This window comes from Alnus glutinosa, chromosome 14 (genome assembly GCF_958979055.1).
Source record: "Alnus glutinosa chromosome 14, dhAlnGlut1.1, whole genome shotgun sequence".
NCBI lineage: Eukaryota > Viridiplantae > Streptophyta > Magnoliopsida > Fagales > Betulaceae > Alnus > Alnus glutinosa.
In genome coordinates, this window is record NC_084899.1 from 19,943,726 (window position 1) to 20,015,814 (window position 72,089).

Genomic DNA, 72,089 nt, shown 5'->3' on the forward strand with positions numbered 1-72,089 from the left:
CACCAAAAGAACCATAGATGAAGAAGTTGGCTAGGAAATAACCGACTACCTTGCAAGGGCTGATGGATAAGGTGAAGGAGTTCATCAACCAGGAGGAGACCTTGAAGGCTATGATCAGTGCAAGGAGACCTCAAGAACCATCCCTGTAAAAGAAGGAATCGAAGAAAGCCAGCAAGGCGGAACCGAAGTCGGTCAAGAGATTTTTGGACTACAACTTCACTCCCATCAATGCGAGAGCGGCCGAGGTTCTCACTATGATAAAGGAAGACCTTGGGTGCTTTCGTTGAGACAACCTTTTTTAAAAAAACTGGACAAGCAGACAACCTTGTTAAAAAAAAAGGACAACAAGACCACCTAGAAACCCCATCGTTTGGCAACCGGGGAATATGGTTGAATTGCAAACATGGAAAGAATCATGAAGGCCCAAACTTGGTTTTGTCTCAAAACCAAGTCTCGAAGGAGGGCAGGGTTTTCACCCTAGCACAACGTCTTCCCGGTCCCGGTTCTCTCACACTTGGTTTTTCTAAAAAATTGAGTCTCGAAGAGGGCCGATTTTTCACCCTAGCATAGGGTCTTCCCAGTCCAGGTTCTCTCAAACTTGGTTTTTCTCGAAAACCAAGTCTCGAAGGAGAGCTGAGTTTTCACTCTAGCATAGGGTCTTCCCAGCCCAGATTCTCTCAAACTTGGTTTTTCTCAAAACTAAGCCTCGAAAGAAGGTCGGGTTTTCACCCTAGTATAGGGTCTTCCCAACCTAGGTTCTCTCAAACTTGGTTTTTCTCAAAACCAAGTCTCGAAGGAGGGCTGGGTTTTCACCCTAGCACAGGGTCTTCCTGGCCCAGGTTCTCTCAAACTTGGTTTTTCTCAAAAACCAAGTCTCAAAGGAGGGCAAGGTTTTCACCCTAGCACAGGGTCTTCATGGCCCAGGTTCTCTTAAACTTGGTTTTTCTCAAAACCAAGTCTCGAATGAGGGCCGGATTTCACCCTAGCATAGGGTCTTCCCGGCCCAGGTTCTCTTAAACTTGATTTTTCTCAAAACCAAGTCTTGAAAGAGGGCCGAGTTTTCACCCAAGCACAGGGTCTTCCAGGACCCGGTTCTCTCACACTTGGTTTTTCTCAAAACCAAGTCTCAAAGGAGGGTTGGAGGGTAGGATTTGACCCTCAAAAAAGATTTCCTAACCCGTCCTCCATACTTAATGAAATTTCCATTTCATGTTCCTATTCTTAGCCAAGATGAATGTAAGTATGCAGCCCCGGTTATGGAGGGTACCAAAAAAGAAAAAGAAAGGAAGAAGAAGAAGAATGTAAGAGGAAGAGTCGGCAAACCAAACAAGGTATTCTTCATTTTACGTCTGGAACATTACAAGAGAGAAGAACAAAATAGGAGTACACGATCAAGGCTTGGGAGCAGCCTCGTCCCCAAAAGACTCTTCAAGTTCAGGAGAAGGCGGGGGAATCTCAGCGTCTTGCGGATAATCCTCGTGTGGATTGTTCACTGGAACATCGGGAATCATTTCTTTCCCAACTATTGTCATCTCCTCCGTTGAGTCCGATGGCACAGGTAAGAAGTTTGCTTAAACAATGGCCTGGTCGAACTTGTATTGGTCCAAGATCAAGGTCCTAAAGGCCTCGAAGCCCCAATTGAAGCCCCGGGCCCATGGCATGTCCTGGAGCCAAGGAACAAAGGATAGCTACTTTATAGCCCGGAGGGCCTTAGCCTTCCAATGCTTATTCTTCAGTTTGAATCCTTGACAGGCCTTCTCCGACTCTTGTAGCTTGACCTCAGTAGCCTTTAAAAGAGCCTCGGCTTCCGCTTGCGCCTTCTCAATGTCGCCCGTACTGTCTTAGTTTCTGCCTGGGCCTTCTCCGACTCATCTAGCCGGCCTTTTCCAACTCAGTCAGCCGGGTTCACAAATCGTCCATCTCCGCTCGGGCATTCTCAAACTTAACCAGTCGAGTCTTCAGATTGCTCAATTCCTTCAAGACCTGCTCATGCTCCTTGGCCGGTTCTTGGTGCACATCATCAACTTTCTTTGCATTAGCCATAAGCTCCTTGTTGATTGCTCGGTACCTATCCAAAATTTTATCAAGAGCGTCGACCCGAGAGATTTCTCCTGCCAACTCTCGGTTGCGCTTCTCCAATGCCTCAGCCCGGGTGGCTTTCTCTCTCAGTGCCCGATTCTCCTTAAGCAGCTCGCTAGCTCGTGTGTTCACCCCTATCAACTCCTAGTCTTTGACCGCTAGGAGTCCCTTCAATTCCTCCACCCAGTTAGAGAGATCCTTCATTAGTGCCGGAGCCTTGTACTCTCCGAGGCTGCCCCCTCCTTGAGTCCTCTGTAATACCCAGGACAATCGCATGCTTAATTGTTTTCATATAGCACATGTGTTGAGATTGGTAATTTTAAGCCCTTGCCTTTTTACAAGAAATTTTGATATATATATATATATATATATATATAGAGAGAGAGAGAGAGAGAGAGAGAGAGAGATAAGAATTCGAGTGAATAGTTAAAATCAGGAATTCAAAACCAATCAATGTCGATTGATCGATTTTATATTTGATCGAGCGACATTAAATTGAAGTCGATCGATCGAGTTTATATTCGATGAGTGACGACCGATCGATCGATTCAATCAAGCAAATGTCGATCGATTGATTTAAAAATGGATCGAGCGACGTCATTCTAAATCTAAGTTGATTAGCGATTAAAATGTCGATCGAGCGACCTTCTACTACAATGTATTGCAATGTTCCTGTAAGCAACGAATCACGATTTTAATTCAAAATATCTTCGAACCCACTTCGTGTTGTTTAGTTCAAGGGATTAAAAACATGTTAGTTAATCTAGTTAGCAGAGTTTAGTTAGTATATAACTAAGTTTGATTAAGACAAGATATGATAAAATCTTAAGATAAGATTTTATTCATTTAATCATTTCAAGTGGACAGCTCCTACAAATCTGACCCTTGAGGACGTGAGGTGCTGGGACGATCTCAACCATTCAAGTCCTTATATAAACCATGCATGGGTGCAACCGAAGCTGAAGAAAAAAAATCAGAAAACTCAAGGGAAAACACTGCTGTTTTTGCTTCCTATTCTTCCTCTTTTTGAAGTGCTGAAACTTTAAATTTAAAGTTTCATTGCATTTCTTTCATTTTCTGTGATCATAGAGCTAAGTTTGTAGCTTTAAAAAGGTTCTTAAACTTTAGCAAAAACTAGCTTTTAAATCCATAAAACAACCCCTGTTTTTGAATCCAAAAACAGATCAGTTTTTGGACAGCATTTTCTGCATCTCTCTCTTTGGTGTGGACTGTTTTTGGAGTGGTTTCAAGGCGTTTTGATCAGTAGAACAGCAAGCCAAATAGTTAAGGATCTTGATTCATGTTTTTATTTGATAAATAAATCATTAGAATGATTTTGTTTAAGATAAAGTATATATATATATATAGGGAAAACTTCAATTTATCCTCATGAAATTTTCAACGATTTGCAATTCTACCACCAATGTTTTAATTTTGTTAATTGTACCCCATTAAGTTTCAGAAATTTTCAATTTAGGGAATCCGCCCAAATCAACCGTCTAACTTAACGAAATTCGGCCCATGTGCTGCGCATGTGCCATTTTTGACAAAACTGCCTTCTTTAAAATGGCACCGTCTTGGACATGTGGAAACCAAAATTGCTATCTTCAAAACGGTGCCGTTTTGTAAGTCTTCTCCAAGCTTCAAAATGGCACCGTTTTGAAGACAAGCCCTAAAACAAAGACGGCCTCGTCGGGGAAGACGACCTCGACGGAGATGGACTGGCGGCGTGCGGGTTGTCTGTGATGGAGATGGACTACGCGGTGGATGCCAGCACGGAGGCCTCCTGGGGATAGCCGAACTCCAAAGTGACCTTCTCCAAGCTTCAAAACGACACCGTTTTGAAGACGAGCCCTAAAACAAAACCTAGATCTCATTGGGGAAGATGGCATCGATGGATGCCAGCGTGATGGCTTCCTGTCATCGGGGACACAACTTCACCCTAGCTCAACCACCTCAGCCTCCAGCAACAATCCGTGTCGTTGAACGACTCGGCTGAAATCGACGAAACAAAGTACTGTCGATTTTGGCCCACGCCAGGAGGCCTACGCGCTAGCATCTGCCGCATAGTCCATCTCGGTCAAGGACGACCCGCTCACCGCCAACCAATCGACGCCATCTTCCCCAACGAGGCTGTCTTTGTTTTAGGGCATGACGTTTTGTATCAAAATGGTGCTGCTTTGTTTTCAGAAATTTTGGTTTTGATGTTTCACAAAACGGCACCGTTTTGTAGAGGGAATTCTCATCCATTTTCATCCCTAACAAGCACGTGAACGGCACATGGGCCAAATTTCGTTAAGTCAGACGGTTGATTTGGACGGATTCCTTAAATTGAAAATTTCTAAAACTTAATGGGGTGCAATTAACAAAATTGAAATATTGGTGGTAGAATTGCAAATCGGTGACAACTTTATGGGGGTAAATTGAAGTTTTCCCATATATATATATATATATATATATATAACATGTTGTTGAGTGTATAGAGTGTTGTGTGTGTGTGTTAAAGAAAAGAAGAGAGGGTGTTGGGCTGCTGTTTTGGTTCGGCCAGTGCAAGGGAGAAATGGTTTGGATGTTAAAAAGAAGCAAAAGAGAGGATAGGAAGAAGAGAGAAAAGGGTGTATGAGTGTGTGTGTGTGTGTGCTTCGTGCAGTGAGTATGTGTGAAGAGAATACGTGTGTGTGTGTTGGATAGGAAGATGAGTGTATTGGTGTTTTGTGCATGTGGGTGAGTCAATAGTGAAGAGGTTAGTGTGTGTGTGTGTGTGAATGTCACGGGCAGTAGAGAGTTGAAGAAGAAGTTGTGAACTTGTGTGTGGGTAGGGGTGTAAACGAGCTGAGCTACTCGTGAGCTTACTCGAGATCGGCTCGAATAAACTCGACTCGTGCTCGAATCGATTATTAAATGAGCTATTCGTGAACATGAAAATCAAACTCGATTATTAAACAATGCAAACTCGTATAAACTCGGCTCTACTCGACTAAAGCTCGTGAACCCGCTCGTATAAGGATCGACTCGTATATATATATATATATATAGTAATAAACAATATACTATATGTAAGCGTAAATTAAGTAACAAATACATATTGGTCGGTATATATTAATTGGTTATAATTTATTGGTTATATGTATATAAAATAGTAAATGTAAATAATATCAATACTTAATTGCTAGTCATATGATATAATAACAATCCATATACTTTAATCATATTATTTATATAATATAATATGACTATATGATAATATAATAATATAACATTGTGACATATGACATGTAATCACTTTATTATATGTTATAAGTATTATTACTAGATATTTAGTAATCATTACATCATGTGATCAAAGATCTAAGATTATACGGATTGTTAGATCATGTTAATATGTTATTATATGATAGTACTTAGATTGTATGATCATATGATATTAGAATTATTAGTAGATAGTTTATGAATTATGATAATTATGATTTATGACTCAAAATGATAATACTTATCATAGATTCGTAGATAGTCTAATAAATCAAGTGGTATGATATGATTCATAATTAATATATAGAATTATAATTATAAATTAATTTATAAGCATAAATTATAACTACATAATGTTATATAAATATACAAATTCATACTAGTACAATGATTAAGTAGTTAGATTATTAGATACTTAGATACACTCATACACTAATACAGTGACTAGGTATATAGATTACATACGTAAGTTAGTAGGTATGAATTCACATTAATCATATGATATAATGACATTTTTGAAACTTAATCATATTATTCATATTTAATGACAATGTGATTCATATAATCTCAAACTAAGTTATTAGGATTAGAATCGATTACTAATATGTTAATTATAATCACAAGTTAGGTATTAACCGTATTATTATTAGAATTTAGATAATATGATTTAACATTGTGCTATATAAGTATATAACTGTTAGATAAGATCTAATTACTATTATCAATAGACTTAAAAAAAAAAGGTCTAGTGTATTATTCCGATCGATCCTAGTGCATTAATTTAACTGATCGTGATACGATCAAATGATTAATCAAACTTGAAACAATTAAAGGTTTGATCGAATATCTAATTCATCATAGTGCATCGGTTCGATCTACTGTGATACAAATGTCCAATCAATCAAACTTGAAACAATGAATGTTCCATCTAATGTGCAATTGATCATAATTAGTACTAATCAGATCGATCATGACAAGATCATAGGATCGATAGAAGATCTTATCGATCCAAGTATATTACTCCAATCGATCAAACATCCAATCGAATCTATCGCATTAGTCTAATTAATCATGGTAGAGTTCGATCGATTAGACTTGAAATAATGAAGGTTCGATCGATTGTCTGATCGATCCTCGTTCAGAATCCTATTCGAGTTCATAAACTAACGGTATATGTATAATGTGGGCAAGTAGTAAGTTTAATATATTTTATATAACTAAGTAGGAAAAAAAGTACACATATCCCCCTCAAACCACCACTCAATTGTCAATGTACCCCCTAAACTATCAATTGTGTACCAATTGTGTCAATTGCCCTCCTCAAACTACTAAAAAATGTTAATGTCCCCCTTGATACCAACAAAAAGACAAAAAAATAACTCTAATTTTTGTTTGAATAGACAAAAATGTCCTTATAAATTCGAAAAAAAAAAAAAAAAAAAACTAAAACTAAAAATAAAAACTAAAAATTATTTTTAAAAAAATTAAATAAAAAACAAAAAAGAGTTTTTTTTTAAAAAAAAAAGGAAAAAATAACTGAAAAATATAAAAACAATTTTTTTTTTTTTTTTAAAAACAAACGAAAAAGAAAAAGGAAAAACCAGTTTTTTATTAAATTTAAAAAACGAAAAAAAATAATTTTTTTTTTAGAAAAAAAAAACAAACGAAAAAATAACTGAAGCATACAAAAATAATTTTTTTTAACAAAAAAAAAAGGAAAAAAAAAGAAGAAGAAGAAAACCCAGTTTTTAATTGTTTATTATTATTTTTTTGTATAAATTTTTGTTATTTTATATATTTTTTAATATTTTTTTAGTTTTAATTTATTTTAATAATTTTATGAATGATATTTTTGTCATTAGAGGGACATTGACAGTTTTTGGTAATTTAGGGGAGGACATTGACACAATTGGTAGTTTTTTTTTAGGGGAGGACATTGATATTGAGGTAGTAGTTTGAGGTGGTTATGTGTACTTTTCCCAACTAAGTAATTATAATATAAGTATAATATATATAACTTATTAATTAACCATGTGTGATGTGATATATATATATATATATATATATATATATATATATATATATATATATATATATATATATATATATATGTTTATACTAATTAAGTATTAATAACTAATTAATATATTAGTTTAAAATACTATATAAATACTATTATCAACCTATTATAATTAATATATATATACAATATCTTTTATCAAAAAAACTGATTAAAAAAAAAAATCTGTCCCGGCCACGCCACAACCAAAAAATTTTCAAAAATTTCATTTTTTTTTTCTTTCTAGAAACACCCAAGTCTCTCTCGTTAGTACTCTCTGTCTCTTTTACTCTCTCTAAACTCTCCATCACTCTCTCATTTCAGTTTTTTTTTTTTTTTTTTTTTTTTTTTTTTTTTTTTTTAAATTTTTTGAAATCACCTTCTCTTAACTGACATGAGTGACATGCCTTTAACAAAAAAAAAAAAAACCAACATCCCATTAACTGACGCACTGCCCAATGCCCAAAAAAACACTTTCTCTAGAATTCTCATCCCTTCTCTAATGCGTTGATAGCTTAGCTGTCCTCCAAAATCAGTCCTAATTTCAACACACACTGCCCCACGTCTGAAACACAACTTCAAATCACCAACTCTAGCTACTCCCTGGCGTTCCCCAAAGACTAGGCACTATCAACGCTTCTTCTGGAACAACCCACTTCCTATTCTCATATCTAAACTATCCAGTTATCCATTTAATTTTCAGTTACTTGCACGACCATCTTCTCTCTATGCCTCATCAGTTTTGCTAAGAGCTGTTAAAGCCGGGAGACACAACGATCCACAACTCTGAAAAAGAACTTACTCCAAAATCGTTTCTTTCCAAGCTTTCAAAATTGAGAATGACGCTTCTGGCTTCGATTCCATTAGGTTTGCATTCTATTTTCTTGTCATTTGCTTTTCTGAATTTTGTGAATAGGATTTGTTGGTTGATTATAGAGTTCTTGATCTTGTTTGTACTGGGATTTTTTTTTTTTTTTTTTTTTTTTTTTTTTTTTTTCACTCGAGCCGAGTACTCGAGCTCAAGATCGACCAAAATGATCGAGCTCGAGTTCGAGCTCGATCAGTAATTCTTCCTTAGCGAGCCGATCTCGCACACCAAATTTAGGCTCATGTCGAGCTCGAGCTCGAGCTTCACTGTTACATAAACGAGCCGATCCCGAACAGCCAATACCCGCTCAGGATCGACTCGTTTACACCCCTATGTGTGGGTTTGATGGATGTTTAATAAAATATGTGGGTAAAAGAAAAGGAGTGAAGTGTGTGTTCTGTGAGATAAGAGAAGAAGAAAGTGACGTGTGTGTAGTGTGGGCAGTAGTTGTTTGAAAGAAAAATGGGATATATGTGTGTATAAAATTTCTATAATAAGATATTTCTAAAATGGGAGATATTTTCTAAAAAGAGGAAATAAAAATATATGAGTATAAATAGTAAAAATCTTTTGTTATAATAATATTTTTGAAGTGTTAATATCGTTATTCTGCTTGATTTAAAAATAGACTAACAATATTTTATACCTCTAGGCTTAATTAAGTAAAAGAAATACTTTATAAATATAAGGTGAGGATATATTTATAGCTATAGTGATGTTTGAATAAAAGTAAGCAATTTTAGTTAGTATTATTACTAATTAATTAATGTATAAATATTATGCAATTACTGAAGATAATCTTGGAGTTAAACTGTAAAGGTTCGTTTGGCAACAGAGTGGAATAATTATTTCACTCGGGTTTTTTCTAAAACCCGCCCACCCGCCCGAATACCCGAGTTTGACCCGAATTTCATTTGAATTCTAAGCTGACATTTTGAGTAATGGCTGGGACCCACGCGCAGGACAAGCTGTCTCCCAAAAAGTGCGTGGGTCCCACATATAAATAATAAAATAATACAAATTTAAATAAAAAATAAAATTAAAAGAAATTAATTAAAAAAACAAGGGGTGGCCGCGCGGCCTCCCCCGACCCTTGGGGGTGGCCGCGCGGTCACCCCCGACCATTGGGGGTGGCCGCGCGGTCACCCCCGACCCTTGGGGGTGGCCGCGCGGTCACCCCCGACCCTTGGGGGTGGCCGCACGGCCTCCCTCGACCACTGGGGGTGGCCGTGCGCCACCCCTGCATCATTTTTTTTTTAATTTTTAATTTTAATTTTTTTTAAAAAAAAAATTATTTATTTATTTTTTAATTAAATAATCAATATATAATAAATTATTATTATTTAAATTATTATTTTACACAACTTTTCAAAATACCAATCATTATACACAACTTTTTAAACTTCCAATCATTTCTTACCATTAAAATATAATATTTTTCAATCTCAAAATTCAACATCCAAACACAATTTTTTACCTCGATATTTGTAAATAGAATTAGAATTGAATTCTAATTCTCAAAATTCAATACCCAAACGAACCATAAGTATCTTTATACTTATTGAAGGTGATGCTGGTTGACTTTTCCTTAATATGATGTTTATTGTTTTGTTTTGTTTATTTGGTTGCGCATGTGATTTTACATATTTTATATTTTAATTAAACTGCTTAATAACGAGCTAGTAGGCAGAGGGAGTTATAGGCCAGTGGTGGGATCATCAGATCCCGTTTGAACCTATTAAATAACCTGACGCTGGGATCTTTGGCTTCTAGTAACAAACAATTAAACGTTAAGTGAGGGGACAGTAATCCCTGGTGAACTTGCTAACACCGGACCTATGAATTCATCACGAGTGGAGTGCAAGAAAGATGATTAATTAAGACACTGCATTACAACTGTTACATTACTGCTTTATGATTATGTTTATGTACAATTTATGTCTATACTTCGCGAAGTTGACTATATATTGCATATACATGTGATCATGAAGTTATATACTCATTGTGTTGCATTTTATAAATAAACCAACATTCATTATATTTTTGGAACCAGTTGACTCACTTAGATATTTCTTTTGTATTATTTTTCTCCCCATGTTAAATATTAACACAGGTTATGAGGATGAGGAATATTAGGATTTTTTTGAGAGTTAGACAGATCTTGATAGTAGGTTTTTAGACTATGACTCCAGTTTTGTGGACTACTATGCAGTAGTCTAATATGTTAGTATGACGGTTATTGTGTTTATATTTCAGTTATGTTGTAATAATAATAATACTCTTGTTGATTGGTTGTTTTTATTCGTGTTCTGCGTGGTACAAGTACTATTTTATGTGTAATGACCTAATTACACTTGCTTTTATTATATGAAGTATTTTTATTAGAAGTTCTGATGTGTTGGCTATGTTTTAACCTAGATGATAATTAAATATATTCCGTTGCTATTTTATACTCTGTTGACATCAATGATGATGTCATAACGGCACGTGCAAAAATAAAAAATTTTCACTTATGACTTTTTGTAAAAGGCCGGTTGTTACATCCTTAAAAGTCATTATAGAGCTCTACCTGACGAAGGATTGACTAGAAAAAGAAGAAGAAGAAGAAGAAGAAGGAATTGTTTGCTGCGGAAAAAGAAAAAGAACTTAAAGATAGAAAAAATTCACAGTGCTAACCTTGATATTTTTGTGAAGAAGCATATTGACCATCCGCTCGGGCGTCACTCTCTAGGTCCCCATGGAGTGATTCATGGGAAAAAGTCTAGTAAGGACTTCAAGGGGGTTTCCCTGCAACCCCTCATTGAGAGACCGAAGCAAAGGCGCACTTCGCCCAGAAGGCTCAGTCATCGGGGGGACTCTGTACATGGCACTGGAGTTCTGGGAAGCCCTGGATGAAGGGGGAGCTGTTGGAGGAGTTACTAGAGCCTTCTGGAGATTCTAACCTCCAGTGGAGGAGGGCTGGTGAGGCAAGCCACTATCATGACTAGGGCATCTTTGGAGTTGGTCCTCGGGATCACACGCCGTTGGCCAGAGTGTCCCCAGAATCACCCCCGGAGCCACAGGGTTGGCTGGAACCGTTACAAGTCCGCCCCCCCAGGACAACAGGATGGGCCAAAACCCCAAGATTCTCCCTCCTAGGGAAGCTTGGCCGCAGAAAGGACCCCCTTGTCTCGGAAATGATGCTCCAAAGTTCCTGTGACCGAGTATCCAGCCATGGTCTCTTTGGATATTCGTCAAATTTTTCCTTCCCTTTGTCCGACTTGCGCTTCTGGACAAGTGGTAGGGTTTCCGTACGGGTCTCTTCCTCTTCAATCTCGGAGGAGATAGTCACAATGTCCTTCGGCTCTCTGCTGTCTTGTCCCTCTCAGAACCAAACCAGAAATGGGTGCAAGTACACCATCCAGGAGCAGGACAGGTGCACCGATTGGGTCTCCTGTGTGCGTTTCAGCCCCAACACGCTCCAGTCCACTATTGTCTTGGCTCTTGGGAACACTCTGGCCAGGCTTAGCGGAGTCCACCCCCGAGAATCCTTAGGTATAACTTGAGGCTCCTACGTGGGCAAAGTGGTTTCAACAGATCCGGGCGGCGTTCGGTTTACTGTCAGGGAGGCTGTGGACTCAGAAAAAATCTAGTCCAAGGTCAAGGTTGGGATTTGCTTCTCCAACCATACCTTCTTCTTTAGAGCCTCTTTTGTTGGAGTCGCCTCGTGAGCTAGCGGCTGCAATGCCCTAGCAGCTTTGGCCTTCTTTTTGGCTGGCCTTGAAGATCCGGCAGTCGGGGTCTTGCTATTTGATTATAGCCATTTCATCAAGACTTTCCCCTTCAGGATGTGGTATCCAAAAATCTCCTGGAGGGTGGTATCGGTAACAATAGAGTCAAAGTCCCTCTCGACATTCGTCTTGGCTTCAGCGAACTTAAGGGCCGCCTTGACCTACTTTTTCTAATCTCAGGTCAGCCTAGGAAGTTCATCCCACTCCTTCTTCAGTGTGCCCCATTGTCGAGGCACCTTCTGTTCCTCAGAAAGAACTTCACCGGCAGGGGACTCCCACTCTTCCGAGACGTATAAGAACTTCTGGTCCTAGTGCTTGTTGTTTGAATAGTGGCCCTTTGGGTCTATCCAAACAATCCCCGGCTTCACCTAGGCAGCGAAAAGACATTGTTCCGGAGTCCTTGAAGAGAGGGCGGTAGAGGGCGAATAATTTGGGAATGGACATCATGTGCCCGTGATGGATCACCCGCCAGGTCATTTACAACCCAAGAAATAACCTCCATCTGTTAGGTAGCACCTGGAACGGAGACAGTTGGAGGAAAGTGAGCAGCTCCCGGATGATGGGCTAGAGGGGGAAGCGGAAGCAGAAGCAGAAGCCCACCATGAGCATCTGCCTGTTAAGGCAGATATCCCCAGAATTAGGCTTCGAGAAGACATTCTCATCCGGTCTGAGAAAGTAAAGCTTCATGGACGCCAAAATATCGTAGTTGTGGCGGAGGAAGGTTTCGTCCGCCGACGAATACATAGAGCGAAGCCCGAGAGTGTACCCCATATTCGGCGGAATGTCTTCGACTAGCGGAACTTCATTCGTGGTGGAGGCTTCGCCGCCCTCAGTAATCAGCTCAAGCTGATCAACGCTGAGGAGGGCAAGATCGAGATTTGTGTCATCATCCTTGAAGGCTGAGTTGCAGAGCTCAAGAGAGAGAAATTTTTTCAGAAGTGAAGACACAAATGAAGGAAAGGATTTCAAAAGAGAGAAGAAGGGTATTTATACCAAAACCCCAGGACACGTGGCATGATTGCAACGGTTGTCATTAAATGCCCCAAATGAGGATCCGATCGTTGCACCCCAGGAAGTGCAACGATCGAAATATCGAGAGTCGGGCGACCCTCGAGTTTTGGTAACCTTTCGATCACTATGCGACCTTTCAGTCTCCCAGGACACGTGGCGACACTACAATGAAGGACGATGGGTGATCATTAAACACGCTGCATGGAAACTCGAAACGTCGTACATTGAGAAGCGTAATAGTCAGAATGTCACACGAGCTGATCGACGCGTGACGTACAAAGACAGCCCATTATGACTCAACGGTGGACCGTCGGATGCTGGCAGATGTCTCGACTTACGTAATGGGTACGCAGTCTCGAGGACTACAGCTGGCAGGGATTCAAAATTTCAGCACGTGAAAATTATTACGGTACACGGCATAATTACAGGACGAGCCCTCTAAAGTCCTGGGACACTCAGCTTAGAGTCCCAGGAACATAGAAGGAATGAAATTATTCTCATTATCTGAACTTTAAGCTCGAATAAGGGAATTGGGAAAAAACTGTTGGGAATAATCCTACTCCGGCCCAAAGCCACAAGCCTGACAGCCCATGTCTATTCGGGCTAGAACTTGGGCCCAAGGCTTGCTTGATATAATCCCGTAGGAATAGGCGTTCAGAAGCCCCGAGCACCATATTGCCTGGGAGGAACACAAAGGACCGAAAGTCCGTTATGTGCGACCTCAGGTATCTGGGGAGCGTATCCCGCGTCATCCCTAATATTCTGGAATCGCGCCTCGCCCCAAATAATCTGAGATTTATGTTAATCTCAGATTTACCTCCGGGAATCTCGCCTTGAGATTAGTAAGAAAAGAGTCCCGGGATGGAAGGTGGGTGGTTATGAGCTAAAGTCTAATCTCGGCGGCGTTCCTAAGGGAGGAAGGGAGAAAGAGACAAAATCCTAGGGGTAAGAAGGTAATTAACACGTGACTTATAAATATGCTATGACCTCATGTATGAAACCAAGACTACAATTTTATACACATATACTCATTTTTGGTATCGGAGGGAGGAACGTTGGCTAACCCCCCGTGTGTTCTCTTCACTGTGTTTCTTTTGCAACGAACGGACGACAAAGGCCGTGGAAGAGGAGTGAGCTGTCACGGCCATACCAGAAACCAGGGGTGGAGCTAGGATTTTTTAGGGGGGGGGGGGGGGTGGCAAATTGAAAAAATAAATTTGAGGGGCCAAAACTAAAAACATTTAGGGGTAAAATTTTATTTTATTTTTTTTTAGGAATTTTTTTTTGGGGGGGGGGAGCACCTTGGGCCTACCAAAAATTGTACCAACACTATTAACTCGCTATATTATATATATCTTACATTGCTTTTTTCTTCAAAGCACATTGCCCACAAGGTGCAATTTCAAAAGACAGCTTGTTATTTCATCACAAGAAAAACCCTCCATTTTGCAGCCTACTCAATATGAAGCCCTCTACAATTAAGCTTAACAACCACACTTTGCTAAGCTACTTTAGTCAGTTGGGCATCCAGCAATATTCAACTCACTTAGATAAACACCATGCAGCCTATTGCCTCCCTCCATGTATTCATGTGGACTACACATGGCAAGCCCTTTTTTAAGTGAACTATAAAGTTCTTTTTCTAATTATTGAATTTTGATTATTTGATTGGTGTATCTAATAGTGATGATGGAGATGATAGAGTGTAGAACGGAGCAAGCTTCTGGGCGACATGACAATTGCTACGAAAATGATTTGTGGGGGACCTTTTTCCGTCCTCCAACCATTGCTTTTTAATAAAAAAATGACTTTTGATGTCACATCAAAAGTCATTTTTTTTATTAAAAAGTAACGGTTGGGGTACGGTTTCCCGTCCCCCATGAATCACTGCTCCAATTGCTAATGGTGTGGAACAGAACTGTTTCTATTTCTTTGTTTATTTTTTATTTTTTTTTTTAAAGTGAAAATTGGGGTATTTGGAGACATTTGCCCCTAAAAACTCACTTGGATAATTTTTCTTCAGAGAATACGAACTTGCCTAAATGGATGAGTTACATTGATAATTTTAGAAACTTAATATATGGACATTGCCAATTTTTAAACATTTGAGACAAAAGTAAAAAAGTGGTAAAACTTTAAAGGGGATAAAATGTATTTTTCTCTTCAGTGAATTTGTAAAACCATATTTACTACCTTCCCAAAACAAAATGTATTTACTCCATTTTTATAGGAGGCTGACTTAATTGTACTCTTTACCTTAGCATATGCATAAGTGACACATAAAACAATAAATTTATATGCCTAAACTGAAGTAATATATCAAATATCATTATTATTATTATTTTTTAATGAAAGATCTGAGATTTCATTGATCAAGGATTACGAGTATAAAGTTCTGTAAAATTATAGCCACATGTTATGAGATTATATAGTCATAGATACAAACAAAATTCTTACAATAAAGTGTTATCTATGGTTTTCATCTTTTGTTAACCCATGTACAAAAGTAATTCAAGAGCAGATTTGCTTCGAGCAAACTAGATCTAAGACAATAGTAACAAAATATCCTAAAAAAATTTATTTAAACAGGATGTGAGAAATAACCCTTCATACCTAACTAATCTTCATTCCATAGATCATTCATGAAGGCAGATTTAAATAGAAGAAAACTTGCATTCAAAAAAAAAATAGAACCAGCAAACAGCAGAACAGCAGCAGCGGCCACAGAGGAGATGAACGATACAATAAGAAGATAGTTGGACGGATGCATAACGGAGATGCCAAAATTGCTGATTTGGTCAAAGAATACTTAAAAAAAAACCAAAATGAAAGAGAGAGGGTATGAATGAAGAGTAGCAAGAAAAAAGAAAGACGTGGGAGGAGATTTGTTTTCTTAATATACATCAAATATTTATAAACATTACTTGTTAGACAATATGTCAAAATCGTCACGCCCCATAAGGCATCTTAATTATTCCGTTAGTAAATAAATTATTCATTAAAAACAGGATACCACAAAAAAAAAAAAGAAAAAAAAAGAAAAAAAAAGAAAAAAAAGAAAAAACTCCACTAAGAGACAGAGTACAGTTAAAACGGACCAAGTGGACCTACATGGCGGTTAAAAAATGTCCTCTATCAAAGTCCGAATCAGTGACCACCCACGTGTCTCTTACAGCACCAATCGGTGCGAAACGAACTGACAGCCTTTCAGCGTGCTTCCACGCATAAACAAGCGCGTGTCCCAATTCAACATCCATCGGTCCATTCACGAGTCACCGACTCTCCCATCCTCTGCTTCGAGTACGTTCCTAGACCGAGAGACCCCACGCAGATCTCATATCGGAAAAACCAAAAATACCCTCCATGATTGCGCCACGTGTAACCTCATCTGCAGTTCGCGCGTGTCATCCCATACGTGCGGTCAAGTGGCAATCAAACTCGGTGAGAAAGGATGTGTTCTTTTGCATGGCCAAGCTTCTCCAAGTGGGGCCCCACGTCCACTCACTGTGCGCCACGTGTAGCTACAGAGTCAAATATTTTTTCTATATATACACTTCATTGGAGCAAAATGGAGGAGCACCTTATTCAGATTGAGAGAAGAGGAGGAAATCTATACACAAATTCTTCTTTTTCTTTTTCCTCTAGTTTCCAAGTCCTTTATTTTATTTTATTTTTTATTTAAGTGTTCTCTCATTTGCTGTTGGGAAAAATGTTCATCGAGAGCTTTAAGGTAGAGAGTCCTAACGTGAAATACACAGAGAATGAGATTCACTCTGTGTACAACTACGAGACCACTGAGCTTGTCCATGAGAACAGAAATGGCACCTATCAGTGGATTGTCAAGCCCAAGAGTGTTAAATATGAATTCAAGACGGATACCCATGTCCCTAAACTGGGGTTCGCATCCAAATCCTACACTTTTTACTTTTCGGGATAAAAGAAAACAAAAATAAAAAGAAACATTTTTAAAGATTGATTTGATATCTATTTTTCTGGGTCAGTCTTAAAATTTTGATTTTGATTCATTTGTTATTTTAATGTATATATTCACCATTTTCTTTTGGTAGGGTTATGCTTGTGGGATGGGGAGGAAACAACGGTTCAACCCTCACTGCTGGTGTTATTGCCAACCGAGAGTGAGTTTCTTCATCTAACGCTTGTTATTGTCATTCTGTTTCAGAATTAAAACCAAACATGTTGTGGGTACGATTGTACGTGTTTTTCGCATGAAAATGTTCTTTAAACAATTTTTTATTCAAATTTGTTTCTACTGTAATATAATAAATTAATTCCAAGATGTGGTTCTTCACGATTCTCAGAGGAATCTCCTGGGCAACCAAGGACAAAGTGCAACAAGCCAATTACTTTGGCTCACTAACCCAAGCATCAACAATTCGAGTTGGGTCTTTCAATGGAGAGGAGATCTATGCTCCTTTCAAGAGCCTACTCCCTATGGTACCCAAAATTTCTCTGATTTTATTCTTTTAAACTATAAATTCCTTTTAATATCTACATTTTAATGATAAATTTTATGTATTTATTGGCAGGTGAACCCAGATGACATTGTGTTTGGGGGATGGGATATTAGTGACATGAACCTTGCAGATGCAATGGCTAGGGCCAAGGTCCTGGACATTGATCTACAGAAGCAATTGAGGCCGTACATGGAATCCACGGTCCCACTCCCTGGAATCTACGACCCTGATTTTATTGCTGCTAACCAAGGTGCACGTGCCAACAACGTGATCAAAGGGACCAAGAAAGAACAAGTCGAACAAATCATCAAAGATATTAGGTAGTGTGCTATATATGTCTAATCATTAAAGTTAAGCCTTATTTGAGGGGGATTGAAAAAAACATGATTTGGTGCTTATTGCTACTTTTATGTGCTAACTAGGGAATTTAAGGAGGCAAATAAGGTGGATAAGGTGGTTGTGCTGTGGACTGCCAACACAGAGAGGTACAGTAATGTGATAGTGGGGCTAAACGACACCATGGAAAGCCTCTTCGCTTCTTTGGACAGGAATGAGACAGAGATATCTCCTTCCACCTTGTATGCCTTGGCTTGTATTCTTGAAAATATTCCTTTTATCAACGGAAGCCCTCAGAACACTTTTGTTCCAGGTTTTTAAGCTTACAAATTAGTCTTTTTCTTTTTGTCCTTTTCCCTCATTTAGGTACATAATCTTGAGGGTTTGATTGTAACTGGTTTGGGTTATTTTCAGGATTGATTGATTTGGCTATTAAGAGGAACAGTTTGATTGGCGGGGATGACTTCAAGAGTGGTCAGACCAAGATGAAATCTGTGTTGGTCGATTTCCTTGTTGGGGCTGGTATTAAGGTACACATATATAGCTAATCTCTTTCTTATCTGTTTTGTTCATGTTTTTGCTTATTTATTTATTTATTTTTTTAATACTTTTTGGTTTGTGCTAAGTACTAAGTAATCAGATTACTATATGATATGATTTTTTATTATTTTTATGGCTGAGAAAAAAAAAATTATATTGCAACTTATGAAACTTTTTTCTAGAAACGGAGAAAAATGAAATTGGTTGTGTGAATGTAAAGTTTGTATGTGGTGGTGGTGATGGCAGCCAACATCCATAGTGAGCTACAACCATCTGGGAAACAATGACGGCATGAATCTCTCAGCACCACAAACCTTCCGCTCCAAAGAAATCTCCAAGAGCAACGTTGTTGATGACATGGTCTCCAGTAACGCCATCCTCTATGAGCCTGGCGAGCATCCTGACCATGTCGTGGTCATCAAGGTACTTTACTACTACTCTGTAGCTCTCTAGCTTTGCTTTGCCTTTTGCTTTAATTGGGCTTGTCTTTTTTAGTATGTGCCATACGTGGGGGATAGCAAGAGAGCCATGGACGAGTACACCTCAGAAATATTCATGGGTGGGACGAATACCATCGTGCTGCACAACACCTGTGAGGATTCCCTGTTGGCTGCTCCCATCATCCTAGATTTGGTGCTTCTTGCAGAGCTCAGCACCCGTATCCAGCTCAAAGCTGATGGAGAGGTATAAATGTTCTTCAATGAAACATTAGCACCCTATGAATCACGGAATAGGATCTCTCCATTTAAAATGAAATGAATCTTATTCATTTTATGGTCAGATTTAAAATTAGTGCATTACATGTTAGCACACCTTTTGAAAAATTTGAATGATATAGAATCATGTTAATTTAAATGGTGACCATGAAATGTATAAGGATCCTTGTCCACAAAACACACACACGGAGAGATATGCATGTACTTAATCATGATGAGGTTTATTTTGCAGGGCAAGTTTCACTCATTCCACCCTGTGGCTACTATTCTCAGTTACCTCACCAAGGCCCCTCTTGTAAGTCACACTTGGTCCAAAATCAAAGATTCTTTAAGTTAAATATGCATATCCTTTGTATACTTCTAAACCAAGTTTATAACACTACTTTAGGTTCGATTCTTAATAATACAAAGAAAAATAATGAAAGAAAAGCCAAGTGGGAAAATGACCTTTGACTGCCGAATCATTTATGTATCGTACTGAGTTCTCAATGAAAGTGAGAGAAAGTGATGGAACAAATAAAGTTGCATGCGGTCCCGTTGTCTCATAAATGACACCAGATTATATATAGATAAATCACTATTAGATTAATATAATCCAATGGTAATTTTAAAAGCCACGTCAACTTTGAAACATTACTCGTCATATAGTTGGCATTATATGAATCATGAATTTTGATTCTCATGCAATAATACTACTTTTGGTCATTAAGGTAGTGCATAAGTAATAATGATGTTGGGTTGGTAAAATACAGGTTCCACCAGGCACGCCAGTGGTGAATGCGCTGTCGAAGCAGCGGGCTATGCTTGAGAACATACTGAGGGCTTGCGTTGGATTGGCTCCTGAGAACAACATGATTTTGGAATACAAGTGAATTACAGGGAGGGATTTATGGGAGATTGGTTCTTAAAGTTCACGCATCACCCCCTAAATCTATATGTTTGATGTTAAAAATGTTGGTGTGAGAAGATTATGATCTGTAGCATTCTATGTCTGGAGATTTTTATTTTATGATCTTTTGCAAAGGCCCCTCATCTGCGGCCCTGTTGCTTTAGCTCATTCTGGAGAAAGCAACTCTTTTGTGTTGGAAATAGAGAATTACTTAAGGATTAGTTGTAATGTAATTGTCTTGTGCAGTCTGGTCCCGCGTTGCGTGTCTCCTTTACTGTTCTCTGTGATATAGCAATTCTGCAACTCTTTTTTTTTTTTTTTTTTTCTTTTCCTGCAACTCCTATTTTGATAGGAAGTTTATTCATGTATTTCATTTGGTTCTTCGCTTATCAAGATAAGAAACACCAACAGCACCACTGCAAATCAGAAACCCCTTAGGCTAAACAAAACAAACGGCAACACTAACCAATAGAAGAAAACACCATGAATCACTGCTTCAGAGCAGTAACCTCTAGGCCAAATTAAACTACTACACTAAATCATTACAACGAGAATCACTACAATAGGCTCTATCGAGATATTAAAGCAGCATCCTTCACTTGATAGAAACCTTAGCAAGGAGTCTAGTCTTCAATTCCCACCTGATATGATTAAGAATCGCCTCCTCTGTTCTCAGGTTGTTTCCATGAAGCAAAGCGTTTCATTGCTTCCACAAATGGTAAATACAAGCCCCTAGGCAGAGTTTATCAAGACTAGCCTTCAACCCTTTTCCACACATTTTCAAAAAACTCTACTGCACAACATTTTCCCATACAACAGGCAGATTGGGAAGAGAACAATCAACCATCAGAGAAACCCAGATCCTTCGGCTGAAGCTACTAAGAAAAAACAGATGATCTTGGCTTTCCTGACATCCCCGACAGAACAAGCAAAGGCTGTCTCCTTCATACCCCCAGCTACACATACGAACTTTGGTGACTATAGCTTCCTTGAAAACTAGCCATAAGAAGAAAGAGTGTTGAGGGATTGAGAGGGAGTTCCAAACTAACTTCCACCAATCAATAGTCGGCTTCTTTCTTCTCAGATGGTCTCAAGTAGAAGCACAAGACTAGACACCATTGTTTGAGCTCCAAACAGGTAAGTCAGCATCCTCGAGCATTAAGTTCAGGGAGTCGACTTCGTATCTCTACAATAGTATCAGATCTAGCATAGGGCCAACACCAAGTCCCATCTCGGATTATAGCTGACAATTTGGAGTCCAAAGATAAACCCGAATCATAAACAGCTCATGTTCCAAAAGAATCAAGCAAATACCCAGCAGGTGCCATCTATCATGCTAAAAGAAAATATTTAATTCTATTCATTTAATTTTTTATTGTTTGATTTCTAAAAGAACGACCGAATGCATTGAATCCTATTCATTAACCATAGGGCAAGGGATATACCATTTTATCTTCTAAAACAGAGGCAGGTGGTTGTATTCCGCTTGCTTAATTGATGCTGAGGAGGGCCATAGATCCTTCTTGTAGTACTTTTTCCGTATTCAATTAAATAATTAAAAAAAAAAAGAAGAAGAAAAAAAAAAGAAGGGGTCATAGGGAGGGATAATTGGATAAAGGTTCAATGGTCCTAGCTCTTTCCTCCATGTACTGTCAAATGTGTTGGGTACTCATAAATTGTGGGACATAGAGATAGAAATATCCGAAGGGCTTAGGTCCACACGGGGTGTCTTAGTGTGTGAGACATTGGTGCTCTTTGTTAGAGAGTATATATATTTCCCATATTGAAATATATTTTATAAATTGAAAGAAAATATATTATATTAATATTGTAAGCTACTTCCATTTTATAATAATGTTGATTGTAATTAAGTTTGACGGCAATCAAATCAAATTACCATTTTTACCTATCTCAATTCTCTTATAAATATGAGTATTCAAAAAAAATAAATAAATATGAGTATTTTGTATTGTAAAATAATCAAGTAATAAAATCAATAAAACAACCGAATAACATGTGCAATGATAGATAGCGCGTTAATCTAATATAACATTGTGATGTAAGGCAAAGGAATTTAGGAGAAGAAGAACATAGGAAAGGGGAAAAAGAAAAGGGAGTCTCACCACTCGGTTCATTAATTCTGTCTCCGTTGAAGTATAATAATTCATTTAAATAGATTCAATAACTAAACTCTAACCCAAACCTTAATCCTAATTTGACTGACTTTAAGCCAGACCCATTTATTTAATTACAAAATAACATAACTCTTAAAATTTAAGTAAAATATAAAATTAAATAGACTTCGTTAATTAATAAAACGTAAATAAGCAAAAAATAACTACAACCAGAAAGAGAAAAATAAATGCCCACAGTAGTCACGAAAGAAGCAGGTTGAAGGGTTGAGGCAGTAAGACACAGGTAATGTATTTTGATTCGTTTACTAAATAGCAAGAGGCCACTAAGCATCAGGGGATGTAGCTCAGATGGTAGAGCGCTCGCTTAGCATGCGAGAGGTACGGGGATCGATACCCCGCATCTCCATTTAATTTTCATTTTTCAAACTTATTGAATAGGGTTGAGTCTTTTTCGTTTAGGACTTCTGGGCTGTGTGTTTTGGACGTGTCTTTCGGTGAACCACTTTTATGGGCCCTTTGGTATCACTTTATGGTTGGCAATAGTTTCGTATATTTATATCTCCATCATCTGTCTTTACTCTTTAGATTTTCAATTTATTTATTTATTATTATTATTATTTTTTTTTTTAAAAAAAAGATTGATTCAAGAATTGATAGACACTATCACGTAAACGGAGCTGCAATATATAACACCGCTCTTTGTGATTTTTACTTTGCTAGACCGACATTTAACCATGCACGTATTTTGTGTGTATCTAAGCGGGGGCTTTAAGAAAACCTCTCACTTGAATTCTTAGATGGCTAGATGATTTGTGGGTTTGGATACACATGCCCATACACAATTAAGGAAGGCCCAAAAAAAAAAAAGGAAAAAAAATAGAGAGTAAGATTGGGAACTATCTACAAACCAATTTGTAGATAATTACAATAAAAAAGTATAATAAAGTGACATGTGCCCGTTAGCATGTGAGAATCATATTTTTTTTAATAGCATTAATAAGAAAGCATGTGAGAAAGTTATTGTAGGCACATTGTGGCCTTGTTTGTTAAGCCTCGTTACAGTACAGGATAGTGCTTGGCACTATTCACTACACTTTTTCTCACTTTTTCATTTTTTTCAACAACAATTCACATTAAAACATTCTCACTTTTTTCACTTTTTATATCACATCAATAATTTTTTTTATTACAATTCAAATAACAAATTCACTAAAATACAAAAAAAATTCACTTTTCTATACAAATTCATTTTACTTTATATCACATCATCATTTCTTATTAATTTTAAAATGAACAATTCCATTACTCTGTTATGTACCTGTCTTTGCCAAACAACCCCTGGTGTGTTTTACTATCCCCACAATCAACGGCTCCAAGCCTAACGAAAGGAAAAAAAGATCAAGGGTTGCAATTCGATCATTAATAATTAAGGTTTGTAATTCAGGACATCTTCTATCAAATTAAGAGGATGATGACTTATGTGCATTGGTGAATTTTATTGGGAGTTTATGCCTTGTTTTTGTTTAGTGGTTTCAAAACGTATAATTTAAAAAAATAGAGATTTTAAAACGTATATAATGAAAATATGATTTTTAAAAAAACCAATTAAAGATTTGCTAAAATTTCGTCTCGGCATTTAAATTCATTTTGGCGACTCTGTTGAACCTAGATAACATATTAACATTATTAATCTCCCCACGTGGGGCCTTCTTGTGTTTTTGTTGGATTTGATGCTTATTTGATTTATTTGCAAGTTTTTAGCGCCCTAGTAGTCATTACCCAATTTAGTTGACGTGAGTTCTGGACTTGACTCTTCCCATTTATAATGAAACTGGGTCTAAGCTATTGTCAATCGAACACCTGGATAGCACCTAAAAATTAATTGAATGATTAAATTGAGCTTTTACTATCCGTTTATGCTTTTGTAATAAGTTGTGATTTAACAAAGACAAAATATTAAGAGAAAGAAAAAAAAAATGAAAAAAAAAACAGAGGAATTAATGTAATTTTGCTTAAAAGTCTGCATCCATTATTATGGGTTGACTTAAAATCTATAGATTGCGAATCAGATACCAAGAATAATGACTCATAATTAATGGTGCGTTTGGGTATCGAATATTTCGAATATGAATAATATTCTGAATCTGATCACGAATTTTAAGGTAATGAAAATGTGTTTGGATGTTGAATATAATTTTAGATTCTTTTGAATATGTGTTTGGGTGTTGAATTTGAAAGATTGGAAAAAAGTGTTTTATAATAGTATAAAGTAATTGGAAATGATTGGATTGTATGAAAAGTTGTGTATAATAATTGGTATGGTAAAAAATAATAATAAAAAATATATGATGGGTTTTAAAAAAGTGTTTTATAATAGTATAAAATGATTGGAAATGATTGGATTGTATAAAAAATTGTGTATAATGATTGGTATGGTAAAGAATAATAATAAAAAATATATGATGGGTTTATTCAAACTATTCAAACTTTATTCAAGTGACCCATGGGTTTTATTCAACTTGGATCCGGGTATGGATTTTTGAATAAAAACCCGGTTCGAATATTGAACAATGTTACGAACCAAACGCACCATAAACATTCCAAATCAATCACTTAATCAAGCAGGTTGCTTTTGTTCTTCCTTAACAAACAGGACACAAAAAAAAAAAAAAAAAAAAAAAAAAAAAATGTATGTATTAAATTATGCATAAAAAAGGACTACATTTCTTTGAATTATATTCTATTTCAGCTTCCACTTGCTCAAATCAGTTTAAGATAAATCCACACCAATGGGTACAAACTAGAAAGCATAAAGTAGAAAGATAATTGAGAGAAAGCATGTTATAAATTGAAAAGATGATCCCCCTTGCTTTACTCGGCAGGAAGCATGTGGATTTGGTGAACCCCAAAACCCCAACAAACACTAACCTCCCACTCCCATTGGCCAATTAAGCTTTTAGTAACATCTGGCATGTTTATTAATAGATGAGTAGGGTTGTCGGTTCGTGTTCGTGTGTTCGACAAGGGCATAAGACTATGTGGATCAATTATAATCCGACTTATTAATTTTGTGTCGGATTCGCGAGTCGTGTAAAAAATTATATATCAATCTTATCGAAGAGAGCGGAAGAAGAAGAAGTTTGATTGCGTGCCCTGCCAACTAAGTGGAGGGCCATTGACTCCATTAGAAAATACACTGCAAATCTTTTCAGTTTTGATGTTCAAGATTTGGGTTCAATTATATAACGCAGCCGAAAGAAATGATCTCCTAGTTTATTAATTGACTGAGTCCACTGGGCTTATAATATATAAATAGAAATGATTTATTTATTTATTTTATAATGTTCTCCTGCTTGTTTGATTAAGCACTGTCCATGTTTTTATCTCTTTCATCAAAGCAGAGTGGCCACCACCGATCATTCCACTAAACACGATTGCTATTTTATTCCAAGTATATATAATGAAAAGAACTTTTGGAAAGTTCTTTTGTATATATGTAAATCAAACAGCAAAGTTAGAAAAGGGAAATCAACGATCTTTATCGATGAAGTAGTGCTTGAGATTGATCTCAAAATACGTCACTTTTAAGTATTTATAAAATATGGGGAAAAAGTAAATTAAGTGATCTCATCTCTAGATTATGCTATTAAGTTGTGCATATCATAAGGTTTATTCGGTGCCATTTTAGCCTAAAATATTTTATATAATTAATTTTAAATATACAAGAGTTAGATGTCTAATCCGAATGCTTTATAAATAGCAAGGTCGTTGTGGACGGCTTTTATTTTCTTGGTAAGGGTTTGTTTGGATTTAGGTTTTTAAACTTAAAAAGTAAGTCTTATAGGCCCAAAACTTGTTAGGCTTGGGGAGGAAGGGAAGGGAAGAATTACAATTTTTTTTTGGTAGGAGGTCCAAACCTACACTAATAAATTAATACATAGATATAAAGAGTAGGATAGTAGAAAGTTAAATAATCTATCCATTTAGGGAGGTGTAAATGTTATCATTGACGAGGCCATAATATAGAAAAGAAAAAAAAAATCAAAATCGGGCCTTAGGTTTTTATGCATTTTCCATTTAGTCTTTAAGTTTTAGTTTCGATAGTTAGATTCTTTTTAAGTTTTTCTCTTATTTCAAATAACTTCATTTGTCCATTTATAATCTAATTAATTAATGATATGCAACATTAGATCAATTAATTAATATAATGTACGTCTCATTTGACACATCATGATATTAATTGATTGATCCAATGTGGTATAATGTTAATTAATTGGATGATAGGTTCACAGAAGAACCTATTTGAAATCGTATGAAAGTCTAAGAATTCAATTCAATATTTTTCCCTATATAAAATAATATTATTTTTATAAGAATTCTTTTTAAAATAAAAAAAATAATTGGGGTTGCCAAATAGTACTCCCCAACCCCTATAGTAGGTCCACTAGTAGCTAGGGAGAATTGCCCCAAAATTTTAAAAATTATATGATTTCTTAAATAAATAAATGTAAAAACTATTTTTATATTTTTAAGAGTATTTTGTGTTTGGATTGTTTGTTAATATCGTTGTTGTGAGAAGAGAAAACAAAACTTTTAACAAACCGAAGATCCAATTACTTTTTTTTTTTTTTTAAACCTACTTCACCTACCATATTTTCCTTAATTATAAATAGACCATGTAACGATGTAATACAATAATTAACATTCTTCTCTTTTCTTTAATTTGTTTCATGGTGAATGGGTCCAAAAATAATCCTATATATCTATGTCCAACAGTATTCATGATTATTTGGTTATTTGATTCATAGTACAAGTTTATATTTTTGAATATATATATATCTTATGGAAGCAACTACAATCATGAACACGGAAATAGGCATTTAATATAGGGGGGGGAGGGGGGTCATGGTGCACTGAATCTGGTTGGACTTTAATTTGTACTATATCAATTATCAAGAGTATATATATGAACCGACTCCATTTTTTACTTATTACTATGGGATCAAAAATTAATCAAGATTGGGTCCATGAATATCCTTGAATATATTATCTATGCAATTTGTATCGATCAAATTAAATATACTCCCATTTCGATCAGTTTATTTTCTAGTAATAATTAAATCCGAAATTCCCAATAGAGGTAGATCTGAGCTAGACCTAAAAAGTGACAAAAAAAGCATGGCAACTTTATGTGCATTGTGCATGCCAAGGGTCCCATCAATCAACAAAATAAACTCCGGCCAAATCAATGAATCCCTTTCGCTTTTAATTCCAACGTCCGTGCCAAGCTCACACTGCCACATATATATTTCCCGGCCTCTTTCTTATTAACTAACAATTTTTCCGTCGCTGACAGCATTTTTATTTTATTATTTTTTTTTCAGCCTTCCAAATTCATTGGCAGCATTTTTTATAATCTTTTCCGCTTTTCAGGAATTACTGTCAAGATTGATTTTTTTTTTATTTTTTTATTTTTTTTTAGACATAAGAAGCTGTCAATAGATTTTTAAAGTATTAATAAGTTTGTGAGGTTGGAGAGGGAGAGAAAGAAAAAGTGCCAAAAGTTGGGACCAAGTCTGCTCGATCTGTGTGTCTTGGCCTATATGGTAGCATATTTTTTGTCCTCAATTTTAAAGGGCATGGACCGTCATTAAAATACTTACAATAAGGAATGAGCTAGGAGGTACAAGATTTCCGCAGCGACCGGTTCAAAATTATATTCGGATTGCATCGATCAACGACGTCGTACGATTGTAAATCATGCATTATTGCTTCTTTCAAGTGGAGGAGGGACTGTTGCTATTTCAGAGTCGTAAATGGCATTTTCAAGTCGAAAAAGAAAAAAGTTGCAGGTGCGCGCTATGATTCAGAACAAGAAAAGTCCACGTACGTATCTTTTTAATTATGTGAATTATTTAAGACTTTTGTTAATTAAGATTGGAATTCAAGAACTCGATCTGTTGATGGGGTTGAAACGGGGAGGAAGAAAGATTGTGTATGCATTTGATCATCAGAACCATTTGAAAGGAGCTAGCAGAGTACTGATCTGAGCTCCGCCCATTTGCATTAGCCACCATACATTAATACAGCAGTGAAGCCTTTTGTACAATTTTTATACATTAGTAACCGTTGCATTATTAACGTGTATTAACGTAGATAGTTACGGGGGAAAATGGATCGGAGGAGATGGATTGCACTGTTTCTCGCTATATATAAATATATATATATATATATATCTCCCTCTAGGTATCTTTCTGCTAGCTCGATCACTGTCTCTCCAACCCTTCTTCTTTAAGCGGCGACCACCGTCTCACTCTTACTTGACGCCTTGCTGGCTGCCGTCGAAGGCGACTCGTGGCGGCCTTCTTTCTTTGACGCCACCGTGCACTTCTCTTTTCTCTCATCCTGCTTCATCTGTTGCTCCCGGCACTCTAAACTACAAAACGCTGTATCCCCCCTGTGAATATTATTCACAAAAAACAAAATCCACCATTAAAGTAATGCAACCAACACGAACCCTATTAGTATAATCCTGCCATAGAATTAAGAAATCAAACTCACACAGAGAGAGAGAGAGAGAGAGAGAGAGAGAGACAGGGAAGTAACATAGCTAGCTAGGAATAATAAAAGCTTGAGATTCAATATATATATATATATATATAAAAGATAGAATTTTCCCAAGTTAAGATTCTTGTCTATATGGTACTATATATAGATGCTGTAATTAATTGGCATGTATACCAATCAGAAGACAATCTTGAACAACGGCAAGGATCACTTTAAGGGAACTCTTGAACAAGATCTCAACCATAACACCAAAGTTTTTCTCATAAAATTTTCAAAACAGAAAAGCAAATATATATATATATATATATATATATATACCTATACATGTAGATGTCTCGGCCAGGTGGGAGGCGTCGTTTGCAGAGGCCGCAGGTGTGAAGAAAGTGGGCTGTGTCCTCCGTGAAATGATCACCGGAGTTCCTCCTCTGGGTCGATCTCGGTGACACCATGGGCGACAAACGTTGGTCATATCCTCCATTGGGAACGAAATTCATGTCTGGGCCCGCAGCTATTGCATGATCTTTGATGGGGTCTTGGTGATCGGACGGTTCCTGAGGTTCCAAGACGCTAGGATCCACGGTTATCCCAGTCATGCTCGTTGTTCTCTTGATTGGAGGGCGTGGACGCTTCCCAAGCAACATCTTCTTCTCTACTATGGACAAATCGCAGAGATGAGAGAGAGAGAGAGAGAGAGAAGAGAGAGAGCCAGAGAGAGAGAGAGAGTGAGAGGACTGAGGCAGTGAGAATGGAAGGTGGGCGTGAAGATAAACGGAATGCGAGGAGGCTGAGAGCGGATCTGGACCGTTGCTTGCAGGCACCAAGTACAAGAAGTCCACATCACGCTTCTTCTACTCTTTTAATGCTCTTCTTGTCTTCTTCTTTTTCTTTTTCTTTTTCTTTTTCTTTTTTTAATTTTTTTTTATTTGGCTCAATTTTGTTTTTTCCTTTTCATTACATATTTAATAGTTACACATATATTTTTAATGACTAAACAATTTACCTCCATGAAAAGATAATTAAATGTTAATCATATCAAATCAGAACTAAATGAAAAAATGGTAAAAAAAAAATAAATAAATAAATTGAGATCGAGATGAATCAAAATTTGATTGGTGAATTATGTACGGCAATTGGAATGTTAATTTCATCGAATTTGGATTGAGAGGTCCTTTTTGGATAACTCTTTGAGGGGTCGAATGCACATAATTGTGCACCAGGAGTTGGCCCCACATTTTTTTTTTACCATAAGAACCGTACGTGCATAACGCCCATAATATGGTAAATGTTCAAAAGGAGTCAACTTTACCGCATATCCATTCGATTATTAATTCATATGCCGTGATTATTTTAATGTAATTTCTTGATTTGTTCATACCATGCATTAAACCAAAGTTTTTAATTAATTTTTTTTTTTATTTTAAGCCAATTTAATTAGGCGGTGGTTTTCGCAGTCGAAATAGTCTAAATCATGTGAACATTCAGCAAGGGGTCCAATGATGAACTGGTCGACTGATACGGTCTACCACAAAAATTAAAAGATAAACAAATTAATTAAATAAATAAACTTATAATTTAGAAACTGTGGCAAAATGAAAGGTGGAGTGGAGTGCACACTTGGCCCATGACGTAATTAGGATTATTATTTTTGTTCTGATAAAATAAAATATTAATTATAATAATCATAGTAAGAGTAAGTAAGAATGACGTCGTATTGGAACTGTTATTTCACCCCAATAAATTAATTAATTAATTGGTTGTACTTTTTTACCTCGTAGACTAGTGGTGGTGAATGGTGATGAGAGGCTAACAAAAGCGTATGCCTGCATCAGCAGTAGAAAGACTAGAAGGTTTGAGGGGTGAACCGTGAACCTGGACAAAAACGCACACCCTCTCGATCTCGCCACTGTGTTTGAGTGGACAATGGTTGGACAGCCATGAGATGAGCCCCAACAATTGCCTTTTCACTTTAGTAGATGTCTGCCAACTTTCTTAATTTTTTTTTTTTTTTTTGGCAGGAGATGTCTGGCACTTATTTGTGATATGGTGTTCCAAACTCTCAGGGCACTTGTACGGGAGAAAAAGATAACCTTACCCCTCAAAAAATGACTATTTTTTTTTTTTTTTTTTGGGAGAATTTAAACATGAGAGATGATATAAATACATCTCTTATATATTTAAATTTTAAATTCATCATTTAATTTATGAGACTCATATTAGATCTCACAAATTCAATAGTAAATTTGATATATATATATACACACAACATTGTTTGATAATGTGTTTTCGAGGGTATTTTTAATTTTGAGATTGAAAAGTCTTATAGCAAATATAATGGTAAAAATTATTTTTGTGTTTTTATGAGTGTTTTGTGTTTGAGTTGTTTGTTAGTAATTTTGTTTTGAGAAGATAAAATCAAAAAAATAAAATAAAATTAGTCTCAAATCTTTTTGTTTTTTATTAGCTTTTGTGAAAAAAAGAATTGAACTAGCTAGGAATAAGTTATGCCTCTTACTACCAATGGCTTTGATAATAAAATCGTTTGTGAAAGGGACGAAGGAACAGTGCTCCATGCTCTCTAGGCTTGCCCTTCTGCTCAAGATGTTTGAGGAAGTGGTACGGTTCGGTTCGGTTGCAAAAGTTTTCCAGTGATAGCCTCAGTTTTCTGTCTTCAGTAGATGACTCTGTGGCAAAGTGTGATCGGGATGATGTAGAGCTTGGGGCTGTTATAGCTAGGAAGATATGACTGGGTCGAAACTCTGTTGTGTATGGAGGCCCTTTCACCCATTCTAATCAAGTCTTCAAGGAAGCAAAGGCGATTGTGGAGGATTTTTACTGAGCAAATGATAAAGAGGTAGGACATGCAGTCTTACAAGAAACCTAGTTGTTTGAGGTTGGCGGGCACCTGATCTTGGAACTCTCAAAGCAAATTTGGATACGGCTGTAAATGTAAAGAAGGGACAAGTTGCTGTGGGCATTGGGCATTATTGTTCGAGATGGGGAAGGTCATGTTTTGGCTGCTTGTAGTACCATACATATTTTAGTGGTTGGCCCTACTATGGTTGAGGCATGGGCGGCTATACAAGCAGTGATATTTTGCTAAAATATGGGCTTCTATGACATTTGCTAAGAGTGAGACGCCTTACAAATTGTTAGAGATTGTGTGTTAGATGTGCCCAACATGAGCATATATGGACATATAGTGAAGGGCATAAAATCTGGCATGAGGCATTTTCGAATGGCATGTATAGCGCACATTAAGCCGGAGGCTAATTCGGCAGCCAATGGTTTAGCACATGAGACTGTTATCCATATTGTAGACCCTAGCTGTTACTATGGTTTTATTAATTTGAATAAAATTTGTTTTTTCAAAAAAAAAAGAAAAATAAAAAAACAACGCAAATGTGTAGGATTGGTGATAATTCCCGTTAGGAATTGTGATCATGGGAAAGAGTAATGCTACACATCATCCCCTTGTCCTCCTTTTGTCCCCCCAAAATTGATGTGGCTCTTAAAATTACCATTAAATTTTTGATATATCACTCTTAGATTTTGATCCAATGGTGATTTTAAGAGCCACATCAATTTTAAGATGACAAAAGGAGGACAAGGGGATGATGTGTAGCATTACTCCATGAGAAAAGCCTTGAGAAGTGTTTTTGAGAGAATCAAAATTGTAAGATACTACATTCTTTTATAGATGCAATGGTACCCTTTTCAAATAGTTGCAACTCTTCCAATAATTAAAATACATAGAGTTAATTACAAAAAATAGATACATAATTAACAAATTAATACTGATAATAAACTCATAGCAACATAATTTATTTATATCATTTATTCAATTTCACCATAGATATATTGAGTACCAACTATTAAAAAATGAAAAATACTTTTTTCTCAAATTAAAACCTATCTTAGATTAGTAGTGGGTGGCCACATATATGTGCATTTGAATTATGTATATTTTCTGTTAAAACCACCAGAATAATCATCAAAATCCTAATCTTATTGCTAACTGTATAATTGTGTGGACCAAGTGTCTTTCGAATTTTCGACAAACCATTTAATTCATACCACATTACTAGCTACTATGCTACACACAATATACTCATCTTCCATTTTAAAGTTTGCAACACAACTCTCTTTCTTACTAGGCAAGAAATAGTCATTTCATCAAATAGAAATATATATCTACTTATAGACTTTCTATCATCTACATCACCTACAAAATGTTCATCACTATAACCAATCAGATCAACATCACTTAGCCCGAAACACAATTTATAGCTCAGTATCCGTTTTATTGCCTGCCAATGTTCTTTACTTGGATTGGATTGAAATCTAATCACCAATCCAACGCATGACAAATATCAAGTCTAGTACTTGTCATAGCATACATGAGGCGGCCCATAGTCTAGGCATAGGAAACAATTTTCATTCTTCTAATTTCTTCTCATTACTTAGGCATAGAGCCTTACTCAAACTCCACCATTTGTAGACGTGTGCTCAAAGCTTTGCAATTTTGCATATTAAACCTCTTGAGCACCACATCCAAATATTTTTCTAGATCCAAACATAATTATCTTGAATCGCTATCTCAATAAATTTTTATGCTAAGAACATAAGTAGTTTCACCCATGTTCTTCGTTTCAAATTTGGATCCTAAGAAAGTCTTAATTAGTTTCATTCATCATATATGGACATTTAATTACCAACTAACAATATACCATCAACATATAATGAAAATATTTTAAACTTATCCTAGGACCTTCATATGTAAACAAAGTGATCTAATGGACTCATCTCATACATGCTCCATTTTTTTTTTTTTTTGTAAGTGCATATCAAAGCCCTACTAGGACCTTCAAATGAATCTTGACCGTCCGATTCATCCTATGATAAATATTAAAGCCCTGCGTGGTTTTGGTAGTTGTCGACACAAGAGAAATGGGAGGGAAAGGAAGGAGAAGAAGAGAGAATAACTACAAAGCAACGCACGAAGATAGTGGTGGTTCCAGTAGCAAACTTTTAATAATTTTAGTAAAATAGAAAGGATTTGATACCCAGTCTGGATAACCAGCTACCACTCGAAGTAACTAAAAAACTGCTAGTTAACCGGCTATTTGTTTGTTGGATTTGGTTACCAATTTTAACAAATAACCGAGAACCGACTTCAAATTTTCATTCGGACTACCGATAAACAACCCCTAACAACTAATTTTCAGCATTTTTTTTTTATTTGTTTATAGATTTCAGCATCAATTATGTGCACTTTGTGTCAATTAATGGGTCCCTGTGGCCCCCACATTCCGTAGTTTCTTCTCATAATTCAAAAATAGACCCTTTGAAAAATAAAATAAAATATTGAAGATTGAAAATTTGAAATATTAGTTTTGATATAATAAACCCAACTAATCAGGGCATGTAGGTCGCCATGTGATGGGCCCACCAACATCATATTTACAGGTGTCAAAACCTCTGGGGTATTGTCTCCATCCTTTGAATTGTTGCTCTGGTTTTATTCTTCTTTAATAATAAACTTTGTCCTATCATTGTCATTACTCATTGTTAAACATATTAACAATTACATTAAGCCCTTAAATCAGCCCCACACTTGTTCCTAAGTATTCTTTATCTTTAAAGAAATACTTTTCTGACTAAACAATTTTACAAAATTTTCGTATAAAATGACATGAAATCTATCAAAATATGTATATAACCCATGAATTTGTATCATATACATTTGACATGCGTAGCATACCGTCGAAAAAAATTGATAAAATCTCTATTTTTATAACAATGTTGTGCTACAAGTAATTAATCTAAGCGATGAATGGTTATTAGATATAGATTCATAAATCTCTTTTAAACTAATGAAATTTATTGGGAAGTGGGTTGACAGGCCCACACGGGATGCACGTTAAGGTTCAAGATTAGCTCATTAATTCGGGGCTATCCTACCTGTATAGTAGGGAATCAACTCTCATACCATCATTGTGTTACAAAGATAATAACTGTCATTCAAGCCATGATGTAGATATACTCTTAACTTAGCGACAAAATGGTACTTAAATCAAAGTTAGGGTTGAAGAGAAATCATGGCATGAAAACCGTTATGTGAGGACTACTATAAAAAACAAATCATGATCAGGAAACTTTTGGCTTTTGTTGAAAACTCTGACCGTAAGCACTTTACAATTTTTATCTCTTAAACACTTACCGACTTAAGCTTCAAAGTTATACTCTCCCGTAGGTACTTAAGACAATTAAGCTTCACTACTTACCTCTCCTCTCTTTTAACGGGTAATTAAAGAATGCATAATTAGTGGTTATCTCAATCAAGGTACCCCTAGTTATGCTTATGTGAAAGGCATGGTAAAAATATAAGTATTTTATTATTATTATTATTATTATTATTTATCTTGGAAGGCCACGTATAAATCCACAAATGTCATGCTACTTTTTGTAGAGTTGGAAAAGTATGTGGGAGTGAAAGGGTGAGGTCATGGTAGTGAGTAAAGCTATATTTGTAGAGTAGAGTAGAGTTGCTGAAAATACCAACACGCGCACAAAAGGTTAACACACGTGTGTGGTTGTAGAGGAAAAAAATGTATGAATTTATTGAGTAGTAATAATTGATGTTTCCTACCACCTTAAAAGAAGAGCTAGAGGGGGGGGGGGGGGGGGGGGGCGGGGCCATGGGCCATGGGCCATGATGGGTGCATAAAGGACACAAGTCCCTCATGCCATCGAGTCCCACTACAGATTATGGGGCAAACTAAAGGCAGATGCCACTCATCACGCACATAATTGGGAGGCAAAACATGGACCCCCGCACCAATTATATTTCTTTCTATACCCTTTTTTGCTTTACTTACTCCCATGGTCTTCTTCACACTTGGGTATCTATTCTTCTTTTGTTAATATATTCTTCATTTCTTACATAACAAGTCTCAATTTCCTATTCAGTATTCATATTAAAAACGACTCGATGAAAAAGAAAGAAAGAAAAAGGTGTTATCATCCCTTGTGTAATCCACCGGCAACTTCCCTTAAATTCAAGTATTAGGTGTACTATTTAGGACGAATAATTTTTTACACGAATTTCATAAGAAATTAGTGAAGTAGGGCTAAAGAGTCTTATATCTATGTCTCGACACGATACGAACCTAACACGCGACATTTAAGGCAATTATTTTTTTAAACGACCTGCAAACCCGACATAATCCCAATACAAAATTAGCTAGTTATAGTTGAAAAATTTGACTCGTTTAACACAACTCGAACATGAATTATCACCCAAAAATTATTACCCAAGTAATTTAAGAAGTCCTCCAATATTATTGGTGAACAAACATATATTCCTCTCTTTGCTCCCAAATATATGCTAAATGACTCAACCTTAGGGTTTTTTTTTTTCTTTTTTCACGGCAATGGAGGGGCTGAGTCAACTCCTATCTTCACCAACGGAATCTTTTCCCTAATTAATTAAATGGAAGTTACCATTTTGTTATATCTATATTTCCATATAGCTATGGACAATATTCGAATTCCTCAATTTATTTCTCTGAGATGTTAATATTTCATCTACATTTTGAATCTGCTGAGAGGGGAAGTCCACCGTACCTCAAACTTTCTGCATTTTAATGGAAAAATAATAATTGCTGAGGAGGAACCAACCATACCAACCATACTAGCACCATTAATTGGTGCTGAGTAATGGAAAATAATAATAGTAGTAATAACAATAAAAATAATAATAAACCTTAGCCATATGTCCTAACAAGGAAATGTCAGGAGTTTATTGACTTCAGAGTTGTTGGCTGCTCAACACTAATAGTGCCGGCATGACATATTTTAAGTAGTTTTTCATGTTAACCACTAAAAATAAAACCACTTAAAACCCGTCATGTTAACTGGTGTAAAATGAGTGTGAAGAATTAGCCACTAAAAATAAAATCACTTAAAACACGTCATGTCAACTGATGTGAAATGGGTGTGAAGTACAGCATTATTGTTAAGCAAAATCAATCCAACATCAAATGGCTACTATTAACCAGTCAAGCAAAATTTCAATGTGGGGTCACCTTCAATACAGAGTATTTCTAATTGGTTAATTCAATCATATAGCTTCAGCACCAAAAGAAATGTACATATCTAAATGAAGTCCATATGTAACGATAATCAAATCCAATAGCTTCCAAATTTTGGAAGCCATGGAGTTTCAAATCAGAAGAGGAGCAACAAAAAAGGTAAAAGGAAACAAAGAAAAGGCATGTAGTGAGGTAAAAGATAAACAGAAGCATTACGAAATGGGCACATCAGCCACTCCCAGTAGCCATCAAGAACTCGCCCTCACATACCACCTCACCTCCAACATATGCTCTCCCTTCCATCTTTGCTATGCCAAACCGCTTTTGCAGCTTAACAAGTGTCATTCTCATAACCAAAGTGTCTCCTGCGATCACCGGCTTCCGAAACCTCACTTTGTCAATTCCTGCAAAGAAAAAATTTTCACGGGAGCCTCCCACTTCAGGCTGCAGCATAACCAGACCTCCAACTTGGGCCATTGCCTGTACCCAGCAACTGCATTTTCATTAGTACTAAGCTAAAGTGTTTGTGTCATGGTTAAGGTGAAACTCCAATAGATGGAGGCATACAAAGAAGTGAATCCTATTCTCACGATGTGTTCCACCCAGATTGTGAAGGCATATTAAGTTCCACATTGAGTAGATGACAAAAGTGTTGTATGGACATGTGTTAAGTCTCACATTGACTATTTACTAAGTAAAACTAAATATTATAAGTAATTCCAATGATCTCTAATTATAATTATGACCAATCTTTCGGAGTAACAATAAGGCTAACGTTTTCTTAGATCGTGACATGAGAAAAGAGTGCATTCTGTTGTCTTGATGTTCTTTTTCTAGTGCATTTATCTTTACATATCAGGCCTTGAAAAATGACCATACTAGAACAAGCAAATCATCACGTCTCATGATGTCTTTGTTCCTTTTTCTTTTTCGATTGGATTACTAGTGTTTGGAAGCTAAGCTTTCGTATTTGGTTGGTTTAATAGTCGGCATGAAGCAAGCATAACAAATAAATGTCCAAGGAATGATGAGTGGCAAAAGATGGAAAAATGGAACAAGAAGTCAGCATATACAACAGTGTGTAGGACAAAGCCAAATGGTCTGGTCAAGATCACCAGGAATCAACTACGATCCTAGTGAAAGATTAAAAGAAGCAGCCAAATGGTCTGGTTGAGACCTCCCACAATGGAGGCCATCGCAAGCGTGTATCTTGACCCTGATGAGAGAGTCCTGAGACACATAAAAGTGGAGGCCCCTACTTTTGATGGTCGTCTCAATCCATAGGTTTTCACCAAGTGGTTTTTTTTGTATTTTTTTGATAAGTGGTTTTCACCAAGTGGTTGCGTGACATGGACCACTTCTTTGAGTGATACAATTTATCAGAAAACGGGGGGATCCGATTTGCTAAGATGAAACCTAGTGGTAGTGTCAACTTTTTTGGGAGTGTCAAGGAACTCCTCATTAGGAGGAATGAGCCTCCTATCACTGACTTGGTTGAAATGAAGCTTAAACTTAAAGAGAAATATCTACCTCGGTCATATTGAGGTAACTTTTTGGACCACTGGAACAATCAGAGGCAAGGAAATAGACTTGTCACTGACTATGTAGCACAATTTGATGAGTATAAAATGAGGTGTGGTGTAGTCAAGGATGAAGCTATAACCCTGACTAGGTTTAGGAGAGGCCTTAATGATTATCTCAGGAAGGAACTTGTTCTCCAAGGTATTACCACTCTTGACCAAACGTGTAACTTAGTCCAGGATTATGAGTTGGTCACCAAAACCAAATTTATGCGGCATACTGATACCCGGAACACAACCACCAAGTCTCTACGTTTGGAGAGAAATTCCTTGATAGGACCTCCACCTTCGAAACCCAATCCCAATGGTGCTCCACTTGTTAGGGATGACAAAGATAAAGGAGTAGCTAGTGAAACCCACAAGATGCATTCTAGGGTTCAGTGCTTCAAGTGTTTAGGTTTTGGTCATGTCGCCTCTAACTGTACCAACAGGCCCTAGTCATTGATGGGAACGAGCATGTGAGTGCAGCAGAGGGCGTTGAAACACTGATCAATGAGCCTCCTGATGAGTTCAAGGACTTAGATGATGATTATGTTGGGATTATGTACATCATATGCACAGCGGAATAACCCCAGGAACACTTCAAGATAACATGGCTAGATCATATGCATGAAACAAAAATTAAACAAGGAGAAGCACGTACATGTGTTTCGGCCACTTCTTAATTCAAAGGCTGAAATTTATTTTCTCCTCCTTTCTTCAATATGGACGTGTGGCTTGGGTTTTATAAAACCTCTAAATCTTCTCTCCAATGACTGATTTGAGACCTAGAGTGCAGGCTTTCAAATTGTGTCTCTCAACTCTTGAGAACACTGTGTGTATCTTATGCCTACACAAACTCCTTATTTATAAGCATAAGTTTACTTGTAGAAGTGGGATTAACCCTAGCCCCACTTTATAAATCCTAGTCCCCACCCCTTTGGTAAAACACGGCCAAGGGGGTATTCTAGAAGCTTGTGTAAATTGGTCAATGCAATTAGCTTGGAGAGGGACTTAGAGAAAATAAAAACTAGTTTCAATAGGCCTAGAACACTTGTCATCTCATGACTTGTCCTAGGTTACTATTAATTACAATTAATTCCACTAAACAATTCTAATTGCACTATAATATTATATTTTGATTATTTCAATTAATCCCATTGACTTTACTTATACATTTGACCCCACCATAAAATGTTTTGTAGTTGAATTAAAGTCATTAAATGACTATCACTTTAATTAACTATTTCTTATCCCTTAGTACCCAATTCAATTACATTGATTATTCTCGTACTTATGAAATCTCATTTCACCTTGTACATAGAGTTTCAATAACTCTTACCAAAACACCCAGGTGGGATCTTGATGAGATATTTCTTATCTCCTTGATTAAATCAAAGGATTTGGATTCCTTCTTGAAGAGTGGTGTTCCCATAATGCTACATGTGATTATCCAACACATTGATGATTTTAAATGCAAAAGGTCTCACTCCTAAATGTATCAAAGTAACATCCACTTAACAATTGAGTTCACGACCTTCTTAGGATTGAGAGTCAATGTTATAAGTAGTCGTGAGTTTCATATCATTCTTTTGACAATGTTATAAAAGAATGACAACTCACGTGGTCCGTTCAGTATATTATATCCACACCAACACATCAACCCAAATTTCCCACTTCACGTGATCAAGAGAGATCATCATGGTTGATATGTTACATTCTTATCAAATAGAATGTCCAATTCCATTACCGACTACGAACAATAATTTTAAGTTACAAGGTTTATGACTTAGATCTTCTGCGTAATAATCTCATTACTCACACCTAAGTCATATTCAATGTAGCTTATGGACCTTGCATGCATATGATAAATAATAATCATTAAAATCATACATGTAAATCGTTATATGCCCAATGTTCATTAAATAAATTAGTAAATAAACAACTTTGTTTAATAAAACCTAAAATGTCACACAAAGTAATTGGACTTTAGGGCATAAACCCTAATAGATTGCTTGGGCAACCTAACCATCTAGATTGCATTTTGAGCTACCTCATTTCAAATAGGTCAGCCAGAGAATGGCCTTGACTATACCCAGAGTGGGCGTGGTAAGATGTGCACATGAACAACCTAAAGGGGTTTTTGTGGTCTCACAAGAGGAGCCACCGAAAGAGATAGGTTTTGGACTTTCAGACACCTCTAAGGTTGTCCAGTTATTTGGTTTCCCCATCCTACCATATGTGCCACTATGTCTATAGGCGTGAGTCCATATGAACTTGTGCATTGTTATAAAGCCTATGTGACCTTTAGACATTTTCCCGATGTCCCTGCATGCTAGAGTTTCTAAGTCAACCAGTGCATTTGCACGACATGGTCATGATTTGCATAATGAGACTAGTAAACTAATTCAAGCAATTCATGCCCAATATAAAATTGAAGTCGACTTTTGTAAGCATTTCAATGAATTCAACATAGGGAATGATGTCATGGTTCAAATTAGATTCAGATGGTTTCCATTTGGATCCCGTTTGAAAATTGCAAGCTCATAGTGTCGAGCCTTTTAAAGTGTTGCAGTGGGCCAGACCAAATGTGTTTGTCATTGACGTTCCACCTGATCCTTGTATGTAAAAAAATACGTCTTAATAGCAATTTTTCTTTTCTTTTTTGTTTTTCCCCTTGCAGTATCAAACAATTTTTTTTTTTTCTTTTTCCTTCTTATTTGAGGATTAAGCTTTCACCATATGTTAGGACACATTCCTTATATATATATATATATATATATATAGTTCTTACATTTGTCGCGCGAGAGAGACATGTCTTCAAAGCACTTCTTTTTCCTTTTTCCTTCAGCTTTTCCTCGAAGTATCAAATTTACCTTTTTTATAATTATTTTACCAAATGATGAATCTATCGTCTTCTATATTTGGTGTTCAAGTTATTTATATTTAGGATTCAAGCTCCTATATTGTACCACTCTCTTAGTAACCAAACAACATAACCGGCTGGTAAGTGGAAAAGGGGCAAAAAGTACATTGGTAAACTGGACAACGTGCTCTTGATAAGAGTTAGACAACCACCTTGACACAAATAGATCTTCTTCCAACTAGTCAATATTTTATCCATTTTCTCAACTATCACATCCCAATAGCTTTGGACTTGAAAGAGGCGCACAAGGGAAGACCCAAATATTTCAACGGCATAGAAGAAATACTACAATTCAAAATGTCAACCAACTCTTCTTGATGCAGTACGTGACCCACCGCAACTAATTTTGATATCCAAAGATTGAACTTCAGACCCGAAATAGCCTCAAAACACAGTAGAATGTGCCCCAGATTAAGAATTTGGTCTCGGTCCGCATCACATATTATGAGAGTGTTGTCTGTAAAAAGAAGATGAGAGATTTCCAAAGGAGTTGCGTTATGGAGGTCAACTCGAAATCTAGATAAATAGCCCCCTCTCATAGCTCTAAACAACATCCTACTAAGAGCCTCCATGACAATCACAAAAGAAAGAGGTGAAAGCGGGTCCCCTTGACGGAGGCCCTAGAGCTTGCAAAGAAACCATGCAGATTGCCATTAATCAAGATGGAGAAATGGGTAGTAGAGAAGGAGAAACGGGCTGTGGAGATACAAGCGAAAATCCATTTTCTCCATTTTGAACCAAAACCCAGGCGCCCTAGAAGATAGGAGAGGGACTCCCAATTAACATAGTCATTGGCTTTTTCCAAGTCTAGTTTGCACAACACACCGGGAATACCAGATTTCAATCTATTGTCTATACATCATTAGCAATAAGGACTGAATCTAGAATTTGTCGCCCCCCAATAAAAGCATTCTGATTATTAGACATGAGCGAACCCAGCACCTGATTCATTCTAAAGACAAGAACCTTCGCCAAAATCTTATAGACACTACCCACCAAGCTGATATTCCTTACTTCTTTCCAACTGCCCAATCTTTTTAGGAATAAAGGCGAAGAAAGTAGCATTAACGCTCTTTTCAAAGAACCCACGATCATGAAAATTATTGAAAACACACATAAGATCATCCTTCACTAATTCCCAACATGATTGGAAGAAGGCAATAGTGAAGCCATCTGACCCCGGTGCTTTATTGCCATCCTTACTAAGCAACGCCTGACGGACTTCCTCCTCTTGAAATGGTCTTTCCAATTAGTCCACTTGTCCATCATCTAACAATGGAAACTCCAATCCATCTAATTTGGGCTGCCACTGGACTATTTCTGTAAATAGACTCTTGTAATACTGAATGATAGAATCATTGATCACCTCTTGATTGGAAGTATCCGAGCCCTCAATGCTAAGATTGGAAATGAAGTTATTGCTCCTGTGAGAGTTGGTAAGGCAGTGGAAAGAGCTTGTGTTATGATCCCCTTCTTTCAACCAAGTCACCCCTTGATTTTTGCCCCCAGCAAACTTCTTGCATGAGAACTACTTTCAACAAAGCCCTTTTAACTTTCTCCTCTTCTACTAGAGGCCTTTCCTCTTCTAGAAAATTGAGGGACTGGATCTCCTCCATCAAACACTTTCTTTTCTCCTTCACATTTCCAAATACCTCCTTGTTCCAGCTTTTTAAATCGAGCTTCAGCTGTTTAATTTTATAAGCAAAGACAAAACAAGGAGTACTAAGACACTTGTACGAATTCCAACAATATTTCACCAAGCCACCAAAGCCTTATGCTTTTAGCCACATGTTCTCAAATTTAAAGTAGTTAGATTCTCTAGCCATACCTCCACTGTCGAGCAAAATAGGAAAATGGTCTAATAAGGGCCGAGGAAGACGGTGCTGAATCAAGTCGGGGAAATGTTCTTCCCAATCTAGAAAGACTAGGAATCGGTCAATTTAGACATAGATGGCGGGATCTTAACCTTGTCAATTGGTGTTGTCTTTACACAAGAGCAAGGAGACCGTCAACCATGTCCACATCCATTGTAAGTTTACTAGCAAGATCTGGCACTTGGTTCTCATCTTATTTGGAGTTTTGTGGGTCATGCCTAGCAATATCCTAGAGCTACTTCACTGTTGGAAGACACAAAGTCAAAGTCAATCCAAAAAGGCCATATGGAAACTTATCCTTACTTTACTAATGTGGAGCATTTGGAGAGAAAGAAATCAGCATCTTTTTGAGGATTGCGAGTCTAATGTGCTACAATTAAAATCCTTCTTCTTGAGATCTCTTTTAGATTAGGCTATAACGTTTGTTCCTAATTTTTCTTCCTCTAATCTTGTAGATCTTGTTAACTTTTTAGATTTTCGACCCCATTAGGTTGGTGGCTTCTCTTGTATACTTTTTGTGTACGCGAGCTTTGCTTCTCATAATAAAAATTATGATTCATCAAAAAAATTATTGTTAATAGTGATAGTCTAGTAGAATATATGACAACAAGGTAAATTAAGTAATAAGTACATAATAGTTTTCAAGGCACAAAATTGGGTAGAAGGTAGCATTTGGTGATGAAATGGTGCCATTGTTACTGGGGTTATTATCTAGCTATAAATATGAGAAAGGGCTATGTTCAGCAATAATGAGTCTATGACGATGGGATTAATTGTCATTTGAAATGAATAATTATAGTGTTGCTGATTTGAATCAGGAAGGGTTGAAATTACAATATTAAATATAAGAGGAATTCTAATTATTTGCACACATGAAAATTATCTGATTGTATGTCATAAAGCTAGAGAAATAGCAATATCCTCATTATTTGTTTAAAATAATTTCAATATTATTAAATTTTCTTAGTAATGAAAAAGATGATTTTGCAACAACAACAAAAAAAAAAATGAATAAATAAACTTGTTAATTATTGGTATGAACAATCACATTTTAAAAACAAACAAGAAAATAAAATTTTAAACATTAGTGTGACAAAAAAACCTGGTACATTGCATGAGTCACACGTTAGTTTGACTACTAAACCAAAGGTCTAAGAAAACTTAATAAGACTCCTAACAAGACAAACTTTCCGAACCATAGGTTACTTCAATTGGTCATGGCACGTGGACCCCATAAAATAAATCTTAAAATTGACGAAATTGCCAAGTAGCACACAGAAGAACAGCAAATCAATCTTTCATAGGTGCATCACAACAAGGCCAAGGTCTTGCAGCCAACATCAAGGAAGTCAAGAAACTTTTCTACTGCAAGGCATTTTTAAGTTTCCTTTTTTACCATAAGTTTTAATTCAACCAATAATGTACAGTTGGATGCAGGTATGCATGAACACGAACTACCACTATGCTTTTTACTTCATTATATTTCGTCGTTTTAAGTGGCCAATACTTTCTAACAGAACCAAAAATTAAATTTTTTAACTGTCTATAAGGTTCAAACACATGAACCAAGTAGATTAGCATCCTAAGAATTCATGTTTCTGAAAAAACTTAGAGATAGAGTATGCATGCTAAGAACTCATGCTAAGTAAAGTCCCACAGATGATAGTAATCACAAAAGTGAGTGATTAATATACATTATTGGACTCAAACCCACAAACTTAAGCTTTTAGGTGAATCAACTTTCCAGCATATTATATTAAAGCCCTCTTTGGAGTCTTCCCATGTGTTTATCTCCATGAGAATTAACACTCCTACGAAAGGGAAAGAAGTAAATGGTTAATATAACACCGTTGGGCCCAAACTTATAAGTTTAAGCTTTTGGATTAAGTATTATTCCAAATTGTTATATTGAGGGCTTACTTGGAGATTTCAAAAGTGTCATCTCCCCAACACTTTGAACTGTAAACTAGCATGTTATATTCCAAGCCTAATGTGGCACTCCACCCACACGATATGCTTCCGCCTATCCCACTTTAAGAATAGTATTAGTCTTCCTATAGTTTCAGTATAATCAACATTCCTTAGATCATAGCTAATGCATTAATTTAAATATGTTAAAGGACATGCTTTAGAACACAGAGCGGTTGTCTTCCTAGCACAAAATCTAAAGCAAGAAGGAGAAAGGTGTTGTGGAATTCCAAATCAGTACACTAGTTAACCTTTGGCTTGGACAAAAAATGGAAACCTTTGCACTTCGCTTACAGGGAAAGAAAGAGAAATCAACAAATCTCAACTTCGCATAACCTTATATCCAACCGCTTGAGTTCAGTTAAATGATTCGTCTTTCCTATTTCCTTTACAATTTAGTCTAGGAAAAAAATTCTATTGAAGCATAAATATTTTTTTGATAAGTAAAATATATTGAAAAGGCGCAAAGGGGCACAACCCAAAGTACACAGGATGTATACAAGGAACCCCTAATATAAAGAACATAGAGAACATCTATCTAAGAAATCAACATAGGAACATTCATGCATTAACTTAATTCTATCTCTCCACATAAACAACATTTGAAGCATCTTTCTCTTCAGATTTGACAAACCAGTCTCACAATCTTCAAAACAGCGAGCATTCCGTTCCCTCCAAACGCACCACATCAAACACAATGGAGCCATGCCCCAAATCTGTATCGAAGTCCGATTACCCTTCTGGCCCCTCCAACTCCCCAACATGTCTTTCACCGACCCCGGCATTACCCACTCCACCCCAAACAATTGCAGAAGCGCCCTCCACAATTCTGTAGCCACCATACAATGCAGAAACAAATGATCAATGGATTCTCCATCAGTCTTACACATAGAGCACCAATCCACCACGATAATGTTTCTCTTTCGAAGGTTATCCAAAGTTAAAGATTTCCCTAAAGTAGCCGTCCAAACAAAGAAAGCCACTCTCGAGGGAACATTAACTTTCCAAATACTTTTCCATGGAAATGAAGACTGAATAGGACTAGACAACAGCTTATAGTAGGACTTTACCTCAAAAGATTTCTTACGCGCTGGCACCCAACACAACTTATCCTCTCCCTCGCTGCTAACTTTGAGGGTGTACAACATCCCAAAAAACCTACTAACCGCTTCGACCTCCCAATCATGAACTGAACGAGAAAACATAATATTCCATAAGATGGTGCCATTTTGTCTCTGCATAATATCCTCCACCCAAGCATCCTTTCTTCTAGCAATAAGGAACAGCTCTGGAAAGAGGATCTTCAAAGGAATTTCCCCACACCATACATCATGCCAAAACAGAACTTTCGAACTATTCCCGATCTCATATCTCACATGCGCAGCAAAAGCATCCCAACCCCTCCTAATACTTTTCCACACGCCATACCCATAAGAACCCCCAGCCTCCTTAGAACACCAACCACCCCTCAAACTACCATATTTGACATCCACCACCTTTCTCCAAAAAGCATCTCTCTCCATAGCATATCTCCATAACCATTTACCCATCAATGCTTTGTTGAACATAACCAAATTTCTCACTCCTAGCCCCCCCGAAGCTTTAGGGGAACAAATCGTACGCCAATTAACCAAATGAAATTTAAATTCATCTCCAACACCACCCCAAAGGAAATCTCTCTGAAGTTTCTCCAATCGATTAGCCACTCCCACAGGAATAGGGAAAAGAGAAAGAAAGTACGTAGGTAAGCTTGAGAGAGTGCTATTGATCAAGGTTAACCTCCCCCCTTTAGATAGATACACCTTCTTCCACCCTGCTAGTCTAGCTTCCATCTCTATTGAAGCATAAATATTATGGTTCTTCACCAACAATTGCATTTGTAAACCTTCAAAGATGACTTGGAGCAATTGCTGGTCTTCAATAACTCAAAAATCCATTAGACAAAATTGTCTTTTCTTGCCCACTTGATGATAACTCTAGCTTGATTTGCATTCATTCATCCCTTTTCTATCTTTTAAGGTATTGCCACTCATCCCTCTCAACGTCCCAAAGTTGGTTAAGCTGATTTTACAGGACCCAACATTTTGGTTGATATGGTAGCAAAGCTACCACACTTCTCCGTCTTAATACAAAACTGATCAAGTTTCCCCAATAAGAAAATCTGTAGTTAACAATAAGCAAAGATCTCAAACGCACTTCTCCAACTTAACCAAGCAATTCTAATTCCTACACACAAAATCCTCTTACATATTGAAGGTGATGCTTATTTGAAAAATACAAATTCTTAAAAGAGTAACCCCAATACAGCCCAACGTTCAAAATTAACATGAGAACACAAAATCAGACAGTTGAAACAATCCCAACGGGCAGGTACTTATTTATGAAAGAGATACAGGCAAAGGATTAACTAATAGAATCTATAACATCCTTTAATACCCAGAAGCATACCACAGTCAAGTGATGAAAGTAAATTAGATAAGTACAAAGCAAAGAAGATTTGAAAATGATCAATACCTCAACCATGAGAACACCAGGCATAATAGGCCTCTCAGGGAAGTGCCCAGGAAAGAAGTTATCATTTATAGTCACATTCTTGATAGCAACAGCTGAAACCCCAGGATTGTACTCAATCACTCTATCCACTAACAGAAACGGAAACCTACAACACCAACCAAAAACAACATCCTAAAACAAAGAAAACGCGAATACATCAAACGAAACATAAAACACACACGCACACACAAACAACTATTTGAGAAAGACCCACCTGTGGGGCAGAATTTCACGTATCTGATTAATATCCATGACCGCAGGAAATGCTGGGTATTCTGCAAAAAAACGATTAAAAAGATGATTTTTTTTTTTTCAAAACAAAGATTTGTTATGTGAAAGCAGAGAAATGAAAACAGAAACGCAAGAGAAAACATACGTTTTTCAATGGGTATGCCTTGGTTGGTGTTGTTGAGTCCATCTAGAGAACAGAATGCGATGGAACTGGACCGGTGGTTGGATTGAAGAGAGAGAGAACGAGGTACAGAGAGAGAAAGAGAGATTGGGGACTGAGAGAGCCTTCTGGATTTGATCAGAGACTGAGAACGAGTGTGAGAGAGGAGGGAATTGGAGGTGGCTGACATTTCTTCCCTCAACAGAGACACGGACCAAAACAGAGAGAAAGAAAGAAGGAAACGAGAGCGGAGCGTTCGAAGTGGGTGCAAGTGAGTGAAGTAGGGGACGGTACAACTTGTTGAACTAATTGCGACTTTGCTCAGAAAAATAAATAAATAATGAAATAATATGTGGGACTTGCTAGGGAGGATTTGTTTGGGAGAAATGCTATTCGTGAGCTTTTGTCCGTCTCACGTCCGTCTCTTTTCAGCGTGGCACTGACAAATTTAATGAAATTTGATAATTTGGGAAACGACAGCTCGGGATACTCACTAAGCTCAAAATTTCCCCCCAAATTTTCTCCCCTTTCTCCTTCCCCATTTTCCGGCGATCTCTGCTTTTCCGGGTGCCCCCATTTTCCAAGCGTGCCACCTAGCTTTTCCAGCAGAGGCGTGCCCACGACCGGCACCCACGACCAGCGCCCACTGCCGGTCAGCTGCAGAGGCGTGCCCACTACCGACGTCCACGACCGAGCTCCTCTCTCTGACCCAGCAGACCTCTGAGCACCGCGGATCTCCGATTTGCGTGCCCCCATTTTCCGGCCAATCTCCTCCATTTTCCGGCGATCTCCAACTTTTCTTTTCCGGCTGATTTCCAGCAGAGGCGTGCCCCCATTTTTCCGGCCGATTTCCAACAGAAGCGTGCCCCCATTTTTCCGGTCGACCTCCTCCATTTTCCGGCGGCGACCGAGCTCCCCGCCCCCGTCTCCACTGACCAAGCTATTCAGAGGTAAAAACAACCTCTCCTCTCTGTTACTTTTTCCTCCTCAATTTTTTTTCTTGGGTGTTTTGAGCTTTGAGCTTGTATTGTCATTTCATTCTCTTCCCCATAAACAAAGGGGGCGCATTTCTGGCATGATATATATGGGGATTTGCTCATGATTTTTTGAAACTGGCTGATGAGTTGAAAGCCTGGGTTGACAACTCATGCACCATCTGTTTACTGCATAGAGCTAATTTGAGATTAATCTGATTATATATTGTAGGCTTTTATTTCTCTATGACACCTGCTAGTGTGGATTGTGAATTGTAAATTGTATAGTTTTTAAGGTTTATCTTTTCTGTGTCCTATATGTGCATACAGAGATTTGGTACTTTAGTATGTGAAAATTTGGAGAAACAAATTATTAGTTACCATTGATATGTTATATTTGAAATATATATATATCAACACAGAATTTTAGTTTAATTTTAGTTTAGTAAGGTAGAATTACTTTGCCTACATATAATTCTAAATGTATTGATATAGCTATGACATATATATGTTTGATTTACTTGATGTGATTACAGATCATGCAAGATTAGGGAGATTATTCCTTTGTCTTTCACTTTACTTTACTTAGTACTCTGGTTCCTCCAACGAAAAAAATATCATGATTCCCCCCCTTTTTTTTTAAGCTTTAATTCATATGGTTTTTCTTTTTTGGTAGATGTTTGATATTAATATTATCTGTGGATGTGGATGATATTAATTGTTGCATTGATATGAATTTTTATTTCCTACAGAAACTTTTAGATGGACTTATCACAACTGCCCTTGATTTCACAATGTGAAGATGAATGTTCGTTGACACATGAACAAGCTGAAGATGTTGTGCCCATTGAAATGGACCCTCAAGGTTGTATTCAACTCAGTTATTTTAGTGGTCCTTGGATCATTCGAATTACATTCATATTGTTTGTGATCTGGTGGGGTTGTATTCAACTCAGTTATTTTAGTGGTCCTTGGATCTTCCTGACCCTTGCATTTCTCCTTCGTGCACCCTTACAGGAGATGGAGTTGGGAATTCTAAGCCGAAGTTGGAATGGGAAAACAGCAGGTGTTTCCATGCAGGCAAACGGGTTGCATGAGAAGATTTTCAGCTTTGACATGCATATGGAGAGTTTGAGGAGATTTTTGGAAAATATATAATTAATGTGATTATAGGATGAACGACTATAGAACTCTCTCAAGTTGATGTGATTATTTATTTTTTTTGTTTGACTTTGGAGTTAGCCTCTGGATATTGTGATTAATATATAGATCACATATTTTTGAGCTGATTTACATAAATGCTCTTGTGCATGATGAGATAGTGTCAAGTAGTATACAGTAAGTAACTACATGGTGACTTTGGAGTTGGAAGACTTTAATTTGATTTTATCTTTTTTTTGGCAGTTGTTAAAATCTGTGACATGAGGCAAATATTATAGTTGGTTTTAGGTGAATATTTTCTTTATGAAATGAAAAGTCATTTCGTTATTTCCAGGCATATTGCATATATGACCGTGACATTCATGACAACTTGGTAACCTTTTTCTTTATGAAATGAAATGTGACTGCCTTATACCTTTCATTCAACCTGGTAACCCTTTTCTTTTGTCTTTTTTCTTTTTTTCCTGAGCTGAAAAGCTAGTAGTAACTCATAATTGTAGATGTTCCTCTTGGTTATATGATGGTATACTTGGTTAACACAAAGCCTATATAAGCCTAGAAAATCTAAATTTCCTTAATTACTTGTGTTCTATTTTCGCATAGTCACACTTACAATCAGCCTTAACAAATTGAGGCTATGAATTTTCAATGAAACTGATATCAATATACAATAATATTACTAACTTCCACAACAGGACAATAATGAAATAAGCTGTCATACATTCAACCAAATTTACTAGTCTTGTTCACCAATCACAAAATAACATTCCTCTTCCAAAATAAAAACCACATTACAGTCCAACATACCATAATACAATACGTCCCAACTTGGTACATACCTCTTATTTTCTTTTAGTTTAACATCAAGTAAATACCTCTAGATCCACCATAGCCACTAAGGTAAAAAAACTAAAAGCAAAATGACCACTACTATCATAGCCCGAAACATCTGAAACATCTTTCCATTAGTGCGATATAGCTCCAGCTCCCGTTGAAGTTTAACATATTGATCATTATATTTTTTTTTCAATCAGCTTCTCAAGTTTAACATATTCATCTTTATATTTTTTTTCAATTAACTTCTTAAGTTTAACATACTGATCATTATATTTTTTTTTCAATTAGCTTCTCAAGTCTATCACTATTTGCCTTTCTTCTATCGTCTAAGACTTTCAGGCGTTCCATTATCTTTGTCTCATATGTAGTCATTTCATTATTAGCTCATGCAAAAAAATCACAATCACCCGTTCTCTGCATGACAAACAAAGTAAATTAATGTCATCACAATGTCACCACCTACTTGCAATTAAACAAAGCATAACACAATATTAATTTCAAAAATTACCTTATAATTTTCACAGTCATACCACTTTCTGACGGTATTGGTATCAGTCCAAGAATACCTGACACGTGCAGGCACTCCATAATAACATAACGGACGTGCACTTGACGCACTACTATTTACCGACATACCAATCTAAGCATGTCAAACAATCACTAGTCAAAAGAATATCAGAATAAAGAATAAACAACCCCCCAAATGAATATCAGAATATCACATTAATAATGGCACCTGCAATCATGAATAAATATACAGGATGAAAAAATTCGATCTGCTATAACAGAATGGTTGAGTAAAAGCAACAAAAATATTTGAAGGCACAAAATGAACACGGATTTGAACTTAATTCCATTAGATTCAACAGGGAAACCACAGTGCTAGTCATTTCTTGAGAAAAAAACATCTTCTCCATCACCAAAAAGAACAAAGATCTCCATTCTCAAATTGACACTACATTAAATCACTACCTTTAATCAATACTGAGTATTGGTTTCAAATTTGAATATATGGCCAAAGGGTATGAAACATTGGAGGACTATGAAACATTGGTTTCAAATTTGAAGGACTAACATTGGAGGCTATGATACTTTTATGGTGTCTTCCTATTTTGGTTTCAAATTTTCTTTAAAAAAATTATGAGATTTGCTATACATGAGATTTTTTAAAGAAAATTTGGTTCAAAAGTTGGTTCAAACATGCTAATGACGCTCCAAAAACATATGAAGAGCACCTTCAGTGTTTCCATTTTTATACTCAAGCCTTCCTAGCCTTCCTAATATAGCTCTTGTTTCCTAAAAAAATAAACTCTCTTAGCTTTACAAAATATGTGAGGAAGATTTTGAGAAAGCTTCAAGGAAACCCCATATTGCACCATAAATATAACTTGGGCATTTGCAGGAAGCCTTAGAATGAGTCTCAAATAAAAACATATAAACATTTGTAGATCTTTATTAATAAATGTGAAGAGATGAATTTTGGCAAAGGATGTGCTCTCAAATGCTTTAATTGAAATGATTAAGCTTAAAAGGGCTAACCTAAATTTTTTTTTTAGGATGATCTCAGCAAGGCATTTGCAGCTTTTGCCACTAAGGGTAAAATAATTGATTCTCTAATCTTTTATATCTTCCCATAAGCAAATATTAAGCTACTAGTGCTAGAGATAGATCACCAATATCTCCAAAAATTGTAATAATATCTTAGCGATTAGTAAGAATGAATCCAAAATAAGGAACCTATGTCAGCAAAAAAGAGAAAAAAAAAAATGCGAAGTTCACGCTGAACCTAAGACAACAATTACAAACAATAAACACCAATTAATTCTTCTTCTGATCCATCAATTCCAAATATATTAACACCTCTTAATCTAGCATCCAATGTTAACACGTCCTTGAATTAGTGATAATAACAGTCCCATACAAAATCACAACATATAAATAAATACAGTCAAATAGCAGGGCAACAAAGGAGCACTGTATGCTTCTTATATGCTTTCTAGTTGGCATTGAGCTAGCAAGCCGATTTGCCAACAAATAAATTGTTTAATGGGGGAAGGTAGAACAGTTACATCCTCACATGCATGCTTTTCAAAACTAACAAGATAATGCAATGACCACAAGATTTTGTTCTCAACTAAATTGCATACTGAAGTTCTGTGATGAGTTAAATATCAACTAAAATCAGTGTCTTTGACTTGGCATAAACACATACTAAAATAGCCAGCTAAGCCCTACAGTACGCCTCTAAGGATTTGTTCATGCATGACTTCATACGAGTCCATATATACATGAACAGAGTCCAATTACATCAAATATGAGAAAGGGCACTGAATCAGACAGGCATTTACTAGAAAAAATAGCATGATTTCTAGTATGAACTAAACAAGCATCCATCTCACAGAATTCTAGTCAAAGTTCAAACCCTTCCCTTTTCTTTTCTCCAGTTTTCTCTGAAACCAAATCTGCCTTATGGCAGATCCAACAAAAAAGGACCCATAAACTCAAAGGCTAAACTAAAATGGAGAGAGAGAGAGAGAGACCTGATTGGCGGGCCGGAGCTTGGTCGGCGAGGGAGCGGGATGGTGGAGACAGTTAGAGATCGTACGTCGGCGGGGGAGAGAGAGAGAGAGGGAGAGCTGGTTGGAGATGGGCGGTGTGGGAAGGGGTGGTCGGTGCCGAAAATGGGGGAAAATCGGCTGGAAATGGGGGGAGATTTTTGAGGAAAGAGAAAGGGTGGGAAATTTTTGGGGGAAATGGTTTGTGCTCATCCGACCCGCAATTTTGTCTTCCTGGTTTCAAATTTTCTTTAAAAAACTTACATGCCACGTGGAAAGGGACGGAGAAGAGACGGATAAAAGTCTCACGTATAGAAGGACTCTTTGTTTGGAGGAGCTCTACTGTAGAGACCATGAGGGTTATGGCCAACTTCAAACAAAAACATATGCCTGCAAAAGATATATCGGGACGAGATTTGTTATTTGCATATCATCTTGGTGTATATTAAGTTTATATTAAGGTGATGTACAAGAATCATTAACCTATTGAAAATAAGCTGAGAGACCTGCTTGGGGTGGCAACGAGAAATATCTTTGATGCTTAATGCTTAAGACAATAAGAATTTTAAAGGAGAGAAAAATCGAAGGAGAAAATGCCAATATCTCACGGTATCAAGAGTGTATACTGGGAATGATTGATTTTCGTTGATTTTGGAAGATCGGCCGTTCTCCGTCGTGTCTCCGGTGGATTTCTAGCCGTGCTTTCAACAGTTGTGTTTCTCTGTGAGCTAGATCTGTAATATTCTACTGGGACTTTCATGATACGCGCTTTTCATCTGTACTCACTGTCGTCAACCGGTCCGGCCGTCTCAAGCTGGTGGCCTTGCTGTTCGATCTCGCCGGCGCGTGGTCTGCACGCGCGGGGGTTCTTTTTCTATGGTTAGGCACGTGTGGATCATGCCTTTGTTCTCAGGCCATAGCAAGTGGTGGCTGGTAGCTGGCGGTGGTTTTGTGCCGGTTGGGGAGCCTCAGGGGTTGGCGGTGATCTCCTTATTTGATGCTGGCAGTGATGGTTTTGGTTGGGTGTATATTCTCTGGTTTCTTTGTTGTCACAGTGTCTATGTTATGCTCAATTTTACTGGACTATATCTGTAGAGAGTGGTTCAAAAATGGCGTCCTTGTGATGTTGTGTGTTGTGTAGGCACTGCTTTTAAGTCAGACTTGTTTCTTGCTTAGGATGTTGAGGTTTCTTTGTTCCTCATGTCCATCTCTGTAATGCCTTTATGGCTTTGTTTCAGAATTGATGTAGCACATGCTACTTCGTTCAAAAAAAAAAAAAGTACTTCTTTCCCTTACATGGCTCTAGCCAGGTGTGGTATTCTGGCCAGGCGTGGTCTTCGGTTTATATCCTTTAGTGAGGTACTGACTTTGTCAAGTGTCACTTGCTGGTGAGGTATGGTCATGACGAGGTAATGGTGTTGAATTTCTCGCCTCCTCCTACCGTTGTAAGATGTTGTGTAGTGCTACGTGACTGCTGGGAGATTAAGGGCCTAATCTAATTCATTGTCTGGAATATTGGAATAGTTGAGGTAAGGTGCTAGAGAAATTATCCCGTGTGACACGCCCCCCATTTTGCTCCCTGTGCAAAAGGTTTGTTAATTCATTTGGCTTGGTGGCAATGGGATCTATGGCTTGGGATCAATTGTTTGGCTCAGATGGGTTGCCTCTGCTTGGAGCTAGTCAAGTGGATACTTGATATATCAATTGCTCCACATTCCCACATCGGACTTGTTTAACTAGTCGGGCAATGGGAATCCTTCTTGACCACCCAATCTCTTTTAACTAGTGACTGTTTCTACTTTAGGAATTGTAGGGGTGCATTTATGATGTTGGACATTTGACGATTGCGGCAAGGCGTGGATGGGTGAATCTAAGCTGTTTGTTGATTTGAATTCCAACAGTTAAGCTTTGGGAGTTTTCGAGGATCCATAAAAGGACGATTTTCTCAATTTTCGTTACTTCTCTGGACATCAATTTTCGTTACTTCCTTTATCATGGTGCGCTAGGGTGACCAAGTCAAAGTCGAATCTTCAAGTTCCGATGGGCACATCACAACCTTGGGGGCTGTTTATGGGGCTATGAGTGGAGTTCCAAAATAAAGGACCAGCATATTGACCATTTTTTTAACCAAATATCATATCTAGGCTTTGGTGTAGCTTAGGGCTCCTCGACCCGACAAGGGAACTCTTGTCCTAGCAAGCAGGGGCGAAGTATGCTTATACGAAGAAATAGTAAAGGCAGGATTCTGATTCTCGATCCGAAGCCAAGTTTGAGAGGTGCTGGCTCACTTGCATCTTGCTCCTTCCCAGCTGATGCCGAATGACTAGATTATCCTGTTCTCTTGTTCTGTTCTCTGGCCATTAGTCCTTAAAAGTCAATAGCATCTGATTGCATAGGATTTTTGTACTTCTACTACCCCAAGATGAAACACAACATTGCATGGAGTTTTCTTTCCCACAAGTCTGATTGGAACCTTGTTGATTTGAGCGGTCATTCTATAAACAAGGGACAGCACGAGAGGTTCTTCTTCATCTTCGACAATGATTGGCAGTTCTACCAATGGGACTGAGACGGAGTCAACAAGTGAATATTGGTCAATGTCAACTAAGAATGGGGAATACCAGAATAGAATGGTAGGTTTGAAGTTCCCATGCTTAGGGAGTATCCGTTTCTATCTTCCGTTAATTTTGTATTTGTTGTGTATTTTAAGATCAATCCAAGTCGACCCAAGAAAAGCGCAAGCACCATCGGGTGGCGCGATTGATAGGATGGGCAGCTAGCCAAGAGGCATTTCAAGGAGTTGATTGCCCTCGATAATATGGAGGAGTACTTCTTTTACGAGAATCCTGCCTGGAAGAAGGGCTCCTCCATAAAGGGGAAGTCATGTCCTGTTGTTGTGTTTTGTGGTTGTTGGTGTTTTTTAAATTCTAACACCTTGTTTTGGAAATAGCAAGTCCACATGATTTATGGGCGCTTCTCAAAGAACATATATTGAGGGCCCAGGAACGAAGCAAACTGAGCCCCCATATAGCTAGAAAGCATGAACTACCCAAGAGACCGTTTCTCCCAACATCGCCCAAGCCCAATTGCGCATGTTGTCCCTCATTAACTCTGTTGTTGATGACACCCTGAAGAAGATGGGATCATTCTAGTCTAAGCCCCCCACTACGAGGCCTTCAGATGTTTCCCCCCAACTATCTCAACTATGGTCATTGTGCTAGAGGTCCCAAAACCAATATCTACTCAGCCTCTTGAGGCAGTGCCACTGGCTCAGCTTGAGTAAGTTGTACCTGTCCATCTTGAAGTCAACCCTCCCCCCCAACTTGAAGCTAAGGTTTTGCCTGACTCATCTAGCTTTGAAGCTACTCGACCTCTGGCTCATCGGGGTAAATCCACTGTAATACCCAAACATTAATTAGGGTTAAGTACGTTATAATTATAACTTAAGGATGCTAGTGTTAGTTCTCATTTGGTAAAGTGTAAGATCTTGGTCTTTCTAAGAATTTCATGTTTGGCCAAACTTTTGAAATTGGATTTGAAAGATTAGTGAAGAACGATCGAAGTTGGATTCAAATGTTCCATTTTTTTTTCTGCGAGCTTTTTAACAATATAGGACACCTCAGCCCTTTTGATCCATCTGGCTCGCCTATAAGAAGGACGTTATGCCCATTGGTCTCCATCTTCGCCCCTTTGCAGCTCAGAAACCTAGGAGAGAGAGAGAGAGAGAGGGAGAAGTGAATTATAATGAAGGAGAATCTTGAGGTTGCCTTCAAGAGAGGTAATACCCTACTCTAACCTCGTCTCTACCACCCTTTCAAGCATGTTTTCCCTGAGTTTGTCTTCTTTTATTAGCCTTATAGCATTAGTTTACGCTTATGTTAGTAGTTTAAGCTTTTGTGATGGATATTATGAGTTGGGTGTTGTGTTTTATTAAGATAGGCCATGTTTAACTCATGATAGTTAATAGTTTCGTTGTGATTACCCTACTTACTCATAGGTTTAATATAGATCTACATTGGTGTTGTTGTTTTATGATAAGATTAGTGATGGGTTAGTGTGTTATTAATCATGGACATACTTTTTGGTACATGGATGTGTTATTTGCATTTAGGACAGTATTAAGTTTGATAATAAGACCTTAGATCGTGTTAGAGTGGGTAAAGTTGTGACCTATTGTAAGAATAGGAGATTTTGTGTCATTTGTTTGGGCTAATTTCTCCTCTGTTAGTAGCATCATCCGAGAGAATGCATAGAAACAATAAAATCTAACAAAGAAAAATGGAAAGGATTCGAAGAAAGCTAACATGGATAGAGATGAGAGAAGAGAACATACTAGGAAGGAAGACATGAGAGAAAATATAAGAAGACTCGCTGAAAATGTGAAGAAGAAAAGAGAAACTGCCTCTTTTATGCGTCCTTGGGAACTTCAGAGCCTAACTGTTAAGATCCAAAGCGATGGATGGTCCAAATCCACTCCATAGCTGGAGATGAACTAGCCAAGGCGCTTCACATCGAGTGATAGTTGTCAGCTATCACTCATAATAAATTAGACCTTGCAACTTTCGAGGCGAGAATTGCCATAATCCCATAAGGCATCGTGTTTGAGAAGATTTCCAATGTCCGACCAAGTTAACAAGTTGGAAATGGGAATGAGGGCAACTGATAGACCAGATATATGCTTAACCAATCTAGGTCGGGAAAACAGACTTGGGAACCTAGGATTCAGGGTTATAAAGCTTAAATCGCAAATCCTGACTAGACATGAAGACCAATACAAAGGAACAAAACAAATAACAAACGATAGGACTTAACCAAAAGGGAAAACCCAAATGGCTTAACCATCCACATCAGTATAAAGGGTACTCAAGTAAAAACAAAGAATTCCTTCAAAAATAATGTCAGGATTGTAGCACTGAGGAAACTACTCCATGAGTCGATTTCAATCCAACTATTCCTTGATTTTAGGGCAGGATCTAGCACAAAATCTGGCGAAGGCCATAACCCATCAATGAACACAAAATCATGCCTGGAATATGGCCAGGCCATAACTCAACAATGAACGCTATACATAAGGGAAGGTCATATAGCCATATCAGGTACTCCAACAACCATTCACCCATATTCACACTCAATTTCAAAAAACCCTAGCTATTTTTTCTAAGCGCATACCTATTTGCTAACTTAAGTAACGGAGAGCTCCTCCACCGGCTACCTCGACAAGTGTTCGACTATCCCTACTTTTTTGTAGGTATCCATTGACTGAATTTGATTGTGCAATCAAGTACATCATCAATAATAATTAAAAATTTCACCCATACCTTTTCAACAAACACATATGCTTTCCAAGGCTAAAATTTAAATAAAAAATTTATTCCAAAACTATTGTCCCCTAATTAATCTCAATTTGTGAGGAGTAGAGAACCAACTTTTTGTTAATATAATTCTTTATTGAGTTACCATCTATAATGATTTGCAGAATTATTCCACCCTTATCAATCATACATGAAATTCTGAATTTATTATTCATGATTATTTCTTCAACTCTTTTGGAATCTTTTCTATGAAGATCCTTATAAAAATTACCAGAAACAGGTCTAACAACAGGTTAGTAGCAAGCTAGATCTCTAATATGATCATTTTGTCATTTCCATTCCTATTCAAAATAACCTGACATAGCATGATGGTGAAGGAAGGGCAAGAACTTGAAAGCCACCCTTGACTGTCTAAAAAAACTTTGGAATCTACTAGAAAGTAAGTAACCCTCCATAGTAATTTATTGATAAAATTGAATTTCTAATTTTCGTTTTATAGCATAGGGACCGATTTAAAGCTCCAAATATTTTCATTACCAAGTAAAACTATTCCAAAGCCATTTCGCACTCTCTTATTTTGAAATGTCAAAGACATGATCATGTGAATTATATAGAAGCCATGACTTAACAATGACAAACATATAACAATTACAAACTTAGTTCATATTAATTAAATGAAGTATGCAAATAGCCGAACGGATTGGAAGCATAGGCACCTTATAATATTAAAGGTCTACCTCTTAACTTGTGGTCAAATTCTTGTGAAAAACTTCCAGCTTTCTAAAATCAAAGGATCATGCTCCTATAGTCCTATGCCCCATTACGTATAGGATGTAAAAAGCACTTGAGTGAATTCGTGACGCAAATAATTAATATATATGATATTAAACTTACACCTTGCTTGGTATACAAAGCTAAGGTATGGTATTATTTAAATCGTAATACTGAAAGCAAGTACAGAATAAATAAAAGTCATCATATGAATCTAGAGCTTTATATAGTTATTTTCAATCATCCATTTGAGGCTCCAATGATTTGCTGCACATTTGTAAGCCCAGTACGCCCATCCAAAAGTGGCACCCTCATAGACATCTATTTGAGCATTTGCAAATCTCTTGTAGTCTTGCATTGAGGCTCCACCTTTTGCGAATTCTGCAGTCCATTCCCCTGCAAAATTCACCACCACATGCAGATTATGAACTTTCTTGACATGACAAACAAATCTAATGGAGATATTTTATAATGAGCATTAATAAAGTGGTAATTAAACGAATTAGGGATTGTTAAAGAATTTAATCAATTTATTGTGTGTGCGCGCGCTTATGGTTTGAGAAAGTTTTAAAGAACCTTAGAAGAAAGGGAGTCTCACACGAGAAAATAGAAACTCAAGTTGTCATTTATAAACCCTACTCACACCAAGCTAATTTTTTGAAACAAGCAATACGTGGGTATATATACTTGTATGTATGCTCCACTACGGTGCGAAGCATTGGATGCTTGTGCGTGGTAGTGGACTATGTGGCACTTTGATGGCGCACTCGGATAACATCATGGCCGATGAGCTTTAGAACAAAAAAAATTCTCTTAGAGAAATATTTGATGTAACACAGTGCATACCAAATAATTTCTTTTAAAAAAAAATTAAAAAAAAAAAAAAAAAAAAAAAAAAAAAAAACAACTTCATAATGCACCTTAGAAGCATTAAATTTCATGTTTTCTATTTTTTGCTCTAATAATGAAGAATTCAAAAAAAAAAATTATATATATGGGGGCTTAAGGTTGAATTCTATTGATTGCATAAAATGTTTACTGCATGCACTTACCAACAAAACTGAGGGGGCCATTGGAAGTTGTCACATCTTTGACGTCTGAAGCTCGCTGATTGTAGATGTAATCGATGTTCTGTTGTACATCCATGTTGTTAAACTTATTAGAAAAGAGATTGTAGTAATGCACGTCAATGACCACGCGATTCAGGTTTCTAGCAAATGAGAGTAACTCCTTTGGATCAGCAGGTCCTAGTCGGTTTGAGAGGATCACATAAGCACTTGGAGTGTGCTTCCGTACTGCATCATAACTCGCTTGGTAATATTTTTTTAAGGTTGTCTAGAGTGACACCTGGTGCAAGAGGTTCATTCATTAACTTGATTGCTGCAAGGCTTGGGTTGTTGGCGTATCTGCAAAAAAACAAGGAATGTCTTAGTGTAAGAGAAATATAACGCTGGTTGATCCAATAAACCAAACATATGGCACTAAATATTAAGAGTGTAATTTCGTTTATCTATAAACCTTTTTGCTAGGAAGTCTATGACTACCACTGTATCCTGTATGTTCGAAGCTCCCCATTCCTGATATCCGTCTCTTGTCCCACTGTGCTCATTTCCATTTTGCGATCCTTCAACTGCATGTAGGTCAACAATTACTTTCATCCCATATTTCCTGCATTATTGTTTAGAGAAATAATCATTTTGCAGTAATGTTACAATATTTTCTAGATAAGTCAAGTTTACAGCCAAATAACATATAATAATCATTTGTTTTGTAGTATAACAGCCCTTTAAAGAAGCCAACACAAAGTTACAAAATAAATCTATCTGAGACTTGCAAAAGACGTCTATCTCAAAATTATCTCAAAATGGCTAAATAAGTCTGTATCAACACATCCTCTAGTCATTGTTGAAGTCTTAATGTTATATTTTTCTCTTCTTCTTTATTTATGTTTATCCTCAATAAGTAGGTAGTCTATAAATATTGTGTATTTTTGTGAGTACGTTGTGATTAGCTTAACGAGAATTTGTTTTATAGTAAATTTTGTGAGTTGTGATTACTCTCTTATAATGGTGAGACTCTATCAAGGCTAGTAAGACTTTGGTTCAACCTATTCTTTTGTTCTTTACTTGTCATCTGTCATTTTGTAAGTATGGCATGATTCCTACTTTGCCCATGTGAAAGCATTGTCCAAGGCTTGCAGAGAGCCCCCAACAAACGGCTTTGGTGGTGTTGGATCTTGTGCAATCCACCACCCAACAGGAATTCTCACTGCATTCAGACCATTTGATGACATGAATCCGAAATCCTCATCAGTAATGTAAGTGTTCCAGTGATCCTGGGATGCAAAGATACGTTAGTATTTTTGATTGATCTCATTTTAGATATTATCAGTATGTTGATTAGCTGAACTAACTAACATGCATATCTTAGTATAATCTGATTTGTGCTACAAATTAAACCCTTACCCGCATGACTTGAGGCGCTCTATTTGGGCCATAACCATTCGTGATTTGGTATTCTCCTTTCAAGGTCTTGACGATTGTCATTTTGAAGTTAGATGGATTACTATCTTCCCAACCCAAGCCTTCATAATCAATAGTGACCAATGTTTCTGATTTTGCCTAATCAAAATGTAAAAGCATCATAATCATGTACTTAATTCATTTCAGCATTTGTTCCCCAAATTGAGATAGTTAAGTGGAGCTAGTGGATTGATTTAATGTAATCAATTAGTTGTCTTTCAAATGGATTTAACATAATCCCAAGTTTGATCCTATTTTCATATGGTTTAAGTTGCATTTGGCCATCAACTAACAACCTAGATTCCTTGGATGCAATTCTTAAAATAGTTTTCAAAATTAGTAGATATATATAGTTTGTGGTTTGGGAATGTTTTAAATGGAAGGTTTTAAAAGAACATTGAAAGAATAGAGTCTCACGTGAAGAAAAGAAAAAGAAAAGAGAAATAAAAGTTGATAAATTATAAGGCCCGGCCCAACTCACACAAGCTATTGTTTTAAAGCAATCAATATATGCTTCGGTGTATACACTTGTGTGTATACTCTACTACGGTTTGGACGGAGTATGGCTGTAGGTTGTAGGATGCTAGTAGGGTTTGATAAAAAGGTTTGAAAGAGCATAAAGGTTTAGTGGCGTTTGATAAAAAAAAAGTCTATGTCTTCTCATTTGCTAGAAACAACCGTGAAAGTAAGGTGTTTAATTGATAAAAGGTCTAAAAGAGTAGCAAAGAAAAAACAAAAATTATGCTGGTCTTGCGGCTTTGATACCATGAAAGATTTTGAGAAGTTTTGTTCTAATTGCTTGACCAAGAACAAAATAGTTGTTTTTATTTATAGCCAAAGATGCATAGACAGAAAAACACAAAGGGAAAGCTTTTACATATAGTGATACAAGTAAACACAAAGAAGGGAAAATGAGGAGACTTCAGCTGCATTTTTTCTGTCATACGAAACATGGGTCACCAATCACCATAAAACAGGAGCTATTAAGAGATGTCAATTAACATAAAACGCGAATGGAGAGGCTGCTGTCATGCGAGAACCATCAAAGCAATCAAATCATGACCGTCAATTTTTGGACGGTCATGATCATATATACGATCTGATTATTTGATGATTTGGATCGTAACATGCTTATAAGATAGATCTAACGGTTGTATTTACTTGATCCTTAGTAAAGTAAACTGTAAGATTAAATTGAGTTTGATCTAACATATGAGATTAAGTAATCATTATTAACAATTATCATCTAACAGTTATAATCAAATAACGTTAATTATAATTTTAATATAACGGTCAAAATTAAGTGTATCTTAATATATGATGATCGGATTTTAATGACTGCTAAATTATCAGTTATTCATTATTAATTGCGAAGTTACATATCTATTAGTAAACAGACATTAAAACTAATGATTTAACACTAGAAATGGTCCATTACATGGCAATTTTAAAAAACAGAAAATTCTCTTATCTTCTGTCTCTCTCAAAACCTTACGTAGTTTTAAAATTCGAGTCTCACTCTCTTGCTAGAATAGAAACTCTGATGGTATCCTGGTTTGATTTCGTGTTGTGCAAAACGCAACCAAATTACAGAGAATTTTTAGGCTCCATTGTATTTTGAAGAAATATTTGTTGTAACCCAATGCATGTCAATTAATTAGAATTGATGGGAGCAAATAATTTCGTAAGAAAAGCTTTTTAATTTTCTTTTTTCTATTTCTGTGATCTTAGAGCAATGACTAAACAGATCGATGTTAGGTATACAATTTAAGGAAGACACAAAAAGCAATAAAATGGAGTCCCCACTCGGAAACAGGGGCATAGCCCATAGGCACCAACTCCACCAGCAGCATGGAAATGCAGGTCAAACTATACCATTAAGAAGGAAAAGAAGTACCTGAAGGAATAACCCATTGGTTGCTTTTATACGAACTCGGTTGGGATCACCATCATTCCTGATGATCTGAAATGTTTCAGAGTCGCCAGGTGCATTTGAATCTGCTCTTACTTGGGTCCCTTGGCCTCCCAACCCTACAAATTGCTTGTTGAACACTCTAAAGTTGAAAGATGAGTCATTGACCCTCCACAACTGCATCATGTTAGTGAAAATAGAGGAGTGTTGAGGAGGAACGTCAAGTACTGCAAGATCATAATTTATGCTTTGCTTAAATACTGAAGGGATCACTTGGGGTTATTCAGTCCCAAGTTCAAGCTCTTATTGAATTGAAATTGGACTCTTGAGGCTAGCTTTCGGGCCAAGCATGTGACTCAACCTAGTCAATGCGGAAAGGGACGCAAAACATATGCTTCCGGTTTTCCTGTTACGGGTTGGGAACATAAAGTGGCCCTACCTTAAAGAGGTTCCGGTCATGGACAAAGGAAAAAAAAAAAACCTACCCTGAAAGTTTCCCAACCAAAGGCTGAGGCACGGTTAGCAACCACATCAGTTCCACCACCATTTTCTGCAGATAGATACTCCTGCAGATTTGTAGACATGAATTGAACTTGAGTTCCATCGTAGCAAAATATCAAATTAAGAGTTACAATCAGTGATGAATCAGAAAAGTTTAATAAAAGATAATAAAGTGTAATAGATTGAACTATGAAAATGAAAAGAACTCTACCAAAAGATCTTTGTTGGTTATTCCATCAAAGAGAGAAGGATTCATCCATCCCTCAGTAACAAGCCAATCTCCTAGATTCACAGCTTTAAATGGCACACTCGACTTTGCAGTTTGTGCAAGGGAAAGAGGTGCAATACATGAAAGATAGAAAGCCAAATAAAGGTTCAAGTAAGAGCAGTAAGCCATTTTTCTTACTTGTTTAGAAATCTAAAGCGTTAATTTGTATAACATATATGCCGAACTTGTTTAGAAATGTCAAACATTAACTCTGAACTGTTTTCAATTTTTCGGTTCAAAGGGGTCATGAGGGGGCAGATGACTGATCAGTATTCCAAGGTTTATCTCTTCTTTTGTGGTCAATTCATTTAGCAGAACCTTCCGCCTAAAATCAACATCTTCTCATGCATGGAACCCACCACTAGCGGTGGTTTGGTCCCAAGGAAATCCTGCAAAGGAAATCCTGCAAAGGAAATGATTAGCGTTAATCATATTGAATAATATCTCTGAAGCCCTGTTGGCAGGAGCGGAGGCACGTACAAGCTTGGGGTCCATGGCCCCCCCAAAAAATTTCAAACCCTTTTAATTTTATTTTATTTTATTTTTATTATTTTTTTTTAGGTTAGGCACCTATGGCCCTAGCAAAAACAGAATTCAGGCCCCCCAAAAAATTTAATCTACTCTACTACTATAATATTTTTTCTTTTCCTTAAAAAAAAAAATATTAAAAACCCAGCAAGGCAGCGGATACTAAACTAGAAAAAAAAAAAAAATCACACTGCACAAGGAAAAAAAGAGACAAAATTTACTTTACAATACCTCCTAAACTTCCCTCAAACCCTCAATCTCACATTCAACCCCAAGAAAAAAGAAAAAAGAAAAAATGCAGAGCTTGAAAATACTGAGGCAAGAAAATTGAGTCTGAGAGACTGAGATCTGGCTATGCATCCACTGTCAGCCCTCTGTCCACCGGCTCAAGCACTACCAGTAGCAATAAACACTCATCACAGTGAGTTATTTGCTCTTATTTTTCTGCAGGCTCTAAATATTTAATATGATTTTTCTTTGAAATTTGGGCTTTTCTAAAAGAAAAATCTGAGTGTTTACTGTGTAGTCTGTGTTTGATTATGTGATTTCTTTGAGATGGGTTGAAGACAAATAGACAATGAAGATTGATGAGAGAATTGAAGCACTGAAAGAGGGAGGGAGGCGTGAGGTTGAAGAGAGAAATAAAAAGATAAGGACAAGAAATAAGGAGGACCACCGAACGGTTTTATCCTTTTTTAAAAATAAAATGAAAAGATGAGGGGGCCAAGGCGTAAGGGCGTGGGACCATGGGTGGGAGAAGGAATTGACTCAATAGGCAATAGTTTCAATTGAAGCATTGAGTAGAATCTAGAGGCTTCGAGTAATTGGGTGAGTGGATTTTTTTTTTTTTTTAATAGATGTAATTGAGTGGATTGTCTCACATCTTCTCATAAATTCAGAATATCAAGGAGTCAAGACTCCTGACTCTTTCTTGAGATTAGAAGATTGCATATGAAAATGAATGGGGGGTGTGGTGGGACTTGGGAGTGGGCAAGAGTGTGGGACCATGGCTGATGAGGGAGAGAAATGAGATTTGAGGGTGGTGAAAAATGAAAATTGAAATGAAAGACTTCCTCAAATATGATTAATAGAATTTTTTATATTTATATTTATTATTTAATTTTTTTAGTATTTAGTTCAAAAAGAATTCTCAAAAAACTTACAAAATAAATACATAAAAAAAATGAAACTAGGTATGTCTTTTTCAACAGAAGTACTAATTAAAATGCAACATTTTGATTTTAGATAGAAAAACCTCATCCAAATTAGATTGGACTTCTTTTTTTTTTTTTTTTTTTAAAAAAAATATATTCTATTAAATTAATATTTATCTTTAAAATAAGTAATCAATTTAGAAGACAATTTGGAAGATAACTTCTTCTTCTTTTTTTAATTGTGTTCATCATTACTTCTTCTAATTTAATATTTGTTTTTTTATTGGTTTGCAGGATTCATCTATCACATTATTGTCTTTGGTTTGTTTTCAAGAAATCCTTCAAGCTCAAGATAACGTTGATTCGTTGAAAGGTATTCATTTTTCTTAGTTCCTATTAACTGTGCATAATTTATTTGTTAAGTAGTCTATATTTTTCTGTGTTTGCTATTTTTGCTAGATTAAGATTTTTAATAGATATTAACTTATTTTGATTATTGGAATTTTTTTTCCTAATTTGATGGGTTTGATTTAGTTAATTATTAGTTGTTTTTTTGCTTGTCAATGTTAATAAAAACTATTATAAGTTAAGTTTAAGATATGTTTTCTTTATTTTACAAGCGGACGCACATATAAAGGGACTATATATATGTGTGTGTGTGTGTGTGTGTGTGTGTGTGTGTGTGTATTATTTAAGTCTGGCCCCCCCTCCAGGAATTTCCTGGCTCCGCCCCTGCCTGTTGGACTCGATCATGCTATAGTTCAATAGCTCTTGACGAAGCACTTATTGTTCTTTGCCGTCTAGGTACCTATTGAGCAACTTTCAGCAGTAGATGCTATTATGATAATGTCCAGATAGAGCAGCCATAGTTATCGAACCTTCGTCACTAGGAAATATCCAGATCTGTCTCTGGCATTTTTATTTTTATTTTTTTTAAGAAAAGAAATTGTATTTAAATATTAAATAAATAATATTTATTTTAATTTTTATATAGGATTATTCTCCAACTATGAAAGTACAAATTGGTTCGTAAAACATATGGTAAAGGCATAGCAAAGCGGTGCAAGATCAACCATTGCAGCATATGCGGAAATTAGGTTTGATTTTCTTGGTCAATCCGTCCTAAAGAGGGAATTTAGGCCAAACGTGGCTTTTGGGTAATTATCGACCGGCGAATCATAAACTCCAATAACTCTCTTCTTTCTTCTTTAGATCTAATTGGACAGAAATTTCTTGGAATTAGGTTGGAAATTTTTTCTCAAATTTGGTCAATAAAAATGTCATGTGTTATTTAATCATACGCGAAGCACATATTTTTTAATTATTCTATTAAAAAAATCGTTTAATTCTCGTATGCTAATTAAAAAATTATGTACTTTTTATATATATATATATATGTTAAGAACACATGATAATTTTCTTTCAATTCAAATTATGCTCCGTTTGTTTCGGTATAAAATGATTTTTGTCATAAAATATTTTTAGCGAAGTCATTTTTCAGAAAAAAAAATATATATATTTTTCGTCGAAATCATTTTCCGGTGTTTGGCGAGTATGGAAAATTACAAATATTTTTTATATTTTTATTTAATCATATTAATTTATAAAAATCAAATTTTTTTCACAACATAAAAAATATTAATGTAAAATAATATAAAAATATTTTTTTTTTATATTTGGCGCATATGAATTCCAGCAAAAGTGGCCGAAATCTGTCCATTTTGTGCCGGATTCCAGTGAAGAAGGCCATTTGTGCCGGATTCTGACAAAGATCGCCGGAATCCGCCACAAAACGGTTGGATCCCGGCCAGTTGGCCGAAAGCCGGCCATCTTGGATAGATCCTGACCAGCTCCCGGCCATAACGGCCAGATTCGGTCGGTTCCTGGCCATAACGGCCGGATCGATCCAGGATCCCAACCACATGGCTAGGGATCCGACTGTTCTGGCCAGTTGCCAGAATCTAGCGCAGTAAAGCTAGAATCTGGTGATGGTACCGATTGGTGCCGAAATTTGGCTTGTGGGAATCCGGCGATAGTCGACTACTTGAATGTAAAGGCCAACTGCGTCGTTTAAAAGAGGGTCGATTGCGTCTGCCATCTACAGAAAGGCGTAAATCATTTTCTGAAATTTACTAAGCATTTTTAGTCAAACGAAAATCATTTTTTCATTGACCATTATTTTCGCCTCTACCAAACACCGAAAAATGCCGAAATCATTTTTTAAAAACCATTTTACACCGAAACAAATAGAGCATTAAAAGAAATTTATGTCCGACTTTATAATTATTTGTGTAATTTTGTGAAAAAATGATAAGATGACCTTCAAATTTTCTCTTGTTTATTGTATGGGCCACCAATCTTAAATTATTGCCCAAACCTGTATCTCTACCGAAGTTAAAGCCCAAATAACTGAGGAACCTATAATCATTATACAATATCTAATAATCTGTATCTATACCTATGACTTATGACTCCACTAATCCCACGGTCCATAACGCATCCAAGCGACCAAGCACAATCGTTACTACTCATAACCAGCTTTGCATTATTGTTATTCAATTATTTCAAGAAACATATTGTACTTGTCAAGGAATTTTGCAGATCCCCTAGACTTTTACATTTCACCGTAATCTTATATAAGGGCAAAGAAATTTCATCAGAAAATATAAATAAAAATATTAATAATAATCCAAAAAACTTAAAATTATTTTTACATTTATTTCTCGTTAACACATTTTTTTTTAAAAAAAATATTATTTAAAAAACATTAATTTCTTGTCTGTTTCAAAGTATGGACGATTCGGTAATGTTAAAACTCTTTCTAGTGTCTTTTTGGGATCTTATGCTGACATAGCACCCCAAGCATTTTAATGGGATGGGGCTAAATTTTTATTTATTTTATTTTTTTTAAAGTAGGGGCTAAAGTATATATATATATCCAAATTTTTTAAGTAAATTAAACATAACCTTGTTTTTATATTTTTATTATTCTCTTGAAATTAAAAATCAATAAGAAAAATTGAAAAGAAAGCTTTTTGGAAAAAAAAAAAAAAAAAGGTAAAGAAAATCGCTGTCCAAATATTCAAAAAATGAAAAAAACAAATGCTCAATTTCTATATTAAAATTGAAAATTTTAGTTGGATGAATCGTGTATTTTTCGGCGTTCTGACAAAGCTTTACATGGATGACATAGCTCTTGAAGCTAACATTCTCTTGCTCTTTTTGTTAAAATAGCCCACTCTAACTAGTGGCGAAACCAGAATTTTGGTTGAGGGGGATCAAAATTAAAAAATAAAATTATTTAAAATATTTAAAAATATACCTAAGAATTAAATAAACTATATATATTAGAGTTCTAACTCTCAATAGAATAATTGTTGCTCTTCATAACAATTATATATTTCCTACAATTAAAATATGTAACAACTAACAAAACTATATATATATATATATATATATATATATATATATATATATATATATATATATATATATATATATATATATATATATATATATATATATATATATATAAAATAAAAGACTGCATCCTCGTCTTTAACATTTGTCATCTTCAACCTTCTCTAACCTAGTTACCCAAACCCCTAAAACAATGACAAAAAAAATAAAAAAAAAAATAAAAAAAATCACACAATGAATCTAGATCCTCTTGCCCATTGGAAAATATTTTCCCTCTCTGGTTCATGGTAGGCAACTAGGGCATTAGAAAAAATTCTATAGGGAACAGGGGTCAATAGGTTAAAAAACTTTATAATTTTTGTTTTTTACCTTAAAATTTTACTTTTTCTTAAGAGTTGAGGGGACCATGGCCCTTACTACCCCCTCTCCATCTTCGATGGCACCATTATTTTTTAATAAGAATATAAGAGAAAAATTAAGCTGTATTATTTTATATTAAAAATAATATGTCATATCAGTATATAAGGACACAAAAAAAAATACTAGAAAGACTTCTAACATTTTTCATTGGGATTATTGTGTCACCTGGGCGTCTAAGAAAATCTAAGAATATGATCCACCCTTTTATGTAAAATAAAAAGAAATTATTGTATGGTTAAAATTTTAATATATTTTACTGTATTTAACGGATGTAAATAATCATGTGATAAATATTCTATAATAATTATCATGTCATTTAAAAAAGCCAACTCCAAAGGCTATATATTGTAATAATTAACATCAGTTGACTTCAATATTCAGCTGCTATTCTACAGCACTTTTGTTCACACTGCTGTCACCGCCAGTTTCTGACGGCAAGTGGGGTCCACGGTCCCCACCCACTAACACAATCCTATCGTCACCGTATATATACCTCTCTTGGGACTTGGGAGTCCAAGAATACTGTACGTACAATACACAGTGAGTAGGATATTAATATGAGAAATGATCCCTACACTCATTTCTCACAACAGCCCCACAATAAGTTGATGTGGCTAGTAATATTTTATTATTTTTTTTGTTTTGTTTTGTTTTCTTTTTGTAAAAAAATAATAAAATATTAACAGCCACGTCAGCTTGTTGTGGGGCTGTTGTAAGAAATGAGTGTAGGGATCATTTCTCTATTAATATTTCGGTGAGTCTTGGTTGATCCGTTTAATTAGGCGGGCGAATTTTGATCCTTTAATTAAATAAGTTAAAATAAAATTTATTTATATAAATAATTTTTTATACGACTCGCAAATTCAATATAAAATTAAAGGGTTAGAGATAATTAAATGGGTCACGTTAAAATTGACCTATATAATCTTATGAAAAATGCTAGAAGTACTAAATATTTTATCAAGACATAGGTATCAAGATAATGTGGAGCTTATTCGTTGGTACCCGTATCATTTATTTTTATTAATTATTTTGATCATCTCCAATGAATAAACTCCACACATCATTTTGGTACCCATCTCTTTGAAAAAATTTGGTACCTATAGCATTTCTCTAATTTTATACATATGTTTCGACACGACTCAAATCTGACACATGACATAATGACAAATAATTTTTTACATGACTCGAAAATCCAACATGAACCCAATTCAAAATTATAGGATTAAGGTTAAGAGATTTGACATGTTTAATTAAATGGATCGAATTAAGGTTGACTTATATAATCTTATATTTATGGCTCAATACGACTTAAACTTGATATGCAAATATGAATTATCACTACTAATTTTATACTCATACTTTGATTCAATCTAAACTTAACATAAAATTAACAAATTAGTTAAAATTAAAAGGTATTGCCTATTTAATTATATATATTGGTCGACATCAACACGTACAACTTAAAAGAAACACATTAACCTACAAAAAAAAAAAAAAAAAAAAAAAAAAAAAAAAAAGAAACACATTAACAGAATAACTACCCACGTACAATTTTTAAAATGCAATGAGAAGGGTAGTAATCATGATACGACAGAATGAGAAGGGTAGTAATGATACGATAGAAGGGTTAAAAGGAGGGGAAAGCGAGACGCTAGCTGCACCGGGGATAACGTACGTTGTGTAGTAAAAGTAG

General features: G+C 36.4%; 4 protein-coding genes, 1 long non-coding RNA gene and 1 other non-coding gene across 6 annotated transcripts; 2 read left to right on the forward strand and 4 right to left on the reverse strand.

Annotated features, from left to right (window-relative positions):
- Window positions 1-16,618: 16,618 nt before the first annotated feature.
- LOC133856975 (inositol-3-phosphate synthase) lies at window positions 16,619-20,241 on the forward strand. The gene is made up of 10 exons (XM_062292048.1): window positions 16,619-16,933; window positions 17,104-17,172; window positions 17,356-17,491; window positions 17,584-17,831; window positions 17,934-18,160; window positions 18,262-18,377; window positions 18,634-18,810; window positions 18,883-19,071; window positions 19,336-19,398; window positions 19,856-20,241. Exons 1-10 carry the CDS (start codon window positions 16,746-16,748, stop codon window positions 19,973-19,975), a joined length of 1,533 nt encoding a protein of 510 aa, XP_062148032.1. The 5' UTR covers window positions 16,619-16,745; the 3' UTR covers window positions 19,976-20,241.
- Window positions 20,242-20,426: 185 nt separating this feature from the next.
- Window positions 20,427-21,538, reverse strand: LOC133856976 (uncharacterized). The gene is made up of 2 exons (XR_009898271.1): window positions 21,438-21,538; window positions 20,427-21,235 (listed from the first exon to the last, which is right to left on the reverse strand). It is a non-coding gene; the product is annotated as an uncharacterized LOC133856976 (long non-coding RNA).
- A 922-nt stretch (window positions 21,539-22,460) lies between these two features.
- TRNAA-AGC (transfer RNA alanine (anticodon AGC)) lies at window positions 22,461-22,533 on the forward strand. Its single transcript has one exon. It is a non-coding gene; the product is annotated as a tRNA-Ala (tRNA).
- A 5,613-nt stretch (window positions 22,534-28,146) lies between these two features.
- LOC133858084 (FCS-Like Zinc finger 5-like) lies at window positions 28,147-29,449 on the reverse strand. The gene is made up of 2 exons (XM_062293523.1): window positions 29,013-29,449; window positions 28,147-28,584 (listed from the first exon to the last, which is right to left on the reverse strand). Exons 1-2 carry the CDS (start codon window positions 29,333-29,335, stop codon window positions 28,419-28,421), a joined length of 489 nt encoding a protein of 162 aa, XP_062149507.1. The 5' UTR covers window positions 29,336-29,449; the 3' UTR covers window positions 28,147-28,418.
- Window positions 29,450-36,723: 7,274 nt separating this feature from the next.
- LOC133857320 (uncharacterized) lies at window positions 36,724-48,360 on the reverse strand. Its single transcript, XM_062292539.1, has 4 exons — window positions 48,044-48,360; window positions 47,882-47,942; window positions 47,629-47,773; window positions 36,724-37,267 (listed from the first exon to the last, which is right to left on the reverse strand). Exons 1-4 carry the CDS (start codon window positions 48,246-48,248, stop codon window positions 37,016-37,018), a joined length of 663 nt encoding a protein of 220 aa, XP_062148523.1. The 5' UTR covers window positions 48,249-48,360; the 3' UTR covers window positions 36,724-37,015.
- An 11,522-nt stretch (window positions 48,361-59,882) lies between these two features.
- LOC133856651 (probable glucan 1,3-beta-glucosidase A) lies at window positions 59,883-65,000 on the reverse strand. Its single transcript, XM_062291712.1, is given in 9 exon segments — window positions 59,883-60,064; window positions 60,721-61,000; window positions 61,002-61,074; window positions 61,187-61,336; window positions 61,834-62,003; window positions 62,134-62,289; window positions 64,088-64,279; window positions 64,588-64,707; window positions 64,815-65,000. Coding segments are annotated over 9 exon segments (1,509 nt in total).
- Between the last annotated feature and the right edge of the window lie 7,089 nt (window positions 65,001-72,089).

Bases quoted from the DNA above. Each gene is read 5' to 3' on its own strand.
- LOC133856975 (XM_062292048.1), top strand. From the start codon at position 16,746: ATGTTCATCGAGAGCTTTAAGGTAGAGAGTCCTAACGTGAAATACACA. The intron at 18,161-18,261 runs GTTTTTAAGCTT...GGTTATTTTCAG, and splicing joins TCAGAACACTTTTGTTCCAG to GATTGATTGATTTGGCTATT. The intron at 18,811-18,882 runs GTACTTTACTAC...TGTCTTTTTTAG, and splicing joins ACCATGTCGTGGTCATCAAG to TATGTGCCATACGTGGGGGA.
- LOC133857320 (XM_062292539.1), bottom strand. From the start codon at position 48,248: ATGTCAGCCACCTCCAATTCCCTCCTCTCTCACACTCGTTCTCAGTCT. The intron at 47,943-48,043 runs GTATGTTTTCTC...GTTTTTTTGCAG, and splicing joins AGGCATACCCATTGAAAAAC to AATACCCAGCATTTCCTGCG. The intron at 47,774-47,881 runs GTGGGTCTTTCT...TTGGTGTTGTAG, and splicing joins CGTGAAATTCTGCCCCACAG to GTTTCCGTTTCTGTTAGTGG.
- LOC133858084 (XM_062293523.1), bottom strand. From the start codon at position 29,335: ATGTTGCTTGGGAAGCGTCCACGCCCTCCAATCAAGAGAACAACGAGC. The intron at 28,585-29,012 runs GTATATATATAT...TAATATTCACAG, and splicing joins CGAGACATCTACATGTATAG to GGGGGATACAGCGTTTTGTA.